Source organism: Hippopotamus amphibius, chromosome 2, assembly GCF_030028045.1.
Source record: "Hippopotamus amphibius kiboko isolate mHipAmp2 chromosome 2, mHipAmp2.hap2, whole genome shotgun sequence".
Classification (NCBI taxonomy): domain Eukaryota; kingdom Metazoa; phylum Chordata; class Mammalia; order Artiodactyla; family Hippopotamidae; genus Hippopotamus; species Hippopotamus amphibius.
This window is the reverse complement of record NC_080187.1, coordinates 35610381-35676118: the sequence shown is the minus strand read 5'-3', so window position 1 is coordinate 35676118 and position 65738 is coordinate 35610381. Positions and strand designations below refer to the sequence as shown.

At 44.6% G+C, this 65738-nt stretch overlaps 1 protein-coding gene across 1 annotated transcript; it reads left to right on the top strand.

Moving 5' to 3' along the window:
* Window positions 1–10514: 10514 nt before the first annotated feature.
* Window positions 10515–65536, top strand: LOC130844310 (stimulated by retinoic acid gene 6 protein-like). The gene is given in 19 exon segments (XM_057720617.1): window positions 10515–10555; window positions 11004–11144; window positions 30665–30740; window positions 33069–33169; window positions 35657–35787; window positions 39215–39335; window positions 40911–40956; window positions 43093–43221; window positions 46515–46585; window positions 47966–48077; window positions 50451–50604; window positions 56356–56431; window positions 59605–59686; window positions 59982–60030; window positions 60482–60599; window positions 61663–61779; window positions 63011–63174; window positions 63898–64044; window positions 64978–65536. Coding segments are annotated over 19 exon segments (2025 nt in total). The 3' UTR covers window positions 65127–65536.
* Window positions 65537–65738: the final 202 nt, after the last annotated feature.

Here is a 65738-nt window from a genome sequence, read left to right as displayed (position 1 = left end):
GGCAGGCATTCCCCACCCTCCAGGAGCTCCATGTGCAGCGGAAGAGGAGAGGGGCTTATGTGAGCAGAGGGCCCAGCATCCACAGGCCATACCCTTGAATCTCAAGCATAACAGGCCAGGCATAGAAGGTCCCCACCCAGATTATGGGAATATGAAATCCCTGTCTCCAGGCCTCCACCGGGCTATTCCAAAGTAGAAGGAGAGGTGGGTTTCCAGAGGGAAGCCCGTGAATGAAGGGTGGGAGTTTTAGGGGCACAGATTTCAATCCAATACTGTGTAAGAGGGAACACAGCAAGATGTAGAGCTCTGCAAAGATGCGGCATCGATGCTGGGCAGCCCAAGTAAAATGATAGAGGGCTTTGCCCCCCTGCCGGAAACAGAGAAAACAGCTGTGAGCAGCCACTGGGGAGCATTTTCCAGTGTGGAGCTGTGATCCTTGAGGGGGGTTGCACACAATGTGAGTTCCGCATCTACCCAGGCCTTCTTTCAGGAAAGGTTTTCCAGGCCACAGTACCGGGAGGTGAAGCCCAAGCAGATGGTAGAAGGTCTCCTGGACAGAAGAGGCAGAGATCAGAGTTCAGGGCTCAGGCAGCTGGGTTTTAAGGGGAGGCAGCCACAAAAGAGGGAGGGACCACAGAGAGGGAACCCTGGAAGTCACTGCAGAAATTCCCTTTCAACCTTTGGCTGTTCCTGAACCACACAAGTGCAGGGTGAGACCCGAGGCCCCGCAGAGAGCAGCTGCTGGGGGGCTGCGGGCTGGGTGGAGATGCTGGGGCTTACTCAGGCCCATCCAGAATGGAGTACCCCTGCCCACCAGGACCCCTTCCCCAAGCTCAGTGACACTAGGCAAGCAGCTACCCGCTGCAGAGGTGTGAGATTCAGCTCCAAGGGCTCCTCCTATATGCTACTAAGTTTAAATAATTCCAGCCTTTCCCTTTGTTGTTGTTGTTGTTGTTTAATGTTTATTTATTTGGCTGCTCTGGGTCTCAGTTGCGGCATGCAGTTTCTCAGCTGTGGCATGCAGGATCTATTTCCCTGACCAGAGACTGAACCGGGCCCTCTGCATTGGGAGCGCAGAGTCTTAGCCACTGGACCACCAGGGAAGCCCCTCCCTTTGTTTTTCTAGTCCTCATAGTGGTAGCTGCTTCCTGCAGTTGCTACATCCAAATGACCTAGTTAACGATTCTTTATGTTAAATTCCTTTTTTCCACCTGATTAGATCCTAAGTGGGGTGGTCTCAAGAAACAACCCTCAAAGATGGGTCACAATCAGAGGAACCAGAGAGCTTAACTAGAAATAAGCACCAATAATAATATAAATTATTTACTAAAATAGTAAAATTTATTTTTTATAGCTGCAGGGTCAATATTACTGAAAATGATATAAAATTTAATTGTGTAGATTGTGTAATTACAATGTAAGTCCAATTTATAGCCTTGCGAATCTCTTGTGTGAAAGTTAGGCCATTGATAAGGAAGGAGTGGGAACCTGGATTTTGATTGATTAGCCTGAATTATAGCTTGGCATAATCATTTCTGGTAACTAAATCATAAAGTTCTATCAGGGCACCCATGTCAGTGGTACTATGCTGGTCAAAATTTGAGACTTCAAAATAAAAAATTTGTCATATTTGTGCCTCTGAAAAAAAAGAGAGAGAGTTAGAATGGGGATGTCTGGTGGGCTCAGATGAAGCTGAAAGTCTGGAGCCTTCAAGTTATTCTGAGCCTCCCCTGCCAGTGGGAGAAGCTTGCCAGTTGTGTGTGGGAACGCTCACTTCCCTTGCTTAAGGACCCAGTGTTAAGGTCACCCAGGGCAGTTGCCTTGCAAGGGATACCTTTTCTCCTCAAGACCTAACCCAGCCCCCTCTTGTGGCCACTAGACCTCACAACTGGCATCAGAGCTCCACATGCTCAAGCAGGGCAAGCACAAAGTGCCATCTGGGAAGATACAGCTTCTACACTGAAAGGATGGCAAAATTTTGCTAAATTACACTGCGGCATCCTGGGGAGTATGTGCAGGAATGGATTCTAAGGGTGTTAGAGCAAGAAGGACAGTTGAATACATCCAATAACAGTTGAATTTATTGATACAGGTGCCTTGCCTGAGATTATGGGCTGAAAGTGTTGGTTGTACAGCTGGTTATGACTACAGTTTACGTAGCTGCTTGGGTGAAACTGAGACTCACTGATGAGCATCTTGCTTAGTGTTATAAAGGAAGGAATCAAAAGGCTATGGGAGGTGTAGGAAGAGATTTATTGTTGACAACCTTCACACCCATCCACCCTCCCGCTACATGCTGCAAGGGGGCCCAGAGGGCTTTCCTTTCCCTACAACTCTGGGGAATTCATTAGTGGCAGGAACAATAGTATCCTTGAAAAACCCTGCGGTGGCTCTCCTCTGTCGGTCACATATGAGGATGGGAGATGCCACCATTGAGACGGGCTCCTTGAATCCATTGGGGATGATGGGATCCCAGAAGAACAGAGGTCAAGTGCAGAGACGTTGCAGGGTGCAGGTACCATAATGGGCAAAAGGATGAAGTGGACATCACAGTGTTTGACCTACAGGGATTGGCCTTGGCTAGTTGTCACAGTGTCCCTAGGAGTGAAATAGATGGGCCTCCTACTAAAAGGTTACTTGCTCTATTACAGTAGGAAAAACTCTTGGTCTCATGTCCAGAAACCAATTTGAATCATCATAGAAGAAAGCCATGGTCTCTTATCCAGGTTCAGACTTCATCTGGACACGGAGCCCCTTGTTGGAAGAGGAGGTCACACCCCCTTGAAGGACTCTATAGAAATTCTAGAAATCTTCCTCTAAGCCCCCTCCTGAGGGACCTGTGATCTTGTACTAGAGTGGTCCACTGCAACCCACAGTCAAAGTGGGGCCTTACAGCAGTCAGGGCCCGCGTTCCAATCACAGTGAACCTGCCTGTGGTTACTTCTCCAGGTCCTGAATCGACTAGACACACTTGGCAACTGGCAGGATCCCAGCATCGGTTCTGTGACACATGGAGTAAGGTCTGTTGTTAGAGGCAGGAAGCCCCTGGAACTTTCCTTTTCTGCCAGGAGAGTAAAACAGCTGCCGCCAGTTTCCTTATAATTGAAAGAGGAGTCACCTTGCCAAAGGGAGCATTCATTCTTAGAAGGCAGCACCGCCTAGTATCACGTGAGGAAAGCGTTGCCCTCTTTTAACAAACCTTTGGCCCTGCTCCTTTCAAAGTAATAATGTGCCTTTATTGTGCTAAGGAGCATTGGGTCCCTTCCCAAACCAGGATCAACAGAAAAATAAGCTTTTTTTCTTATTCTCAGGTGACTGCCCTGTTGAGGAGGGGGAGGTTCTCCATTCATCTTGCTACAGCACATCCCTAATTCATACATTCCTCGCTTCATTCTTCATTCCGCAAGCTTTTGGGGGCCTACCCATGCTGCCAGGTCTGTGCAGGGCACAGAGGGGGCAGGGATAGAAGAGCGGACCAGGCTCTTGAAGAAGGCAGGGCAGATGGGAAGCAATTTCAGTGCAAAAAACGCACCTACAGAAAAGTGCTCAGGGAAAAGAGAGTCAAGGAGATTTTCTGGAAAAGGTACTTCCTCAACTGGGTCTTTTTTTAATGTTAATATTTAATATTAATTATATTAATAATATCTTATGGAAAAATCCAAACAAATTTTTTGGGCAACCCAATACAATTTTTAAAGGTTACATTCCATTTATAATTATCACAAAATGTTGGGCGTATTCCCTGTGCTGTACAATATACTCTTGCAGCTTATTTTATACCCAGTAGTTTATGCCTCTTACTCCCCCCACCTCTCTGTGTCGTCCCTGCTCCCTTCCCTCTCCCCACTGGTGACCACTAGTTTGTTCTCTACGTCTGCATGTCTGCCTCTTTTTATAGTCACTAGTTTGTTGTATTTTTCAGAGTCTATGTAAGTGATATCATACAGTATTTGTCTTTCTCTGCCTGGCTTATTTCACTTAGCATAATGGTCTCCAAGTCCATCCATGTTGCTGCAAATGGCAAGATTTCATTCTTTTTTTTATGGCTGAGTAGTATTCCATTGTATGTATGTATATACCACATCTTCTTTATCCATTCATCTGTTGATGGGCACTTAGGTTGCTTCCATATCTTGGCAATTGTAAATAATGCTGCTATGAACATTGGAGTGCATGTATCTTTTTGAATTAGTGTTTTTGTTTTTTTCAGATATATACCCAGGATTGAATTGCTGGGTTATATGGTAATTCTATTTTTAGTTTTTTGAGAAAACTCCATAATGTTTTCCAAAGTGACTGCACCAATTTACATTCCAACTGACAGTATATGAGGGTTCCCTTTTCTCCACATACTTCCAACAGTCAGCTGGGTCTTGAAGAGCCAGTAGGTACTGCCTGGAAGGATAGCAGAGAGAGGGCACAGTGTGTCCAAAGGCATGAAGACCAGAGAGAACAAGGCATAGTCAGCAGCAAGGAGAGAGCTTGGGGGATGGGGGTGGGGGTGCAGAGGCACAAGGGGCCAGAGAGGGCAGTGAGGGCCAGATCAACAGCCGTGCCCAGCCAGTTGAGATGCTTGGAAGCATGGCATATCCAGGCTTGGCCCCTGTAGCTCAGGCATGCATTGTTGCCTAAGACTGACACTTTAAAGGTGGAGGGGAGAGGGACAGCACATACCCATCGAGGAGGCAGAGGATGAGTCTTTTAGGAGAGTCCTTCCTAGTTCTCTGTTCTTCCCTTCAGCATCTTTTCCCAGGGCTTCCACCAAAATCCAGGGTTTGTATAGTAGCCAGCTGTGCAGACTGCCACCTTGTGGACAATACAGGGATTACAGATCTAGAGATGACTACCTCATTAATTAGTTCAATATACTGTAGTATTTCCTAATAATTTTTTAAATTAATTAATTAATTTTATTTACTAGCTGCATTGGGTCTTCGTTGCTGCACATGGGCTCTCTCTAGTAGCTGCGAGCGGGGGCTACTCTTCATTGTGGTGTGCAGGCTCCTCATTGTAGTGGCTTCTCTTGTTGTGGAGCACAGGCCCTAGGCGCATGGGCTTCAATAGTTGCGGCACGTGGGTTCAATAGTTGTGGCTCACGGGCTCTAGAGCACAGGCTCAATAGTTGTGGCACATGGGCTTAATTGCTCCATGACATGTGGAATCTTCCCAGGGCAGGGCTTGAACCCGTGTCCCCTGCATTGGCAGGTAGATTCTTTACCACTGCGCCACCTAGGAAGTCCTCCTAATAATTTAAATGAGCCAAAGTGCTGGGATAAGATGCCCTCGGTTTTAGGGGAGGACAAAAATGCATACAGATGATCACCAAATGCTCAGATGTGTGTCTACCTGAAGCAGTGGGGTTGGTAAGAATATCAGGGAAGGCTTCGCAGAGGTGACATCTGAGCTGGGTCAGGTAGGAAGCAGGGTGTTTAGAGATCGCCTCTGACATCCTCATTTTACAGAGGGGGTGACTGCAGCTCAGGGTAGGAAGGGACTTTCTCAAAGTCACAGAGCGCTTCAGGTGGGTGTCCCAGGCCAGGGCCCCCTTTCCTGTGCATGGTTGGCCTCCAGTTGAAATGGGTCCCCATCTTGGTGCCGGAAATGGCCTTTGCAGGATCTCATCTGCTGCTCTTCTCTGTCCCTGGGCAGCCCCATCCCAACTGTTTGTCCAGTTTGCCTCCTGCTGCAGTAATCGCTTCCTTCTGTCTCTGCATTCCGCCTATGTAAATTGCAAAGCACTAAAACCCTCCCCAGGGAGGACACTGTACCTAACGCAGGATCTTGGCTGACCTGGGAAGAGGGCACAAGGTATGACTCTAGGGCATCTACCCTCAGGGACTACCATATTTCTCAGCACACAGGTACTTTGTAAATTTTGTGACCTGAATGAATGGGTGAGGGTGGGGAGGGGAGGTGGGTGGCACCTGAGAGGTCAGTCAGATGTCTTGTGGACGTCTCCAGAGCTGAGTCTAGCTTGGGAAGATAAATTGGGGTCAGGTCACAAAGGTCACCGAATATTCATCCAGCAAAGGAGTTAGTCTTTCTTCTAGCAGCAGGGGGAGCCAGGCCTGTTTGTGACAGAGAAGGGACAGGATCGGAACATAGGATAGTTTCATTCTTTCTCAGAGCGAGAAATATTGTCGCTAGTCAGGGGGCATACCCATCGATGTTACTTAAGGAAGAAATTGCACTAGGTCTTTCAGATATCTTGGTTGTTTGTTTCTAAATTAAATAATTAAGCCATGTGTCTTTAGGATAAATAGAGGATGTCATGTGATAAGCTGCCAACGCTCGGGAAACAAGCATGGCCTTTGTGAGGCACTGCTGATTTTCCTTCTGTCATGTCTCCAGAACGCTGGACCCTGACAAACACAGGGCTCAAGCAGAGTAAGGCTTCCTAATCTGGGTTCTCGTGTAGTCAGTCATCTCTTTCCTCACGTTCTGCCAACAGCAGCACAAACGTGGTTCCTGGAAAGAGGTCTTTAGTGGAGTGCTTAAGGCTCTGTTCTATTAAATGTTTTTATCAATAACCTGGATGAACTCAGCGAAAGTGTTCAAATGCCCCAACGCTTCAAAAAGGAATTAGTGTACCTTGGATAGAAGAAGCAATGTTCGAAAAGGCTCGCAGAGGTTAGAATGGCAGAGAGAAATCGTGTTGAAATGTCCTACAGATACACGTCAAGTTCTCCATTTAGATTTGACACTAAAATGAGAAAGCATGAGAGGGGGAAAGTGAAATGTATTATACAAGGTTGCCTCCAGGTTCAAAGGGGCCAAGTCTGGAGCATGGTAGCCACTTAGAAATGGTTCCTTATTGCTGTGACTGAGATTGCGCTGAACGTAAGCCTTGTAGAACAAGAGTCTTAGCTTTCCTCCCACTTTAGCGTGGCTGCCTTCCTAACTCCCCTGGACAGTCAGTGGCAATTCAATAGTGACTCTTTCTTAATGGTGTGAAGAGAGGAATTGTAGGATTGTGAGGGAGACCACCAGGAGAATCCAAGAATTTAAAATATCCATTTGAAGCCTGGGCAGTGGAGCCAGGAAGCACCTGGCAGATGGACACAAGAGACAGCATCTCCCTGTGCCTGAAGGAGAAGAGCTTTGCAATGCTTTTCTCTGAATGATGTGGCATGGATGTACGGAGGACTGCTTCTCCTGGGAAGGAGAGGGCCTGGTTTCAGAGAAACACATAGTGTTTCTTTGTTTGCAAGTGTCCAGTAAGAGAGTTATGTTGCACTCATCCTCATATTTCCCTGTCTTTTTCATTTTTCTTTCATCATTTTCAACTTTGAAAACAAGCATCTGTGGGATCTGCCTTGTCTCCCAGACGTCATGTTGAATCAGGCAGAGTCATGGCTTCCAAGCCACTGTGATCTAATAGGGGAAATGGGACTTGGGATGTGACCATGTGCTCCATCCACATTGCAGTCGGCACTTGGCAGAGAGCAGGTGACCTCTAATCGCTCGTGTTCATTGAGGGCCTTCTGTGTGTCAGACGCCCTCCCAAGCATTTTATGTTAGCTCAGTTCAACCTTGTCTGTCATGAAGTAGGTGTAGCTTGTCTCAGAGAAAACTGAGGATCAGAGGGGTTAACAAACATATTGTGGCCAAAATTACAGAGTCCACACTCTGAACCACTGCCCCAGGCTGCTTCTCCACAAATATGTGCTAAATGGACAAGTAAAGAGGGCCAAAATATGTGCCATAAAAGAGATTTAGGCCAAGCCAAGAGAAATGAGTGCACCACGGTGATCAGGATATTATGCCAGGTGTTACACTTGCGGTAGGACTTAGTGAACAAAAACTATGGTGAGAAGCAGAGGTGGGAGGTGCCATTCTAGGCAGGAGTAAAGGGATCCAGGTGGGCGAACACAGATGGCCTGAATTGGAGGTCATGGTGCCCGTTCACTGCCTCCAGGACCCCCTCCCGCTCCATGAGAACTGATTAGCCCAGGGGTATCATGGACTGAATTGTGTCCCCTGCCCCAACCTCCAGTACTTTAGAATGTGACTTTATGGGGAGATGGGGCCTTTAAGAGGTAATTAAGTTACAACAAGGCCATTAGGGGGGCCTGATGCAATCTGACTGGTGTCCTTATAAGAAGAGATTATGACATAAAGATGCTAGGGTGCAGGTGCGTAGAGGAAAGGCCACAAAGTCCAGACCTTGATCTTGGACTTCCAGCCTCTGGAACTGTGAGAAAACAAAGTTCTGGTTTAAGCCACTCAGTATATGGTATCTTGTTTTGGGGGCCCTAGCAAACTGATACAAGATGTGTAGGAGTGAGCCAAAGACAGGAAGGTGTAGACTGGCTGTGACCACCTGGAAAAAAAGGTGAACTAGGGCACATCTTTTCTCTTAGCAGTTAGAACTGGGGAACCCTGGGAAGGAGCCAGTGGACTTTGGGGGTAGATGTAGGATATCATGAACTAAAGTCAGGATTGTAGTGAGTTAAAGCCCCAAGAGAGCAGAAAACCTAAGGAAGCAAAGGGGCTGAGCCAGAGAGAGGAAAGATTGAAGAAAAAGGTGAAAAAGGAGAGAGACAAGGGAAAGACCCCTTGGCCACAGAGGGGAGGAACCTTTCCCAAGAGCGGCTTCAGTCTCCAGTGTCTTCCCTGGCTGGGCCCCCGCCCTTGCAGGGGAGTAATTGGAAACCCCTTTAACTCAAGGCAACTTGAGTGGATCTCTGTTCCTTGCTCCCTAAGGGACCAGAGTAACATGAAAGGCCATGTTTAGGGATGAATAGCAACTTTGAAAAAATAAGATGGAAACCAGTAGAGATGAGGCTGGAAAAGAGGGTTGAAGCAACTTCCTGGAGGGTTTGGAAAACCAGGGTTGGGACTGCAGACCGTGGAGGATGTTTGGCAAGGCTGAGCTGTGCTTTAGGGAGACACTTCTCTGCACTGGGCGTGGAAACTGGAGGCTGCAGGGCTGATAGAGAGCTCTTTTTATGGTCCAGGCAGGAGGTGGTGAAGGCTGCAACTGGGATAGTAGCAGTGTGAATGGAAAGGAAGTTATATGGATTAGGATAAGGACTGGCTACTGTAACTCCAAAGCATATAATGGCTCTAACATGATAGACATTTATTCTTTATTTGTGTAAACTCTCAAATGGCTAATCCTGGTCTCCTCAACTGTTGAGGAGTGTTTAGGGACCCAGGCTCTTTCCATGTTGTGGCTCCACCATTCTGAACACCAACTCCAGGCTGGCAGAAGGGAAAAAAGGAGTGAGTCCTCTGACACAACGGTGAAGGGATGGATAAGAGCCACCAGGAGGCAGAATGAATGAGGTGAGAAAAGAGGAGGAGCCACAGACAACTCGCGGGTGATGAGAGTGTGAGGGTGCGGTTAACTGGCCTGGGAGCTGATGGATGCAGTGAGTTAACAGACAATGACACCTGGGGTCTAGTTCCCATTTGGCTCTAGATGATCATTTGGGAACAGGGTGGCCATTTAGAATCCATGCGCCATTCTGGTAACTGGGAAATCTTAACACACTTCTCAGCAGCAAGAATCATGCACTGCCCTGATCAGGACTTGACCATTCCTTAGCCTCCTGCATCTCTCTGAGTGTTATTTGGTTCTCGGTCCCACTGACAAGTGCTCAGCTTTTGTTCTTTATCTCAAAATCAGACTCTTGAAAGAGATGACCCTCTGGGCAGAGTCTCCATCACAGTTGATAGATTGATGTGGTTTATGACTGGCTGCTCTTGGGTCAGGCACTCAGCCTGGGGCCAATGAGCAGTGCTCGGGGGCACAAAATCCCATGGCATCAGCATGGATGCTCACGCCCTTGGCATAGTTCTGTGGGCATGACAGGCTTTCTGAGGCTTGGCCAGTCCTGTTAGTGTGCTTCCCTTCCTTAAGCCTCTTTCTTCCTATCCTTAAAATCAAGAGCTTAGACCATATGATGCGTACGCGTCCTCCACATTCTGTGCTATGTTAGCTAGGGCAACATTAGCTGCTGTAACAAATAAGCTGGCACTTTCCTGGCTTATTACAATAGATCTTTATTGCTTGCTCACGGACAGTTGGTGTGGAGGACAGCTTCCTCTACGTGGTGATTCAGGGACCTAGGCTCCTTCCATCCCATTCCTTTATGGCAGTGGCCCCCAACCTTTTTGGCACCAGGGACTGGTTTAGTGGAAGACAATTTTCCCACGGACCGTTAGGGGGTGGGGGTTGGTTTCGTGATGATTCAAGCGCATTACATTTATTGTGCACTTGAGTCCAATTATCATTACATCCACTCCTCCTCAGACCATCAGGCATTAGATCCTGGGGGTTGGGGACCCCGGCTTTAGGGCCTTTGAGTCCTAAACCAACAGGAGGGGAAGGAGAAGGTAGAAAAAACACACTTGCTTCTTAACTGTCTTAGCTCAGAAGTAACACACATCACTTCTGCTCATATTCCATTGATAGTCTTGGTCCCATGTTTGTTCCTAGACTCCCAGGTGGGCTGGTGGGTGTGCCCCCTGGCTGGACAGGTCCTTGCCAGCAACAGCTTCACTTTATGGCAGGGGAGCGGGAATTCCTGGTGGACAGCGAGACCTGGTTCCACCACATGGATGGGGTTCAGTTTTCAACTTGTCTCCAGCCCCTTCTCCCGGCAAATGGCCTTGTTTCCAAGGAGAATACTGAAGCTAGTGGTCCCAGTTTCCTAGTTTATTGCCTTGAGGCAGAGTCCTACTTTATTGCCTATAATCATTCTTACAGCTAGCTGAAGAGGCCTCAACTGCTGGGCAAAGCTCCAGGAGCTCAAGGAGCCAGTGCCCACAGCCAGTGGGTGCTAAAAGAGACAGCAAGAGTCTTGGAGAGAGAAAATAGGCGGGCAGTTCCTGCTTTTGCGTGAGAAAGCATGGGAAGGGCAGAAGAGCAGAAGAATAGCCAGTAGTGTTCCCAAACAAGGAAGGAGTCCACCCACTTGCTGTCGTTTCTCTGGTAAATATTTGACTGGATGTTTGCCTTTTCACTGAGGTTTTTTTTTTTGGATTCTATGAAGGGAACTGGGCAAAACATCAGAATATCAGAAGCAGCCATCACCAAGAGGACAGAGGAGTGCAGAGAACAATCCAGAGAAGCAGATTGCTCACTAGAGCTGCAGGCAGTGCTTTTCTACCGAGATGCTTTCGCCAAATGCAAGGTGAGTTATTAGAAGAAGGCTTAAGACAAGTCATGCTGGACAACTGCATGTTCCTGACAACTTTCTTCTTTTTTTAATTGAAGTATCGTTGATGTATAATATTAGTTACAGGTGTACAATGATTCACAATTTTTAGGTGAATACCCTCCAAATCCATCCATGTTGCTGCAACTGGTAAAATTTCATTCTTTTTATGGCTGAGTAGTATTCCATTGTCTATATGTACCACATCTTCTGTATCCATTCATCTGTTGATGGATACTTAGGTTGCTTCCATATCTTGGCTATTGTGAATAGTGCTGCTATGAACTTTGGGGTGCATGTATCTTTTCAAATTAGTATTTTTGTTATTTTCTGATATATACCTAGGAGGGGAATTGCAGGGTCATACGGTAGTTCTATTTTTAGTTTTTTATGAAACCTGGCAACTGTCTTCTTTGCTATGGTGATTCACAGAACTGGGAGGAGGGCATGGTTTTTAGCTAATCTGTAGGCAGCTGGCACAGAGGAAGGAACCATGGATAGGTTCCTGGGCCAGTGAATCAGTTCCTGCTCGTCTTCAGTTTGGAGCCACAGAGTGCAGTGGGAAGAGCCCAGATACGGTGTTAGAGGACCTGTCTTGAGTCCTGGCTCTATAGTGTCTAACAAATCTTAAAGCCTCATTTCCCTCATCTATTAATCAGGTGTAATAACCCCTGTCCTACCTAACCCACAGCTTTGTGAAGATCATATGAGAAAAGAATGTGAAAGTACTTTGAGAGCTGTAAAGTCCCATCTAGATGTCAGGAATTAAGCATTCTCACTCAAACATATAAACTTAAACACATCATCTTAAATGATCCCAGAACTAAAAAGGCTGCTCAAAAATAAAACAAAAATTAGAACCATTGCTTTCTGGTGTCATACTGTTCTCCGTTTAGATTGTTAAGGGATGTTATTGTGGGGAAGGAAAAATAATTTTCCCTCTACCCTTCTAGGTTCTTGACTGAGACACCCCCATAATAAAAAGATTAACAGGAGAAAACCAAACAGAAGTTTAATAACATGTATATCTCTGTATACATGGGAAATACTCAGGAAAACAGAGTAACTACCCCAAGTGACTGAAGCTGTCACCCTAAATTACCATCTTCAGCTAAAGACAAAAGATGATGTTGGGGGTGATGTTATAGGAGGGTATCAGGAAAAGCACAGTAAACAAGCGTAAGGTTGTTATGTAGATTTAAATGATTGTTTTCTACATTGATAAAGAGTTTCTAGAGATAAGGTCATCTTACCTTGTCTACCTTATCTATCATTCCTGGTGCAGTGAGGAAGACACACGTACAAATAGAGATTTCCCGTATACATGTAAATGTCTCGTACAAAAGCTCCATTTTCAGAGCTTCCCCTGTGTCTGCAGTTTCTTAAAAATAACCATCTTAAAATAATCCTTATGCCAAAGTGGCATATCTTGGGGTGATAAATTCTGCCCCCCTTCATCCCGCCTTTGAAACTCCAAACAAGTTTCACAGTCCAGAAGCTGAGTTGACAAATTGCTCCATATCTCATTGAACCTGTCTCAGTATTGACAATAGGTCAGTTCAGTTAAACAGTTGTGTCTCATTTCAGGAGGTGGTCCTGCAGGTGGGCTCCCAGAGTTAGGCCTGGATGGTGCAAGCGGTCAGGTATTTAATAAGAGGCATTTCTATGGAAACAGAAGAAAACCAAAGCTTAATGGTTGGAGAAGATTCTAAACTATTTACTGAGCCCAGGAGGCAGCCAGTCATGAAGATTTCTGTATGTTAGGGCTGAAACATCTTTTGCAGTTTGAATGTCTCTGATGATGTCATTAGGTGTTCAGTTATACTTTCTGAGTGGCCCACAAAGCAACGGGCAGAAATGATGTCTAAACATGAGCTGGTATGGTGATTTCTCTGAAGTTTATATTGAGCCATTCACATTCAGTTTAGAGGGTTTCAGGGAAAAGGACAGCTTTTGTTTTCAGTGATTCCAAGTCAAAAGGGTGGGAGAAAATTGGAAACATTAGTTTGGAGATTTGTAGCCAGATATTTGAGGAAACTAGAATTCAGGATCCAGTCCAGTTTACAGGTAGAAAACAAAACCTCAAAGACAATTAACAGAACTAGACTCTGTATCTACAAGTGTGTATTATAGTTTCTACTGAAACATAATTTTTCTAAAATCACCCTTATTTCTATCAAAGATAGCCAAATGAAGACTAATTTGTTCACACAATGTCTAATTTCAATAAACTTGACCCAATTATTTGCATAAGTGTGACAAGAATAGCAATTGACTATACAGGCTCTTTTAAATCTTTGCTGGCTTTTCATAAGGAATTTCAGACTGAACTATTAAAAGCATCTTGAGGCCAGGAAGCGAAGTCAAAGACTTTCCATCAGACTTTGCCTATAATGCTTATAGATTTGGGTTAATTCCTCTTTTCTTGAGGTCCCCCAAGTATCTGGTACCTGCCAGGAAGTGACTTTCCTTACTCACCTGGTAAGACTGTCAGGAACCCTGAAAGCAAGGTACCAGGCTGTTTTTCCAAGGGGCTTTATTGATTCTATAAAGTCAACCTTAATTACTTAAAGCTGTCTTATCTGATTCTATGAATTTTCTCAAATCTGACATTCCAACCAAAGCTTTGATAATATAACCAATGTTTCCAATTGTGTGCTGTGACAAGAACAGATTCTAATTAACTTATGCAAATAAATATTTTGTTGTAAAGAACATTTACTAACCTTCCAAGTTCTGGAGGGATCAGGTAGAGAGAAAGTAATTGTTTCATCCTTATTCACAAAGGTACACTTTATCAAATTGCACTAAGTCATAGGTAGCTTAAGAGAAAAAGTTTCCTTAACATTAAAGAAAGAAATCGGGAAAAACAAAACATTAGAGAACCAACCATGTTTCAGACAAAAAGTTATACAAATTATAATCATCCTCATCAGTTCATTCAGTCTGTTATTAATTCTTGTTCTGCTTGAATCCAGTTTTTTCATCAGTTCTGGAGATTCTTACTCAATTCAGTTTTATGATTTTAACATTGTCAGAAATCTGTGCTTGCCAGAGGTCTTTCCCTGAATCTCCTTGAAGTTGAAGCACACTTGCACATACTTCTGCAAAAGCATCAGAGTAAAACAGTAACTTCTGTAAATGACAAAGACTGAAAAATGGCCATGGTTAAAGATTTGATTAGAGTTCATTACAATGTGATTGACAAAGAAATTTGGTTATCTCTGTAACAGATAATATTTTAAGATTATAACTAAAATTATGACTGATTAACATTATACCAGACATATCAGAATTTTAGGAATTTCATACAATTTCTGGAATACTTATATACCTATATAAATACTACATAAAGAAGGTTTAGTGTTACTTCTTAGACAATGCTTCCCGTGTAATTTAACACATCAATAAGCCTCTATCTCTCTGTTTTTAAGGAGAAAAATTCTTTTGAGATGTTCCAGGGGCTCTCTGGAAAATCCCAAAGTTACTTCCATGTCGAAAAACTTTAGTTAGAGTTTGATTTGTGGAAGTTTGCCAAGAATATCAAAAAGTTTGGACACAACTAAATAAGAATCACGTTATGAAACAATACATAGTTATCTATTTAACCAAAATGACAATAAAAGATTTTAAAGGCAAATAGAGATGGTTACATAGTTGTGAGCAAAACTTAGCTCTTTTAATATTGAAATGATTCAGTTCTCTTAAATAAAGACCTTATTAAGACAACATGAAGCACAGGAAATTGTTTTGATAAAACACAGAAGCTTTGCTTTCTAGACAGAATACTTAAGAGGTAAAGAAAAACCTTTCACAACTTCTTATCAGGAGAAGATCAATAGTCCAATAAAACTTTGTCCTTTTAACAGATGAAAGAAAATTAAGTCCCAGTTTTACGTAAGTGCACTTCTGATATTAAGGCTTATTTTGAAAACACTTATAATAACAATTCAATTTTAGCCAGCTTGGTTACACAATGTAAAATTCTCTTTTTCTCCCTCTTCAACTTTCTATATACATTTAGTTTGTCCTTTTTTTTCCACCTTCCCATTCTGAAACAACCAGCTTTACTTTAGGATAAAATCACTTTCATGTCCTTCAGCAGAAATGCATCTCCATACATCATATCTTTTCTTAGGCAAAATTCATCTTACTTTCCTTGCATACAGAGTTGTTTCCCTTATTATTTCTAGTAGTTTTAATTACATATATTAATTAGAATTCTTAACACTTAGCAACCTTAACTTCTAGTGAAAACTAAGAAGTAAGCAGTTGTGAACTGTTACACCAGAATTCTGTAGACTGGCAGATTTATGAATACATTTCATAATTTTGAAGCATACACTTTTTCCTAGTACAGTCTTTCAATGTGGCACAAAATAACTTTACTAATAAACCCAAATATTTTTAGTTTCTCTGTAATAAGATAAGAATCAGTAAACCCTATGTTCAGTAATTAATGTTTCACTGTTTCGTCTTATTTGGAAATGATCTAAGTATTCCATTATTTAACTTAGCTTAGCAAAAACTAAGATTTCAAGTTACCAGAAAGATTTTGGCAGCTATTTTTAGTTGGAATACCATGCACATATTTATTGCTGGAAAGTTCACCTAAAAACTCTTGTCCCACTTACATCGATCTAAATCACTTCCTCCCAACAATTATGTTTAGACTATTCACAAAAACCTAAATGAGACATTAGACAAAGTCAGCCATCATCCCAAGCTATTTTCCTTGGTGACAAATTTTGCATCAGAGATAATATGTTATCTGTATATTTATGAGAGTTTTAGAATACCCAGTCCTTACAAATACTTGTCCTTCAACCCAAATAAATAGAGCTCTTTTACACATTAATTTCAGCAGTACCACCCAGAGGTAGAGAAATATCACATGTGTACAACATGCATGTATAAACATACATAAACATACAGACAGATGCAAACAGAGACCTTATAGCTATTGTTTTAAAATTTTAGCCATGAGTCACATACAGTAATACAAAACTCACTAGCTTATAAAAGAACAGTTGGATTCAAACTGTTTTGGGAGTTCTCACCTGCTCAAGTGGCTAAAGCTTTTTACTAATAGTTGTGGGAGGACATTTAAGATTTTTCATTAGTCCAGTTTCCAAATAGTTCTTTTTTTTTCTGCTTCTGATGAGAAACTTCTCCCAAAAGTTTGCTTTTCAAAGAATGCTTCTTAGGTCCCAGAGAAAATGGAGGTAGAAAATCTGCATCACAAAGGCACAGAGAAAGTACTCAAGTTTTCTCCAAGGAGTTTTGGGGTATATTTGCCTATTATCAGAGGTCTAGAGTAATTACTATTTAAAATTGTCCTTTTTCTTAAGCACAGTACAGCTCTGTTTCTGGCATCCCAGTATCTAGAAGCATTTTGAGATGAAGAGGGGAGATTTGGGGATTGATAAGGCTAGGTGGACTTTGGGTTGCTTCTAGAGATGCATTTCTGGTTTTGTAGAGATTTGCAAGACAAAGACAATTGTTTTCAATTTCAAAGTTGGGTTGTAACCTGAATATCAAGAGACTGACCCAGCTGTCCAACTAAACTTGCTGTTTTATGTAAGGGTGATTTCCTACTAAGATGAAGATCAAAAGAGTTCTACATTCAAGAGCTTCAGTGTTTAATAGACTTAAAAAGTCTATCTAAGGTGTTTTAAACAAAGGCCTTATTTCTAAGTGCGCGTTCAGCCTTGGGCCAGTTCACCTTAGCGGGGAAGCCTAAGGGCCTGGGACAAATTCTGGCTGTCTGATTCCTCTGTGAGGTGGCGGGTGGCCCCGTCTGGCTTGTGTGATAACTACATTTATAATCACGGGTGGGAAGAATATCCCTTAGCAGGCAATCCAGGTTTCTGTGAGTGGGGCTGTGAATGGTCTTCCCAAGCCCTCTGTAAGTTTGATAGGATCTTCTGAAAGCAGAGGTAAGAGGGCTTTGTAATTGAGAAGATCTGTATTTACTTCATCTCTCTGAAACCTTTATCCTTGAAGTTGGAATAACAGTCCATGCCGCATAGGTTGTGAAAACATTGAGATAATAATTGTAAAGACCATACATAGGCCAATGTCCAGCATGTGATAAACCTTCAATGAACGATAGCTATTATTATTGTTATTTTATGAAGTGGAAAGAAATGAAAGTGAATGTTGCTTTATTGGACAGTTAAGAATGGTAGGGAGCAGAAAAATGAGCTTTTGTCTTCTTCAGTCACCAGTTTTTTGCATGGTAACTCTGTCTGACCGTGTCAGACGTGTGAAAACACTCCCATACACTCCCTCTGAAAGGAGGCTACCTCCCAGGTGCAGACTATTCTGCTCTGTGCAGTAAGCTCAAAACTGAGTGGGTGAGGTCAAGGCAAAGGAAAATAAACAGAGATCTGGTCACACAGAGGAGGAAACAGGCAGGCACTGGGAGAAGATGGAATAAAGACAGGCCAGACACAGAAGGTCAATCAGTATCTCATCTTGGGCTTCCCTGGTGGCGCAGTGGTTAAGAATCCGCCTGCCAGTGCAGGGGACACGGGTTCGAGCCCTGGTTTAGGGAAGATCCCACATGCCGCAGAGTAACTAAGCCCGTGCACCACAACTACTGAGCCTGTGCTCTAGAGCCCATGAGCCACAACTACTGAGCCCATGTGCCACAACTACTAAAGCCCGCACGCCTAGAGCCCATACTCTGCAACAAGAGAAGCCACCACAATGAGAGGCCCATGCAGCGCAACAAAGAGTAGGCCCGCCTCACCGCAACTAGAGAAAGCCTGTGTGCAGCAACAAAGACCCAACACAGCCAATAAATAAATAAATAAGTAAATAAATATATTTTTTAAAAAAATCTCATCTTAAAATGAGCACCTGTGGGGACTTCCCTGGCAGTCCAGTGGTTACAGTGACTAAGACTCCGCCCTTCCAATGCAAGGGGTGCGGATTGGATCCCTGGTCGGGGAACTAAGATCCCACATGCCAAACAGTGCCAAAAAAAAAGAAAAAAGAAAATTAGCATCTGTGTTTGAATCCCACTGTGGACAAGTGACAGGCTCCCTCTGACCTGCGCTTTCTGAGGATCCATTGAGACCCTGGGGATGAGAGTGCTTTATAAACTGTAGAGCACTGTTATTTCCTGCAGTGCCCTGCTCAGAACAGGGGAAGATCTCCCAGCCCCTCTGCCCTGGGGGAGAGCTCTGTTCCCAACTTGACTGAACTGATTCTGTCTCTCTGAGTCAGTTAAGCAGCGGGTGGTGGAGCCAGGCACCCAGCCAGGGTGTCCTGCTCCTTGGTACTGTGGCTCCTATGTCTCTCCATGATGCCAGTCCCCTGCCTCCCCTGCCCAGGAGGGGCCCCCGGGTCTGCTGGGGGCCAGGCTGCTGCTTGGAATCCTCCCACCTCGTGGAATAGCATCTGTGGGAGGCCGTCGTAGGGAAGGTGGAAGCAGGCCTGAGGACCAGCAAGCATGGTGCTTCTCAGTTAACCAAGCACCATTCATACACATTTTCTAATGATCTAGGGAAGTAGATCACACCCATTCTACAGATGAAGCAATCAAGGCTTCAGGAGGAGAAATGATTCACCCCAGGTTGTAAGGTCTCTGACTCCAAATCCTAGGCTTCTCCTCTGGGCAGCTCTGAGGACCTACGAGGGCATGAAAACCCACCTATACATGCTGTCTGATGGAGGTTACTAACCAGAGCTGAGAATTCCTACCTGTAAAGTGAGGTCCAAATGGATGGGAGTAGTCAGGGCAAAGGAGATGAAAACAGATGTGGACACACAGAGAAGACAGAGGCCCTGGGGGAAAAAATGCAATCAAAACAGGATGTCAATGTGTCTTTCACTGTAGAACTTCCCCTGATTTTCAGAGAGTCACTGAAAGTGACAGGGACAAACCAATAGGCAATAAGAGAGAGAAGCACAGAAAGACATATGGAACCTTCTGGGAAGGCTGTCAGAGGGAAGCCTGAGGGGGATGGAGGAGCTGGGAAGAAAACAGAAGGGACTGTCAGCAATGTGGCAGCCTACATGGGTTCTGTGATAGTCGTGGACTTCATTTTATTTTAAAAACTTAAACTTTTTATTAATGATGTGTACATATTTATACAAGAGAAGAGCGAATAGTATAAAGAACCCCCTATTCCCATGACCCAGCTCCAACAGTGGTCAACACATGGCCAGTCTCCTGGACGCCCCCACCCACCTCCCCTCCTCAGACAGCCTGCCATTTCATCATGGATTTCATCTTGAGAGGGAGTTTGCTTTCCCCCACAGCATTCTTAAAGCCATGCATGCACCAATGACCTGCACACACATCCGCTCTCAAATCTTCACAAGTCCCTGCGATTCTCACGTCTTTGTGCCGAGAGAACTCACATTGTCCTAGCCGTGGGAACAGAAAATTTCACTGAAGAGTCGTGGAAGGTGACAGCTGGAAATTACATACATGGTCATCCGCATTGCCAGGGTTCAAGTCCTGGCTCCATCACTCACTGGCTGGGTGAGCTTGGACGAGTTTCCTCATCTTCTGTTGCCTCAGTTTTCTCATCTGTGAAATGGGGTGATGATAGTACCTCTCAGAGGCCTGTTGTGAAGCTGAAATTAGTTAATAAAAGCATAACCCTTAAGGTATAGCTTGGTGCACAGTGGGCTCTTGAGAGACGTTAACTTTCTATCTATCCATTTAGGAAACATTAGTGGGCACCTGCTGTTGCCACATGTTGGGCCAGAAGCTGTGCACATGAGAAGAATGAGGACGGTCCCTGCCCCCAAGGAGCTCCCCATCCAGTGGGGGACACAGATGCATGAAAAGACTTTTCCACACAGTGGGCTGGCTGCTGCGACTGTGGGCTGAGTCCCAAGCAGTCCAACCTTCTCAATTCACAAGTGACCAAACTGAGACCACGGGCCCCCCTGAGCTAAAGGAGCCACGCACTTAGCAGTAGAACCGAGTGGCCTCAAAGTGGTTTTTCCTGGCCAGGCATCTTTACGTGAGAGCCCCAGAGGAGGCCGGTGGCTCTGGAGGACAGCAGGGCCATTCTGGGCAAGAGTGCTGTGCTCGCAACCCTTCCCCCCCCCGCCACCCGCGGCATGGAGCAGGACACTGGTCACAGTGCTCTGGCTATTGGTTAACCAGGTGAAGGACTTCAGTCCACTGTGTGGGCAGGGGCCCAGGGCGGGGGAGTCCCAGACACCCCCTCACCTAGCAGGAGGCCAGGAATGCCAGGCCAGCTGCTCGTGACGTGCACTGGATTGAGGCTGGGGAGGTGCTCAGTCTGGAGAGGGCCGTCCCAGAGGCTCTGGGGACAGAGGAGCAGATGGGGTCTGGCACGTGAGGAGGTAGAAACAGCCAGTGAGAGTCCCCTTCCAGCTCAACAAAGGAAAATCCTTTTCTTTGGTCCAAAAGCAGGGAATGGATGGGGAAGGTCCATACTGCCTAAGCACCAAGGTGGGCGCTGGACTCTTACTGTGTCTAACCCTCGCGGCAGCCTGCAAGGGAGTATTAGATCCGTTTTCAGGATGAGACGAGTAAGGCCCAGAGAGGGGCAAGGCCGCTCACGGGCACACAGCTGATGGTGGGTGGCGTGGGGCTCACTCCCCGGTCCAGCGCTTTTCCCTCTGGGCCCCCCGACTCGGTGAGGTGGAAGGGGCGTCCCTGGAGGGAGAGGATTCCCACCACTGGAAGTGCCCAGATGAGGCTTTGTGGCCGCCCGTGTGTGGGGGACTGGGGGAGGGTCCTGGGGGCATTCACACCACCCATGGCCTTGGGTCCCAGAGCCTTTGAGTGACCAGGTGGGGAGTCTGTGAGTCCGTGGCCAGGGGTGGACCGGCGTGTCTCACATCACAGATGGGGACAGGGTGCAGCTCAGCTGTGTGCTCGCCCAGCACGCAGAGTACACAGTTGTCTCCCTCTCTCCCTCCCACGTCCTCCCCTTCCTTCTCCCCTTTTCACTCATTCATTCAGCACTTACTTGGATTTGTTATGCGTCTGGTCCCGAGTCAGAAACTGGGGGTGGGGTTGGGTGGGGGATGGTGGGAGTTCAAAATTGAATGAAGCACATTTCTTGCTTTTGAAAAGCCCAGTCTAAAAGTGAGAGACTAGGCATGAAAAATGCACCTGTAGCAAGAAGCAGACGGAATGTGCGCCAGAAGGCACCGCAGGCTCCGTCTGGGGGAGGGCGGAGGGGCCTTTCCAGGCGACTCTGGCATCAGGGGGTGAGCAAAGAGGCGAGTGCAGCCGCTCCAGAAAGGCGGTAGGGCCTGAGCTAACGGTTCCAAATGGCCTCACCTGCTGTCTCTCCATCAGAGCAAGGCCTCGTGTTTGGGGAAAGCTGCAGTGCAAAGACCAATACTTGCTGAAGGTGTCAGGAGTCAGAGGCCTTCAGGGGTGCACAGCCCCTACCCTAGCAGTCAACTCATAGGCAAGTCTTTTTTTTTCCAAACAGCTGGTTGATACCCATTAGTGGGTTGTAAAATTAGTTTTGTGTTTATGACCAGCATTTTACAAAATGGGATGGAAAGAACAAAATGAATAGAGTTGAATCGAATTAAAGGTACCAGAGACCATATTAAGGGTATTGTTTTATGAAAACTTGTTTTGCGAACACATATATCTGAACTAGGTTATGGCTATAATGTGTATTTGACTTGTAGTCAAAAAACATAAAAACACTGATCTGGTCCAACCCCCTCATACTGCAGAGCTTTGGGAGAAGAGCATAGGGCGAGGCACTGGCCCCCTCCTGTATTCTCTCTACTAAACTTGTCTTTCCCCTAACGCATAGTTTATATTGACGTAGGTCTCCAAACTTAGCCATCCTCATTCCTGACCACGCCCAGAGCCAGGGTCTCATCTGCCCAGTGCTGTGCCAGGAAATGTGTAGTAACTGGCTCCCTGAAAAAACTATGCATATATGTACATAAGTTTAATATAAATTGTACTGATAGAATAGATTATCACACACAATTTACAAACAATAAAATATACATTGATCTTTCCTGCCGATTGCACAGAGCCAAGTAAACCTCACAGAACGCTTTCATTGATTTTTCCCAAACTCTTGTGTCTGTAGCCAACCTGCCGTTGACCCGTGAGCATATTTTTGACATGAATGTTGGTTGATATTTTTATTGACATTAATGAGTAAGACAAACATTAAACAGTGGAGACAAGGTGTAAGTCAGAACTTCACTCATTTGTCAATTGCTGGAAACTACTTTTTGGATAAATGGGATAAGAGTTTTAAATTCTAGAAGAATATTTCCTTTTTTTTTTTTTTTTTTTTGCTATTCACGATGTAATGGCTACAAACATAACATGTGTTTAAATTTAATCTACCTTCTTAACATTTTCTTTGTTACTTTCTAGACAGTCTGCAGAACAGTAAACCAAAGCCTGGTTTGTAGTGCTCTCTCATTTCCCTGGTGTAAGTACTCCCAGCATGGCTGATTTCAAGCTAAGGACGCGACATGGAGGTGTGAAGAGAGGCACGGTAGTAGCACAAACCATAACACAGAGTTTTCATTGTTCAGATATAACAGATGTAAATAACCTCTAGAGAATAAATCATAGCAAAAGGTAGCAAAGTAATTAGGAAGTGATGGGTTCTGAGGCTTTACTACCTTTCTTTTTAATAACTTATTTAATTATACATTTGTATAATTTAATTTTTACCAATGGTGATGTTTAACAACTGGCTTGCAAAATTCCTGATAATGTGACAGTCCCAAGCGGGCCAAGTCAGCCTGAGCACACTGTTACATCCACCTCCAGCTCAAAGGCAGGGCCGCGGGGAAGCTGTGTGTTAGAGGATTGAGAGGATTCACAAAGACAGGGCGGGGCTGGCCCAGGATCAGACACCCCAGCGCACAGGCTGCTGCACTGCTGGAGGCAACCCATGGATGGGCACGCGTGCGTGCGTGCACGTACACACTCACGCCACACACACCCCCTCCTCCTTCCCAACCCTTCTCTGCACTCAGCAGTGAGAACCAGATCAGTGTCCTGCTTACTGAGCCCCTTGAGCTGGACCTGAAGTAGGCCTGGGCTTCGTCATGTTTTCTGCTTACTGGCCCTCTCTGGGCCTCGACTTCCTGAGGGAAGTTCCCATGGAATTTAACAGACGTGCCCTGATCCTGTCTGTGCCAGGCGCTGGGCTGGACTTGGGATCAGAGATGAGTCAGCCACAGCCCAGAAGGTCAGCAAACCCTAGGAGCTCCAAGGAGCCACGTGAGCCAGCAGTGGGGGCTGGGAGGATGGTGACATGCAGGGGACCTTGCCTCCTAGCCTCACCACCTCTTGGGCACGTTAGGAAACCTTTTCTGGCTTCAGTTCCTCATTTTGAAAAGGAGGTAATACAGTCTACTTCACAAGATTCTTCTAAAGATTAAATAAGATAGTGTAAAATAGCAGGATTCCTAGGACATAGTGACACACAATAAAGTCACATCAATCAATAAAAGCTATCATTGGGACTTCCCTGGTGGTCCGGTTGTTAAGACTCCATGCTTCCAATGTAGGAGGCTCAGGTTCGATCCTTGGTCAGGGAACTAAGATCCCACGTGCTGCGCAGTGCAGCCAAAAAATGTTTTTAAAAAAAGCTATTATCAGCCAAAGCAATCTTGAGAAGGAAAAATGGAGTTGGTGGAATCAGGCTTCCTGACTTCAAACTATACTACAAGGCCATAGTGATCAAGACAGTATGGTACTGGCACAAAAATAGAAAGGAAGATCAATGGAATAGAATAGAGAACTCAGAAGTAAGCCCAAACACATATGGGCACCTTATCTTTGACAAAGGAGGCACGAATATACAATGGAAAAAAGACAGCCTCTTCAATAAGTGGTGCTGGGAAAATTGGACAGCTACATGTAAAAGAATGAAATTAGAACACTTCCTAACACCATACACAAAAATAAACTCCAAATGGATTAAAGACCTACATGTAAGGCCAAACACTATAAAACTCCTAGAGGAAAACATAGGCAGAACACTCTTTGACATCCATCAAAGCAAGATCCTTTTTGACCCACCTCCTAGAATCATGGAAATAAAATCAAGAATAAACAAATGGGACCTCATGAAACTTAAAAGCTTTTGCACAGCAAAAGAAACCATAAACAAGACTAAAAGGCAACCCTCAGAATGGGAAAAAATAATTGCCTATGAAACAACGGACAAAGGATTAACCTCCAAAATATACAAGCAGCTCATGAAGCTTAATACCAAAAAAGCAAATAACCCAATCCACAAATGGGCAGAAGACCTAAGTAGACATTTCTTCAAAGAAGACATACAGATGGCTAACAAACACATGAAAAGATGCTCAACATCACTAATCATCAGAGAAACGCAAGTCAAAGCCACAATGAGGTATCACCTCACACCAATCAGAATGGCCATCATCACAAAGTCTGGAAACCACAAATGTTGGAGAGGGTGTGGAGAAAAGGGAACTCTCCTGCACTGTTGGTGGGACTGTAAGTTGGTCCAGCCACTATGGAAAACAATTTGGAGGTTCCTTAAAAAACTACAAATAGAACTACCATATGATCCAGTAATCCCACTCCTGGGCATATACCCAAAGAAAACCATAATCCCAAAAGAAACTTGTACCATCATGTTTATTGCAGCACTATTTACAATAGCCAGGACATGGAAGCAACCTAAATGCCCATCAACAAATGAATGGATACAGAAGATGTGGCATATATATACAATGGAATATTACTCAGCTATAAAAAGGGATGAGATGGAGCTATATGTCATGAGGTGGATAGAACTACAATCTGTCATACACAGTGAAGTAAGTCAGAAAGAGAAGGACAAATATTGTATGCTAACTCACATATACGGAATCTAAAAATGGTACTGATGAACTCAGTGACAAGAACAAGGATGCAGATACAGAGAATGGACTGGAGAACTCGAGGTATGGGAGGGGGCGGGGGGTGAAGGGGAAACTGAGACGAAGCGAGAGAGTAGCACAGACACATATATACTACCAACTGTAAAATAGTCAGTGGGAAGTTGATGTATAACAAAGGGAGTCCAACTCGAGGATGGAAGATGCCTTAGAGGACTGGGGCGGGGAGGGTGGGGGGGACTCGAGGTGGGGGAGTCAAGGAAGGGAGGGAATACGGGGATGTGTGTATAAAAACAGATGATTGAACTTGGTGTACCCCCGCCCCCCAAAAAAAGCTATTATGATATGTTTAATTTATGACTATAGAGTGGTAATGTTAGGACCAAAGGAAGCAGGATTGTGGGAACACAGAGACACCCCACCAACCCCAGCAGGCAGGCAGTGTGGGGGTGTTAGAGAAAGGAGTTGGAAATGCAGATGACTCTTGCTCTAGAGGCATCAGCTGTGTGTTATTGCTTGTTTCATCCTCATAGCTTTTATTTTTAATATTTATTTATTTATTTGTTCATTTATTTATTGACTGTGTTGGGTCTTTGTTGCTGTGTGCAGGCTTTCTCTAGTTGCGGTGAGTGGGGGCTACTCTTCGTTGTAGTGCATGGGCTTCTCTTGCTGTGGAGCACGGGCTCTAGGGGTGCAGGCTTCAGTAGTTGTGGCACATGGGCTCAATAGTTGTGGCTCGCAGGCTCTAGAGCACAGGCTCAGTAGCTATGGCACATGGGCTTAGTTGCTCCGCGGCATGTGGGATCTTCCCAGACCAGGGATCAAACCCGTGTCCCCTGCATTGGCAGGCGGATTCCTGACCACTGCACCACCCGGGAAGTCCCTCCTCATAGCTTTTTATTTTCAATATTTTTTAAATAATGAAAGATTTGTAATTTATACCCTATCATAGAACAAATCTTTATTTTTTTCATTTTATGCGGATTCCTGGGCAACTTCCCTTCAGAAAGGTGTTTTATTGCTTTGGCATAAAATCCAGTCTTTTCCCTGATTATAAAAGCAACCCATTCATTCATTCATTCAATATGTGTTTATTGCTCTCTGCTTTGTGTCAAGCACTGTTCTAAGGAGCTCTCAAGCAATACATCTGTGTATTACCCTTGCAAAATTCAAGAAAATCATTTAAAAAAAGTAGAACAAACGCGAATCTTACTACTCAGAGATGACCACTCTTCACAACTTGGGATCATATTGTCTTATAATTTTTTTTCCACTTAACAGTGTATCATAAACACAGTTCCAAGCTATCATCAGGGGAAATCGGACTGTCTGCATTCGGGGGTGCTGTTTTGCTGCTGCCCTGTAAAAGCTGTTCACCCCTCAATAGATCTGCCCTTCCAGCCCTGGACACGCTAGGAAGCAGCATTAGTCTCAGAGACCAAGAAGAGGGTCTCAGTGGCCTTCTAACTTGGGTGGACTCCAGTGCCTGCTTCACCTGCTCACGGCTGGAGTGGAAGCATAGCTATGGACCCCTGGTTTAGAGAGCTACACTCTCCGCTCTCCCTGAGCGCACCTGTTTCTAGCTGCTGCCAGCCTATCTCTCAGCTCCGCCCTCCACGCAAAAGACAGGCCCAGCAGTGAATCTGTGCAGGCAGACTCACCCTGGCGAAAGAGTTCTGTGGGTCTGTATATCCTGACATGAGAAACCGCCTTTCTATATGAAATGAATTCCCTTTCCCTTATTGATTAAATGAAGAAATCAAGTTTTGGTCTGATCCCACTTTTGCTTGAAACTACAGGTATAAACACACATAATTATGGAAGGAGAAGGGGCTTTTAGTTACTACTTTATACATTTGTAAATATTTTGAATGTTTTACAAGGAACATATATTACATTTAAAATGTTATACACACGTATGAAGGAGGGAGGAACAGTGAGAATCTTAGCATTCTAGTACCTGTCTTCAGGCACCTCTCTGATTATTTCATTAGTGTATTTTTTAGAAGTAGAATTCCTAGAAATGGAGTTGCCGTATTTAAAGGTTCTTGGTATATACTGCAAAGTGAATCCTCAGAATGTTTACACCTCCTTATATTTCTGATTACCAGTAAATGAATACCAACTTGTCTTAACTTTCAGTAATGCTGGGTAGTGTTGTTAATAATTCCCACTTTGGTAGGTAAGACAGCATTTCATCTTAATTTCTCCTTTTATTACTAGTTGAAATTTTAGGAATTTATTGAATATTTGTATTTCTTATTTGTTGGTGGCTTACTATTCTTTGGACAGTTTTGTTCTCGTGGTGTTTTCATTGTAATCTTTATTTCATTATTTTCTCTTTCATTTTTTTCTCTCCCTGTAGTTTGCTGGAGTGATTGAATTTTCATTCCTTCATATACACTTTTTAATACATTGATTTACTTTCTATTTATATCCTTCTGGTCGCTAACTGTGGATTTTTAACATACTTAGACTTATATTTTACTTATAAAGCCCAGAAAGAAAAAATAGGTTTCTACGTCATCCTTCTGAACGTGCCAAGAACTTGGTCGTCATTTCACTTCCCTTGGTATCCACACCTGTTCCTACCCACCTCTCCTCCTTCCCACCTCTCCTCCTTCCCACCTCTCCTCCTTCCCACCTCTCCTCCTTCCCACCTCTCCTCCTTCCCACCTCTCCTCCTTCCCGTGTGGGCTATCATCTGGTGTCTCAACTCCAAATGGGCATTTCAAACATTTCAAACATTTCATTTCACAATAATTACTTATCTAGATATTTAGCAATATGTCTTCTTAATTTCTCTGTTTGTTACTACTTTTAAATTCTTCCCCTTCCTCCTAGATTTATTTTTCTTCTTACTTGAGAATTTCCTCCAGTATTTCTTTCAGATCAGGTCTTTTTGAGTCTTTGTGTTTCTGAAGTCCTGTGCTCAGGAGTAATGGGAAGTTTTTGCTAATTTCTTTGCTTTCTGTGGCTTTTTGCACCCTTCTGCTTCCTCCTAGGTTCATCTTCTTGTGGAGAATTTCCTTTACTCCTTATCTCAGAGAGGTTCTGTATTAACTTTGTTTCCTTAGGAGTAAACTCCTCTATCTGTTGAATTTTTGGCTCTCTTTTGTGGTGTAATCTTTCCTCATGTTCGATGGTTCTGGGTTGAGTGCTTGTCTTTGTGATGCAGGTTCCACTGGGATATTTGTTTGGGGATGGGTGGCAGCTGCTGCCACAGCTAATACTAAGGCGTGCTTTCAGTGCAGTGGGATGGAGGTGGGGTGTCCTGCTAGATGGGGTACCTCAGCAGCTGACCTACATCTGAAAAGCACCTGGACCTTCCAAGGTGCCACCTATGATCTGGGGCACTGCCTTTCTCTCTGTGACCCATGTATACTACTCCCAGAGTGGTCAACCCTGTTGCCCTTGCTGGTCAGCAGGGTGGGAGGACTCTTGGGTCTCTGTGAGACCCCAACTCATCATTCTGTGGTCTGTCGGCAGCCCCCGCCTGCATCCGCCTCTTGCATAGGAGTGTAGAGCACTTCTTCTGTGGTCATAGTCGGTAGCCACGCTGTCTGATGCTTCTTCTCTTTGATCAGCAAAAAAGAGAAAGTCCTAACTGCTCTCCATCATTCAGCGTCTTCTAGTAGTTTCTGTGTCCCTGATAGATTCCTTTCTTGTTTTCAAATATGGCTCGCTTCCTTCCTTCCTTCCCTCCTTCCTTCCTTCCTTCCTTCCTTCCTTCCTTCCTTCCTTCCTTCCTTCCTTCCTTCCTTCCTTCCTTCCTTCCTTTCTTTCTTTCTTTCTTTCTTTCTTTCTTTCTTTCTTTCTTTCTTTCTTTCTTTCTTTCTTTCTTTCTTTCTTTCTTGCTGCATTGGGTCTTCATTGCTGTGCGCAGACTTTCTCTAGTTGTGGCAAGCGGGGGCTACACTTCATTGCAGTGCGTGGACTTCTCAGTGTGGTGGCTTCTCTTGTTGCGGAGCATGGGATCTAGGCACGTGGGCTTCGGTAGTTGCCGCACGTGAGCTCAGTAGTTGTGGCTCACGGGCTCTGGAGCCCAGGCTCAGTAGCTGTGGCTCACAGGCTTAGTTGCTCCGCGGCATGTGGGATCTTCCCGGACCAGGGATGGAACCCATGTCCCCTGCACTGGCAGGTAGATTCTTAACCACTGTGCCACCAGGGAAGTCCCAGTTTTTTTTTCTTTCTTTAAAAAAAAATCTTTTCTGTTATTTTGAAGGGTTTTATAGGACAAGGAGACTGATGTATGTGCTCAATTTACCTTCCTAAAAACAGAATTCTAACTTTTATAGTTCTACCACATTCCTGACAGCATGAATCACCCCCATCTCCCCCCACCACTTCTAGGATGTCTCGTTCCTATGTTTAGACATCACCATGGAGTACTAGAGTTTAAAAAGTTTTCGAGGGAGTATGCTCATGGATTCCCAGAGGAGTGCTCTTCCCTGAGACTTCGAGGGAAAAGTGGGAGATGGCCGGGAAGGAAGCCCGGGGGATGACTAGATGGATGCTGCTGGAGTGGGGCCCAGAGTGAGCAAGGATCTGGAGGGTGAGCGCGTGCTGAGGTGGTGCAGTGCAAGTCAGAGCAGAGAGAGCAAAGTGTGACGGGAGCCCAGAAAGGAGCAGGTCCCTCTCAAAGAGAGGCCAGGAAACTGCTGTCATGTGTTCCAGACATGAGACCCCAGCAGCCCCTTCCTGCAGTCTGTGAGGTCTGGAGAGGACAGAGTCCACAGACTGTCGTCCAGGTGACCGCTGTCCTGCCCCAGTAGCCCAGCAGTGAATCAGGGTGAGCAGATGCTTCTTGACCTCTGGTTACGAAAAACCATGTCCAAAGGCTGGTTTCCTGTGAAGTCAGTGAAGCTTAAGTCTCAGGGCCCCTCACTTGCACAGGACCCTACCAAGGCTCTGGGAGGGTGGGAGGTAACTTGGTTAAGTGTTTACATGGTGATATGTTTTCCTTAAAATATGAAAAGATAAGATATTTTTGTAGTTTTATTTGAAAAGGACATCCAAATAATGTAAGCTTTGGGCTCCAAGGAACCTGAATCTGTCCTTGACTATGTCATCAAGAAACGGACGGGCTTCCTAGGTGGCGCAGTGGTTGAGAATCCGCCTGCCAATGCAGAGGACACGGGTTCGATCCCTGCTCCAGGAAGATCCCACATGCCACGGAGCAACTAAGCCCGTGTGCCAAAAAAAAAAAAAAAAAAAAAAAAAAAAAAAAAAAAAATTAAAAAAAAGGGCTTCCTAGGTGGCGCAGTGGTTAAGAATCCGCCTGACAATGCAGAGGTCACGGGTTCGATCCCAGCTCCAGGAAGATCCCACATGCCGCGGAGCAACTAAGCCCGTGTGCCAAAAAAAAAAAAAAAAAAAAGGAGTTAGATCCAGTTAGTAGGGCAGTTGTATAGATAATTAAGCTGGAGAAAGAGATATGAAAGAAGACTAATCCACTTAGGGAAGACACATCACAGGTGAGTGGCACTGACGCAGAAACTCATGTTAAAAAAGGTCAGATGATCTCAGTGGGCTCCAAGCCAAATCCCTGACAGTGATGCTCAAGGCTGAAGGGTCAATGACCACAGCAGTGACTGATGACGTGAATGTGTGTTGTGGTTGTTTTTCAGGATCAGGCAGCTAAATGGCACTTGCGCCACCTCAGTGAACATGGAGCTCTTCCTCCATTACTCCCTCATCCCATCGGTAAGTGAAGGCAGGGGAGGGCAGAGGAGGGAAGAGAAGGGGAGCTGGGCTGCTTCCATACACAGGCTCCCAGAGGGATCTGAATAGGTTGGCTGAGACTTGCTCTCTTACATTATGCACTAAAAACACAGGCAGAAGGCTTTGAAGGTCCCAAGAGTCAGGGACACTGACTTTTAGGGGAGTCAGAAAAGGCTTTTCTGAGGAAGCAGTGCTGGAGCTGAGGTCTGTTGGAAGATGTAATGAAGAACACTTCAGGCAGAGGGGAGAGCATGTGCAAGGGCTTTTGGGGGGTAGGGAGCATGGAGAGTGTGAGGAGCTGAGAAGGCTGGCGTGGCTGGAGTGGGGGATTGAGGTGAAGGTGTCTGGGGAGGTGGGCGGGGCCAGGTCCTGCATGAGGGAGTTTTGTCTTTGTTCTAAATACAATGGGAAGTAATTGGAGTGTTTCCGGTGCAAGGATGGTAGGATCAGATTTATGTGTTGAAATGATCACTCTGGTTGCAAGTGGGGATCAGGTTGCAGGCAGGTAAGAAAGGAGGCAGGAAGACCAGTTGGGAGGTGGTGGCAAGGGTCCAGGTCCTAGATGATGGCAGTCATCTCCATGCATTTGGGGCGTAAAATCAGCAGGACCTGGTAACAGGTTGGATAGAGAGGTGAGGGAGAGGGAGAGGTTGAGGATGACTCTTGGGTTTCTAACTTGCACAGCTGGAAAGATGGTGGTATCTGCCATTCACTTGTTAAGGAAAATTAGAGGAGATCCAAGTTTGGTGTGGATGAAGGGACAGGGCAGGGAAGAAAATCAGGAGTTCCATTTAAGACATACTGAATTTGAGAAGCATTCAACACATCAAAAAGAAATGCCAACTGGGACTTACCTGGTGGCACAATGGTTAAGAATCTGCCTGCCAGTGCAGGGGACATGGGTTCAGTCCCTGGTCTGGGAATATCCCACATGCCTGGGAGCAACTAAGCCCGTGCACCACAACTACTGAGCCCATGTGCCACAACTACTGAAGCCTATGTGCCTAGAGCCCTTCTCTGCAACAGCAGAGGCCACCTGAGAAGTCAGCACACCACAACGAGAGTAACCCTTGCTCGCCGCAACTAGAGAAAGCCCGTGCTCAGCAACAAAGACCCACAGCAATGAAGACCCAATGCAGTCAAAAAATAATAAATAAATAAATAAATAAATAAATAAAAAGAAATGCCAACTATGTAGTTGAACATATTTTTTGGACCAAGGCTGGCCTGAAGATTCAAGTTTGTTAGCCTTCTCTGTATTTGGTGGCTGTTGAAAACGTGCACATGGATGTGATCCCTGAGGAAGAGAAGAACAAGGAGTAAGAGGAGTGATCCTTGGACTGAACCATGAGGAGCTCCGCATCTACTGGCTGGGTAAGGAATGATCCAGCAAAGGAGACTGGGAAGTACTGGAAGAAAACCAGAAAAGCGTGGCTCATAGAAGCATAGGGAAGAGGGGGCTTCCCTGGTGGCACAGTGGTTAAGAATCTGCCTGCCAATGCAGGGGACAGGGGTTTGAGCTCTGGTCCAGGAAGATCTCACATGCCACAGAGCAACAAAGCCCATGTGCCACAACTACTGAGCCTGTGCTCTAGAGCCGGCGAGCCACAACTATTGAGCCCTTGAGCCACCACTACTGAAGCCCACGTGCCTAGAGCCTGTGCTCCACAACAAGAGAAACCACTGCAATGAGAAGCCAGCGCACTGCAACGGAAGAGTAGCCCCCACTCACGGCAACTAGAGAAAGCCCGTGCGTGGCAGTGAAGACCCAACGCAGCCAATAAATAAATAAATTTATGAAGAAAAAGAAGAAGCATAGGGAAGAGAGTATTTCTAAGAGGAGGAAGAGGTCAACACTGAATGCTGCTGAGAGGTCAAGAAGATTTGGGCTTAATGTTTACATTTGAATTGAGCGACAAGGTGGTAATTAATGCCTTTGTCTTCCATGTCATAGGAGAATATGACTGCATCTACAGGAATAAAAAGCAAAGAAGGATTTGCAACCTGAAAAGTTATTACCTGTTTTTTAAAGATGAGGACACTGAGGTTCAGAAAGTTTAAGTCTCCCTCCCAGCCAGTATGTGGGGGAGACTAGATTTGAACCCATGTCTGTTTCAGGGCAACACAAAGGAAAGCTCAGTACAAAACATTCTGGAAGCTCGAGGGTGCATGCAGCCAGCTCCCCAAGTCTGGAGTTTGAGTCCTAGACATTCTGAGTGCTCTGCTCACCCACACATTCTCCTTCAGCGAGGGCACCGAGGGGCTGAGGATGAATGTTCCCTCTGACAAACTCATCTTCTCTTCCTGTAGCTTTTCATCATTTTGGTCTTGTCCTTTCTCCAAAGACGAGAGCACCATAGACAGAGAGATGACGCTTCTTACCTCCTGGGGAACCGCTTCAGAATGATCATGTGAGTTGAGCCAAGGTCCATCACTACAGCTTGGGGTACTCTGTGTTTGGGGCCAACACGTTTGTAAGTCCAGGTTAATTCCCAGTTACCTCCCCACCCACCTCTACTCCACCATGGACAGCCCTGCCCCTCCCTACCCCAGCCCACCCAAGGCCCAGAGACTTCAGAACTGGCTTCCAAGACATTGCGTGCTCAGCACCCAGGGCTGCCCAGACATGCTTAAAACATCTCAAGGAGGCTCAGCTTGCTAGGGGAAAGGCCTTCCCACACTCAGCACCATGGATACCCCAGGAAGAAGAGGGGAGAGGGTTCCCTGTCACTGGCCCCAGCAAGCCTCCTTGTTGGGATGGAGGCATAAGTCATGCCCCAGGAGAGCTCGCTGGACCAGGGAGCTTTCAGGCCCTTTCTGGCTCTGCCATTCTGAATCTCTGCGCCCTTATCACATTTTTCCTTGAGTTCTAGTTGTTATATTTCTGCTTCATCATCCTCTAATGAATAATAATAATGATGATAGGTCAGCACACTGACTGTGGCCCAGGCACTGAACCATCTGCTTTGCCTGTACTACTAGGATGAACTCAGCATGGTGGAGGTTGTTTTCCTCGTGTAATGGGTGAGCAAACTCAGGCTCAGAGAAGTTGAGTCACTTGCCCAAGGCCACAGAGCTACCAAGTGACAAGCGCTTTAACCCAGGTCTGGTTGCTATTGGCTCTGATTCTCCCAGTGTCATACACTAAGCAGACTCAAGGGTGTGAACACACTGAGATCTCAGCCTTGGGCTCTGGAGAAGGAAGAGGAAGCCAGGACGTCAGGATGGAGGCTAGGAGTGACCTGGGCTTCGGGGTAAGAGAAATCCAACCACATTGTCCGTATACCATATACCAGCCTAGAGTAGCAGACATTCTGGATAGCAGCATTTAGAGCAGTTAGCCCCTCCAAAACTGCTAGGTCTAAGCCGCATTGGCTGAGGCACAGAGAGAGGCTGAGGCTGGTGGACAAAGAACTTCAGACTCTGCCCTGGGGTCGGCATGCAGGGCCTGGTGCAGGACGTTTAAAGTAAGATCTCTATTTGGATCATGTTAAACTGCTCTGCATTAAGTTGATAATGGCACACTTTGCTTGCTCTCTGGCCACTTTCTTATCAAAAGCCCTGCTTTCCTGAGTGGTTTTATCTCATCTTCTTCACCCATTAATAACCCTTCGCATGTGCCTGACACTCTACAGTTTATAAAGCAGTTCTTCATTTGCTGTCCACAGTGTCTCTGTGATGTGAGCAGAGCAGGGGTGTCATCTCATTTTAAAGATGGGGAGGCTGAGTCCCACATAGCGCTTAAGTACTACAGGTGAATTGATTAGAATTCAAATCAGTTCAACAAAACGCGTGTCCCCAAACGTGCAGTGAGCAGCTACTCTTTTCAATGTCCTGTGCTACGTTTCCACCTCAGAGAGGTTAATAGTTCACTACCACTTCTACATCAAAGACAGCAATTGCATTTGGGAAAAAGAGAAAGGCTTTCCTTAACAGAGTGCTGTTTGAAGTGGGCTTGATGAAAACTCAGGGTGGCAGGGAGGCCAGGGCACTGCAGGCGGTGACTTGGGAGTCAGGTTCTAACCAGTGATTAGAAGAAAGATATCCACTCAAGCTTGTTTACATAAAAGGAAAAGAAAGGATTTTGTTTTATAAAGTTACAGAGATCTCACAGAAACTGGCAAGGTTGGCCTCATGGGAACTGAAGCTCTTGAGATGGGTGTCTCCGGGAGACGGATTCTTTCTATTTTTGGCTCTTTGTGTTGCTGGGGTCCCTTCAGCACCATTTTACCATTTTCCTCTCTGCCATCTGACTTTATCATCTGACTTATGATCTCTGCTTCCCCCAAACTTCAGCAAGACTCAACTTGGCATGACTTTCCAGAACAGAATTTTAATAGCTAACTGGCTCCGGTCCTCAGAATCACAAATCCAAAATACAAGGCCAGGCATCTGATTGGTGCATCCAAAGTCAGGTGGTCACCCGTAGTCCAATCAGCTGTGGCCAGGAGGTGTGATCACATGCAACCAGCACAGCCAGTGATCCCAAACCTTCCCAGGGAGCTTGGAAAGGGGAACTCTCATAGACTATGGCGGGTGCAGGGCAGCTTCCCCCAACCTGTCTGGCACATACTCTTTGTCTTGGTGTCTCTAGTCCTACCGCTTGTGTCTCCTGTAGGTAAAACTCATCCCAGTTTGCTTGTTGTCATGACTGCGGGTGTCCTTGCTTATGTTCCCCAGACTTGGAGCTTCCCCAGGGCAAGGATTTTGTCTTCCTCACGTTGGTACCCTGAATCCATGCCTAGCCCCCAGAATGGCACAGAGGACCTCAAGATATGTCAGTTGAAATGAACAGTTTACTACTCAATAATCCCTCCCCAGAGTGGGATTGATACTTTGGAGATGAACTGTGAGAATGAGCTGCTTCTGGCCTCACGAGCTGTTTCTCTTATTCACAGACCTCTGGACTTCGTGGGCACTTTTAGTAACCGATGGTCCTATGGAGTCGCCTTTGGGGCCACAGCCAATAAGGTCATGTTCTTGTTCTCAGAAGGCTACCAGCCTCTGCAAGTCCCACAGTGGGCCCAAGGTACGTGAGCTGCCTCACACCTGCTGGGAATTTCGCCATGAAAATTCTTGCTCTTGGAGACTGCATCTCTGGGATCAGGGGATAAACTTTGTTGAACTGTCAATGTTCTTCTCAACTTGTTACTTGCCCAAGGTCAATGCCGAGCCCCCAAAAGTCTAAAGCTTGTTTGTGGGGATTTTCTCTCAGTTAGATTCAGAGGTTTTTTAGACAGAGTAGAACAAAGGCTCAGAAAATAGGTTCCCTGTCACCAACCCTAAAAACCTCTCCTGAGCCATAGCCATGACTGCCTTCTTGATATCAGTAAGCCCTCGGGTACTTCCTCAGAGAACAGTGTTTACTTCTCTGGCCATTGATCTGAGGCCTCTCTCTTCCCCGTGCCCTGTGCTCCCCCTACAGGTTCAACCATTCCTAATCCAGTGACCCCCCCAAACCTCTCCTGTCCAGCTCGGTGCTCTCTCCTGGGTTCCAAGCCAGTTTTTAGTGCAAATGAAAGCCAAAATTATACACCTCTTAGAAATGTACAAGTTACATTTTGGCAGGTGTTTACATCTATGAAATCGTCACCACAGTCATGATAATGAACCCCAGAAGTTAACTTTTTCCCCTTTGTGCTCTCTCCTTTCCACCCCATCCAGTCACCAGCTCCATCCCCAGGCAGTAATATAAATGGAATCGTACAGAATGCTCTAGGGCTTTTTTTGGGGGGGGGGAGTCTGTTTTCTCTCGCACAGCATAGTTATTTTGAGATTCATACATGTTTAATGTGTATCAGAAACCATTCCTTTTTCATTTCTGAGTCTACCGTATGGAGAGACCACAGTTTGTTTATCCATTCACCTGTTGATAGACATTTGATTTATTTTCAGTTTTTGGCTGTTACAAATAAAGCTGCTGTAAGCATTATACCTCTTTGTATGTTTCCGTTTTTCTTGGGTAAACACCTATGAGTGGAATGTCTGGATTATTAAGGTCATGTAGTAGATTATACTTTTAAAGAAACTGTCAGACTGTTTTCCAAAATGATGGTTCCATTTTATTATAGATCACCACACTCAGTGTGTGAGAGTTCAAGTTCCTCTGTGTCTGTGACAACACATAGTCAGTCTCTTTAATTTTAGCCATTCTAAGAGGCGTGTAGTGGTATCTCACTGTGGTTTCCGTGTGCAGTTTTGTAATGACGGATGATGTGGAGCATGTTTTCATGTGCTTATTTGCTATGCCTGTACCTTCTTTGGTAAAGCATTTGTTCAAATTATTTGCCTATTTTAAAATATTGGGGATTTTTTGTTTTCTTCTTATTGAGTTTTGAGAGTTCTTCATACACTCTGTATACAAGTCCTTTATGAGATGTATAAATTGCAAATACTTTCCCTGTCTGTGGCTTGTAGTTTCTTTTGAAACACTGATGTTTTAAATTTTGACGAAATCTAATTTTTTCATATTTTCTTTTATGGATCATGTGTGTGATATATAAGAAATCTTTGCCTAAGCTAAGGTGACTTAGATTTTCTTCTTCTTTTTTTTTTTTAAGTTTTATAGTCTCACAGTGTTTCGCATTTAGGTCTATGGTACATTTTGAGTTGAATATAGTGTGAGGTATGGATTGAATTCCTTTTTTTTTTTTTTTTTTTTTTTGCCTTTGGCTATCCATTTCTTCCAGCACTACTGTTGTTACAAAAACCCATCCTTTGCCCACTAAATTGCCTTTGCACCTCTGTTGAAAATCAGTTGGCCCATGTGTGTGGGTCTACTTCTGGTCTGTCCATTGTGTTCCATTGACCTGTAATGTGTGAAGGTTCCAATTTCTCCACATCCTGGCCAACACTTGTTATTTTCATTTTTTTTTAAATTATAGCCATCTTAGTGGGGGTGAAGTAGTATCTGATTGTTGTCTTGATTTGTGTTTCCTTGGAGACTAATGATGTTGAGCACCTGGCTGGGCCAGAACGTCCTTTCTTGCTTCGTGGTTCAAGGGTTCCTCTTCTGTTTTTACAGAGTGATTATATATATGCACCCTCATCACAACCTCATATTTCCTTCCACTTTTGTCTGGACCCCCTATTTCCCAGCTTCTAATGTTCTTATCCTTCTCATTTTGGATTCTCACTGCCAGTAGTTTCTCCTTCACGTGGGGCTTGTCCTGGGATGGGACCTGGATATTTAGCATAGTGAGTTCATGGGCCCCAACAGCTCCAGCATCTTCAGACCTACTAACACCTTACTAAGGTCTGCTGATTCTCACCTATGAATCGAGGCCTTCAGCACCGTGCCTATTTTCAGCTGTCATTTCAGCTTTAATTTCCTGTGAATATCTGTCAGCAATTTTGGATTCTTCTGTTCTCGGGTTTCCAAAGATCCTATTGTCTGCTTCCTCTTAATCAGATGTTGATATCAAATGGGTCCTGTGACTTAGATTTGTTGTAGATATTTGTGAGTTTTTGGTTTTGCTATCTTAGTTGCTCTGTCTGCTTTCATGGTGGGGGAATTTGGATAAAGTAAAAAATTATGCTGTTGCAGCTTCTAACCTCACAGCAATTATTCCTTTTATATTGTCCTTACCGGCCAGTCCTCCACTATTCCCATTTACACCAATACTGACCACCCCCACCAACCATCTCCTATCCTTTGAGTGAGGAATGTCCTTCCTTCCCTCCTTCTCTCCATCCTACAAACTCCTGCTTATATTTCATGGCCTTGCTAAATGTCACCACCTCCAGGACGCCTTCCCTGATACCTAGAGCCCAGGTGAGGTCCATAGCTTCCTCTTCTTGTCCTCACAGCAGGTTGAATATGCCTTTGTTACTATACATATCACATCATTTAGTTTCCTCCCTGTCTTCCCTATTGGACTGTAAGTTTCTGAAAGCAAGAACTTTGTGCCTTCCTCCTGTGTCATTGGTGTCTGGACCATGACCCAGGTCACAGCAGACACTTAGGAAAGGTCACCTTGCCCGATTACATTTTGTTGGATCCTTTATAGACCATCTCAGAGCTAATCAGTGGCAGCATTAATATTATCATTGCCTTATGGATGAAGTGCACAATAGTTTACAAGAGGTTTTAGAACACAGTACATCACTGCTGTCTGTGTTGCTATGGTACCCTTTATGGTGCTTTACTCTCAGTGAATTTTGTTTGTTCATTTATGTGGTCTGTTTCTGCCCATCATACTGTGAGCTAATCAAGGGCAGGGACCAAGTCTTCTTCATCTCAATAGCTAGCCCAGTGCCTGGCGTGGAAGAGGTACCAGGAAGGGCCTGTTGCGTGAAGGCATGAGAGACATCCCTGCATTCCTCCTTGTGCTAATCTGGGGCTTGTCCACCCGTCTCCTTGAGTCCTGAGTCATACAAAACCCCATAGCTGCCCTGGGTCTCCCCTGAGCCTGTGAGAAGACAACTCACATTGTCTCTGGCCCTGTCTCTCCCAGCCTTTGTGCTCCTGATCGGAGGCATTGAAGTCGGCCTGTCCCACTTCCCCTTCTTTGCCTGCCTCTCGTCGGAGTTCCGGCTGGTCAGCTCCGTCCTGGGCTTCAGCTACTCTCTGATCTGGTAAGATGGACTCTGCCTGCCTGGCCTCCTCCAGTTCCTTTGGCCATGGCTGGACTCTGGGCAAGGGCTGGAGGTGGCCTGAGAGTTCTCTCCTTGGAGGGTACCTTGCCCAGAACTGAGGCCCAGGGCGGGTGGATGGAGTGACTGGTCCAAGGCCCACTGCAGCCCCTCCTTGGGACTGCACTTGGTGCCTCAGAAGTTCAGGCCTGCATTCAGTCTGCTTCACAGGAGGCTGCTTATGATTACAATGTTCCCAGAGGTCAGGGCTGTAGAAAAATTCATTTCCATCAACTGCCCTCAGTCCCATGGGTAGAAGCAGGAGTCCCATTTGGATGCTGCTTCTCCTTGCCGTCACCACTTCCCTAGGAGCCCAGGAGGAAGTGCAGGTGCCTCAGCTGGGCCTTCAGGGCTGTCACGGTCTGGCCTCTCCCCATCTCTCCGTGCCTGACGGTCTCCAGCACACACCTCCAGTCATGCAAGTCTCCAGTATTCCTTCATCCGTCCACTTATTCATTCAGCAAACATGCCGCTGTGAGCCAGGGAATACACTGGAAGACAAGACAGACCCCGTGGATCATGCGTTCTGGCCTCCTCGTCTGCATATGGCTGTTCCCTGTGTGGATCGTCTTCCCCCACATGGCCCCGTGATAGATGCATGCTGATCCTTCATGGGTCATCACCCTCAGAGGTGGGACCTTCTGACCCTCCTCTTGAGCTCTGTGCCCTCGTTGCTGACACTGAAGCAGCACAGAGCTGGTCCTGGGGAGTATTTTCTGGCTGAATAATCCCATGAATACTTCTGCTGTCCAGTCCTGAAGCTCATTTCATTGCCTGCATCCCCCTTACTGGGCTGGCTTCCCCTCTAAAACATTTTCTGTAGGGCAGGGGTCCCCGGCCCCGTGTGTGAACCAGTGCAGGGGGCTCGCAAGAAAATGATACCCCAATGGCTACAATTCCAGCTTTTGTAAGTGGCTGCTTTTTAAAAATTAGAAGAGGCGATATTCAGGGTTAGATGTGGAATAATATCATCTTAACAGCCTCTGCCAGACTTTCTGAGCAGGAGACGAAAGGGTGGCCGGAACCACTTAGCAGCTTGGGCACCTTGGGAGTGTGACCAGGAACGTGTGCCCAGCAGGGGGAAAAGCTTGAGGCTTATTCCTCAGGGCAGTGTTTACAGACATGGACACGTCCAAGCAGGAAGAGCCTCAGCCCCAGAGGCAGGAGACCTGGGTCTTGGTCCTGGCTCTGGATGTGACTCTGGAGAAATCCCTTCCCTTCTCTGGGCTTCAGTCTCCCCACCTGAGTGATGAGGGAAGAGAGGAGGAGACCTCTCAGAGTCTTCCTGCTCTGCAGTGGTGGCTTCCAGGATTGTGTCCTCCCTGAGGACGTGTTAAATGAATTCAGTGTGCACGTACCTAGACATGAGCTGGGTGCCTGATCTGGGTGGGATGTACCTGGAGGCCTGGGAACCAGCCCTCCCAAGAAGGACGGGGAGGGGAGGTAACTCCAGATGGGTGGGATCTGAGCTGCGCTGGGAAGGAACCCCGGGACTTCAACCCTGTTTCTGTCCTGCAGGTTTGCTGTCACCATCGTTCACATCACACAGTGTCCCCATGGGCAGGTAAGTCCCCACTGAGCTGTGTTTAGGATATTCAGTCCTATCGCCATGGCCAGCTCGCTGAGTGACCTGGGACAAGCCCTTGCCACTCTGGGCCTCAGCTTCCTTGTGTGGACATAAGGAGAGTTGGAGCCATTCATGATGCTTCCATTTGTAGAGCAACTTGTGTTTATCAGGTGTCATTCATGGGAGATGTTCTCTCAGTTGATGCCCACAGCGGCCCCTCAAGGGAGGGAAGCTCTCACCAAGCCTGTTTTACAGGTGGGGAAACTGAGACACAAGTATATTATGTAACTCTTGAGAAGCAGCAGATTTTGGAGTTGAGACCAGGTCTGGCTGACTCTAAAGCTCATTTCTTTCCGTTCCTTTGTGTAGCCTCATTCTCTCTGTCTATAAAATGGCCTAGATGAATCCCTTATCGCTTTGCCATGCATCATCTTTCTCAGAACGAGATGAAACTGGTTCATCTGTTTAGCCTTGTACCCCAGGAAAAGGAGCAAAATGAAAGAGGGATGTCACACTGCACCTAGAAGGGTTACCAGGTGGGTGAGGGGAGTACAAAGAGGCCACCTGGGCCAGGAACCCACAGGAGCCTTGCCAAAGCTTTTCCTGGGCTTCAGTAGCTATAGAGCATTAAAGGGTGTGATAACGAGAGTCTGCGGGCAGTTAGACTAGAAAACGAGGCTTGTAGTCTGGGCCTTCCCTCTGCATCTCTGCACTGGGGTTGAGGGCATTCTGGCAAATCTCTGCCCCCAAAGAAGCCCTCTTTCCCAATGTTCACAGTGCCCGAGGTTCCAGATCACAGGCATTTTCTTTGGAGTCCTGGAGGGCTTTCAGTCTTCCAGAGGGTCTTTTGAAATTTGAAATATTCATGGTTAATTGGGGGAGCCGGCAGGGTCTTACTTCTATGCTCAGGATCACTAACATCAAGAATTGCTACGTGCCAGGTGTTGTTCTAGGCTTGGTCCCAGTCACTAACCGGAGAATCCTCAAGACACTTTGCAGACAGTGTGTTAGTGCCATTCCCAGTTCACTGGTAGGAAAGCAAGGTTCAGGGGATAACGTGACTTACTAATTACAAATCATGGGACTGAAATCCAGACTAAGGAAATAGTGAAGATTTGTTCTCATGTTTTCAAATGTATTCATAAAAACATTATTTATAAAAATGAGACATTGGAAAGGGCCTGAAATGCCAAATGTTAGGAGGAAGTTTAGATAAAGTTTGGTTCATCTAAATAATATACTATTATGCAGCATTAAAAATAATGTTTGCAAATAATTTGTAACCATGTGGAGAAGCGATTATGCTATATAGAGACCTCTATGTTTGGTACTATCTCAACTTATAATAGATATAGCTATATGGGTATAGATAAAGATGAAATACACTGAGATACTGACAGTGGTTATGCCTCAGATATAGGCATACACCGGAGAGGAGCGTGAAGACACGAGCCCCCACGTCTCAGAATGTGTCCACCCCTCACCCTAACGTCCCTGCCTCAAAACTCTGATTTCCCCTTGGGAGGAAATGGTGAAATTGTAAATTGTGAAAGTAACTTGTGAAAGATAAGTAACACTATTATTTGTCTTAAAAGAGTGAAAAAAAATTTTTTTTTATCAAAATGAAGCTAAACATAGAAAAACTGTGAGCACCATCTTAAGAGAGGTGCTACTCTTGGGAGCTTGTGTTGCTGCCAACATGATGACATTTATGGGCTCTCCCTCCCTCCCTCCTTTCTTCCTTCCTTCCTTCTTTCCTTTTCTCCTCCTTCTCCCTCTCTATCTCCCCCACCCCCTCCCCTTCCTCTTCTCTCTTTCTCACCCTCCCTCCCTCGTGTGTATTTTCCAAAAGGAACATTTACTATCTAATCAGAAAAAAGCCATGAAAACCTTTTGTATACAATTAAATGGGGGTGCTAAGGCTCAAGTCCAGGGCTGCTGGACGCCAAGGCCGCTGCTTATTCTGATGATGTGGGGCTGGGGGAGCAGGGATTGGCCGCTGACCCCCAAGCTCTGAGAGAGTGGGCCCTGGTGGGAGCAGGCTGGGGCGGGCAGTTTCCTGTACACAGCCTCACCCGTGGCCTAGCCTGACCCCGCCGAGAGCCCACACGCCGTGGTCTGCTTCTGTTGCAGTTTGTGGGGAGGTATGAGACCATCGTGTTCTACTGGCCCTCACTGCTCTGCCTGGCCTTCCTGCTGGGCCGCTTCCTGCACATGTTTGTCACGTCTCTGAGGGTCCACCTGGGCTGGGAGCTCCAAACAGTGAGTACTACGTAAAAACACGTTGCGTGTTCTGACAGGTTAACTTTTCACAACAGCCCTGTTTGGTGGGTACTATTATTACTTCTCCCATTCTGTATTAGGAAATTGGACCCAGGGACATCAGTTGCATTGCCCAAGGTCACATAGCTAGTCTATAGCAGAGCCAGAACTGGAACCCAGAGAGTTTGGTTGTTGAGGCTCTCTCTTACCCATTGTGCTTCTTTTTCTAGTTCCTTAAGGTAAAAAGTTATGTTGTTTGTATAAGATCTTTCTTTTCTTCTTTATAGGCATTTACTGCTATACACTGCCCTCTTAGAACTGCTTTTGCTGCATCCTATAAGTTTTTGTGTGTTGTATCTCTATTTTCATTCGCTTCAAGATACTTTTGACTTCCCTTTTGATTTTTTCTTTGACCCATTGGTTGTTCAGGAGTGTACTGTTTGTAGATTTTCCAGTTTTCCTCCTGTTATCAACATCTAGCTTTTTGTGGTCAGAAATTATACCTGATATGATTTCGGTCTTCTTAAGTTTAAGACTTGTTTTGTGGTCAAACATATGCTCTCTCCTGGAAAATGTTCTTGAGAAGAATATGTATTCTGCTGCTGTTATATGGAATGTTCTATAAATATTGGGTTCATTTGGTCTATAGCATTGTTCTAGTCAGCTGTTTCCTTATTGATTTCCTGACTGGATTATCTGTCCATTGTTGAAAGTGTGGTGTTGAAGTCCCCTACTATTATCAGGTTGCTGTTTATTTCTTCCTTCAGTTCTGTTAATATTTACTTTATATATTTAGGTGCTCTGACACTAGGTATATATATGTATACAATTTTTATACACTTTTGATGAACTGACCTCTTTATCATTATATAATGACCTTCTTTGTCTCTTGTGATAGTTTTTGACTTAAAGTCTACTTTGTCTCATTAGTGTCACCCCCCCACCCCTGCTCTATTTTGGTTATCATTTTTATGAAATGTCTTTTTCCATCCTTTTGCTTTCAACCTATGTGTGTCCTTAAGGCTGAAGTGAGTCTCTTGCAAATAATCTATACATGGAATTTTTTTTTTTTAAATTCACTTAGCTGCTCTGTGTCTTTTGATTGGAGAATTTAATCCATTTACATTTAAAGTGATCATTGATAGGTAAGGACTTAAAATTGCCATTTTGTTAATTGCTTTCTGACTGTTTCATAATTCCTTCTTCCTTTCTTCCTTTGTAATGTGATTTTTTTGTAGAGGTATGCTTTGAGTCCTTTATCTTTTGTGTGTAGAATACAGGTGCTTTTCTTTGTGATTACCATGAAGCTTAAATAAAATATTTTATAGTTATAATAGTCTATTTTAAGTTGATAACAAACTTCAATTGCACAGAAAAACTTCATACTTTTATTTCTTCTCCCCAACATTTTATGTGATTTGTGTCACAGTTTACATCTTCTTATATTATTCAACCATTAACAAATTATTGTAGCTATAGTTATTTTTAATACTTTTGTCTCTTAACTTTTATACTAGAGTTAAAAGTGATTTACGCATCACCATTACAGTATTAGAGTATTCTGAATTTGAATGGTATTTACCATTACCAGTGATTTTTATACTTCCATATGTTTTCATGTTGCTAATTAGCATTCTTTTATTTCAACTTGAAGAACTCACTTTAACATTTTTTATAGTCAGATCTAGTGGTAATAAATTCCCTCAGTTTTTGTTTGCCTGAAAAAGGACAGTTTTGACAAGTGTAGTATTCTTGATTGGCAGGTTTTTTCTTTCTGCATTTTGAATATATTATCCCACTTTCTCCTGGACTGCAAGGTCTCTGCCGAGAAATCCCCTGATATCTTTAAAGGGGTTCCCTCGTGTGTGTACTTTCAAAATTCTCTCTTTGTCATTGACTTTTGAAATTTTGATTATAATGTGTCTTGGGGAAGACCCCTATATATTCTATTTACTTGGGGTTCTTGGGGCTTTGTGGATGTGAATGTTCATTTTCCTCCCCAGATTAGGGAAGCTTTCTGCCATTATTTCTTTATATAGCTGTCTGCCCCTTTCTCTTTCTCTGTTCCTTCTGAGACTCTAGAAGGACTCCCCCACCCCATTGACCCCCTGCCCCATTTCTCTGCTCTTAGCTTTACTCAGACTCTTCCACCATGCTAATCCCCTCAGTGTTCTGGGTGGTGTGAGACAGGAATGGATCTGTTGGCAGTGTCCCCCAAAGCTGGGGAAGCTGGGCTCTCACTTCGCTTTCATTTTCCCTCATGGGAGAAATTATAATCTAAGAGGGTCTTCTCTATGCCCTGAGCTATGCTACTTTGGAGGAGGAGTGATGTTGGTAAAGTGAAACTGTTCTTCTTGTTCTCTTTAATGCATCTATTCCTGGAGTTTTTGCTCGATTAGAGTGCTATAACCTCCCAGGTGGATAATTGGGCCCCCACAAAGATACTCTCACCTGTGGGTGGCTGTCAAATTTGGTGTATCTGAGGGGATATGGGGTTAGAACCTCCTGTTCCTCCAGCTTGCTGATGTCACTTACCAGTCAGAATTATAACCAGGTCTTTTGTACACTACCCAACATCTGCAATATATAAGACTTCATCTCATAGTGTGTAAAATTTACATATTCAATATATTGGTAAAATAAATGACTATTGTGGAAAGCTCATTACACTTGGAGAAAACATTTCAAAACATGCTATTAAAGTTTTAACAGATGTAGAGAGCAAACATATAGATACCAAGTGGGGAAAGTGGGGGGCATTGGGGTGGGATGAATTGGGAAATTGGGATTGCCGTATATACATTACTAATAAGAAAAAAAGTCAAATTGTACACTTTAAATATATGCAGTTTATTGTATGGCAATTGTATCCCAATAAAAGTTCTTAAAGAGTTATCAGGAAAAAAAATAAAATTCATTTCAAAATAAGAAAGAGAAATTCCTATTCATAAAAAATAAAAACACCAGGATTTTGGGTGTTTCATTCCCGAAACAATGTTTTGAACTGTGATGAGAAATCACCAAATCTCAAAGGGAAAATCGACTTCACAAAACAAAGACTGGTCTAAGCAGTAAGCAGAAGAGTCAAGAAAGGTCAGGCCTCTGGCATTTCCTGAAAGCAAGTGCTTGGTAAACAGGAGAGGGACCCTACCACCTCTTCAATAAATGACAGGTGTCTGGGAATGGAAAGTTTTACCCCAAATTCTGGCCTCTATGGAGATAGCCCCTCAAAGAGATCGAAATCCGAACAAGACTTTGTGAGCCAAAACATCAACCTCTCTCTTTTCTCACAGGAAGAGAAGCCTTTCCTGGAAGTTCACCAGGCAGAGCACGTCAAACAGCTCCTGAGGAAGTGCCCCCTGCTGTAAGCACCGTTAGATTGGTTCGCCCCTCAGTGTCTGCATCAATATTGACGAACCCTGACAGTGCCAAGAGACCTGCAGATGACTGGAAGGGCACTGTTTTAGGCCGCTTGTTTGCCAATAACAGAAACTCAACTCAAACGGAATTAAAGAGAAAAAAGGAAAGTTATTGCCTTACGTAATTAAAAAGTCTAGAGTTCGTCCGTTTCAGACACAGTTGGATCCAGGGGCTTGATTGATATTATCAGAACTAGGTCTCTTTCCCTCATCTCTCAGCTCTGCTTTTATCTGTTAAACTCATAGTTAGGTAGGCTTCCTCCCCATGGTGGGCCCCAGAATCTCTAAGCTTATACCCTCCTGGCTTAAGCTCACAGAAAAAAGAATGTTTTCTTTCAAATAATTCAAACAAAATCCCCATGAATGTGTTCCATTGGATCAAGTTGGACCACGCGGCTTCCCAGAGCCAATTACTATGAGTAGGTAATTGGAGTAAACTGATGGTTAAATCAGGGTCACCACTGGAACTGGGAGGTGGTTCAGCCTCCCTTAACCACCAGGACTGATGATGGGGAAGAGTAGATTCCCCGAGGAAAACTGAGGTGCTCCTGCCAATAAAAGAGGATATAGCTCTTGGCCTGGTCTTCAGGGATCGTTCAGGTCACCCTGCCCCTGACACTGCCACTACGTACAAGGGGATATTCCCCAGAGAAGGGACACGTCTAATCCAAGGGCACACAGTGGCAACACTAATTCTTTGGTTAGAGCTACATTTGGCTACATATAGCAGAAAATGCAAAATAATTATGGCACAAATAAGAGAGAGATTTATTTCTTTCTCATGTGAAAGAATTCTGGAGGCAGGCCATCCATACTAACTCTGGACTGCCCACCATGGCAGCTTACCCACCATCTGTCTTTCTGCTCCACTAACTTAGTGGTTTCCATGATGAAGGCTGTCCATGGTCCGAGATAGTTGCCGGGGGCTCCGGCCTGGACCAGCCACCATGTCTGTCCTTCAGATGGCAGGCAGGAGAAAAAAATGAAGGCAAAGGGGATCCTCCTGGCTGTGTCAGTTCCATCTGACCAGCCTCCCCAAAGTCCCACACCATACCTCTGGTCACATTTAATTGGTCTGTTAGTCTTGGTCACTCTTAGCTGTAAGAGAGGTCAGGAACTATAACCTTTTATTTGGTAAATTGTTGTACTGAATAAAACTGTCTCTGTTCTTAAGAAGAAGGGGAGAATGAAAACTGTGGTATTTACCAGTGATCTTTGTGTTCACTAAACTCTGAGATGAAGAGGAGATGATATTATTTTCAGAAGAATCAGGCATTTGTTTACCAGCCACAACCTGTCTTCTCTTGATGTTTATTCATTCGCAGAGAGAGAAGGAAGTCTTGGTTCCAAACCAAGATATATGAGTGGGACCCCTACTTTCAGTTCCCAAGCAGGATGATTGGAACCACTGTGTTGGCTTTCATCTGCCTGTACCTTGTAAGTAGATCTAAGCAAATCCTTTTTTATTTTATAAATGGGGTGGGGCTAGGATGGGGGTCAAAATTGAGTATCTGTAAATCAAAGAAGTACAATTCTTTGACCCCACCTTTTAGACTCTAAGTACACTTTTAGTCACTTGGTGAATATTGCTACTAAACATAATCAAATAACTTATGGAGACTTCCAGTTGCCAATTCCACATGTAAAGAGCTTGCAAGATGCCACTCCATCTTAACAGCAAGTAAAAATCTGAACAAATTGAAGAATCAACAACTCTCAGATCCCTAAGAGCAGTGAGGTCATGGAGTAAACCTTTGCCCCTAAAATCGAAGAAACAGACAAGATCATGACAGAATGGAGCAGAAACCCCATGGCAACCAGTGCCAAGGTGGGAAAATCTGAACTGTAGTTGATGCCATCAGTCAATTGGATATTTTGGAAATCCAAGGACTACTTCATCAACAACAGTAGAACACATATTCTTCTCAAGAGTAAATGGAAAATTCAGCAAAATAGACTATACTGTGGACCATGAAACACACCTTAATATATTTAAAAGAATAGAAATCACATGTCTTCTCTCAGATCAAAGGGGAATTAAATGAAAAATCAATAACAGAAAGATAACTGGAAAATCCCCAAGTAGTAGATATTAAAACAACACACTTCTAAGTAACATAGGAACCAAAGAAAAAATTCAAGGGAAATTAGAAATATTTTGAACAAATAAAAATGAAAACACAACTTATTGAAATTTGTGGGAGGCAGCAAAAACAGTGCTTAGAGGGAAATTTATAGCATGAATGTATGTATTAGAAATGAAGAAAGATCTTAAATCAGTCATCTAAGCTTTCACTTTAGGAAACGAACAAACAAAAAAGAGCAAATTAAAATGCAAAGTAAGCAGAAGAATGGATGCAATAAAAATTAGAGCCGAAACCTATGAAATTGAAAACAAAGTAGCCAATAAAGTACAGAATCAAAGCATTTCATATGTTCAGCATTATCTGAGGTAAAATGTCTGAGTCAAAAACAGGGTCTAAATGGAGAGATAAAAATGGCCAAATTGTCTTCTGTTCATTTTAAATGTACTACATAGGATGATATCTATATAAACTATATAGGATGATACCTATATAAACTAATTCTGTGATTAAGTTTTAAGTGAATGTATTAGGTTATGATGAAGTGCCACATAAACCCACACATTTCAGTGACAACACTGTATATATTTTTGCCCACTTAACGATGTTGAGTGGGTATTCAGGTTTGGGAGGCAGCAGTCTTCCAGGTGTTGTTCCGTAGCTAGTTTCTCCATTGTGTGCCTTCATCATCCCTGAGAACCCTCACCACCTGCATCCAGTCAGCAGAAGGAGAAAGTATGTGGAGAAGTGCATGCGGGAGGTTTTCAAAGGCAGTGTGGACCCAGCACACATTCCTCCCCTTCTTTTTTCATTGGCAAGAACCTTGTCATGTGGCCACATCTAACTCAAGGGAGGCTGGGAAATGCAGTCCAGCCTGTGCCCAAAGAAGGGGAGAGTGGATTTTAATGAACAGCTAGCTAGAGTTCTCTGCAGCAGTGAGTACATCACTTGGTGTTATTGTGTTTATTAAATCATTATTGGTTGTCTACTCTGTGCCAAGCACTATGCTAAGACCTGGGAGAGAGAAGGGAGCTGATTCAGCAGAGTCTTGGCCTGGGAATAGACCATGGTCTAAGAGAAGAAGATGAGATATGGTATGAAGTACTGCCGCCTAAATAGAGAAAAAGGAAAGGTAAAAGTGCTTTGGAAATTTAGTGAATTACTCTGGATTGAGAACCTGCCTGAAAATAGTAGCATTGGAGCTCCACATTCAGAAATAAATGAGATTTGGTTGTTGAAGTAAAATGGTGTCAGGGACTCTAGCAGCAATCACATGATATTAGGGGACAGGATGGCAAGATGACAGGCTGATAGAAGGGGAGCAAGCAAGAGGTGCACACAGGAGACAGTACCTTCTCTAATTTGGTCATTGCCAAGATGCAAGAAGGGGAAGAGTGAGATGTGTCTGGAATTGTCTCCAAGGTCACCCTTCAGTCAAAGTTAGGCATTCATTTCACTCTGATTTAATTAATGTTTGAAGAGTTCTTTGAGCCCTTGTGGGGCCTACTCTTGTATGCTGCTGTGTGAAGAACAAAGTTTGGGGTGACTCCTGTCTCCATAGAAGTCACAGTTCCATTCATGTCAGTATAGCAAGTGTCCAGAGTCTATTTCAGATGAGTTTTGAGCTTCAAAGAGTTTTGACCTCAAAACCAAAGCGAGATCCATGTTATTCATATACTGAGCTGGACTCAGGTGAGACCCTGAAATATTTGTTCTGTGTCCCCAGTTCATTGTCATTGAGTTCTGCATGTTCGTGTATGTGAGAGATGAGCTGGACGTGTTTGAAGGCGAACTGGAGAGCTACATCGCCTCCATGAACCAGACAGGGACCCTGACCCCAGTCCTCCTGCAGATGAAAGAGCTGATTAACGTCACCAAAGGTAAAACACCATCTTCTACCTTTGTTCCTGCCGCCTGTATAGGAAACAGAGAGGGACTTGTGACTGGTGGCAGGTGCACACCTATAGTAATTATTGCTGCTAGTCTTGATATCATCTGTGTTACAGTTTCTCTATGCCTCCCTGGGTTGACTTGAAAGGAAAGGGGTCAGGATACAGACCATTTGGTTAGAACCTTTTTGGGGCTGAATTGAACATGCCCTGAGAATTTTCTTATCTTAAATAGCCTATTTTATTCAATACCAGTGGAAACAACTAAAATCATCATATTTTTTCACTTTGGAAAACATAAAACAGTAGGTCTTGACTATATTATTATATGAAAAATTTATTTATATTATTCAAATTTAATTTATGTTTAGTTCAGGTTGCTATAACAAATTATCATAGACCGTTTGGTATAAACAACAAACATTTATTTCTCATAATTCTGGAGACTGGGAAGCTGAAGGTGCCAACAGACCTGTGTCTGGGGAGGGCCAGGTTCCTAACTTGCAAATGGCCACCCTCTCTTTGTGTCCTTACAAACTGGATGGAGAACAGGGAGAGGAAGCAAACTCTCTCATGCATCTTCTTATAAGGGCACTAATTCCGTCATGAGGGCTCCACCCTCAAGATCTAATCACCTCCCAAAGGCTCCATCTCCAAATACCATCACATTGGGGATTAGGGTTTCAACACATGAATTTTGTGGGCAGGGGGGTGGGGGACATATACGTTCTGTCCATAGCAGTCACTTTACCTTAAAACAGCTTTCTTTGAAAATGACATATTCTAATTGTATGTCCATTGCCCATGGAGAGAGAAGAGTTCTTCATTATTCCCTGCTGAGAAAGGACCTGGACAAGATGTCAAGATAAACTCTGTCATGGGACAAGTCAGGTCCCTTCTCTTGGCCTCAGTTTCCTCATCTTCAAAGTGGGACTGGGATGAGGGTACCAAATGGTTTCCAAAAGCTTTTGTAGCTCTGACTTTTGGTGGCTGTAAATTACCATATGTTCTTTAAGCCATGAAACAGGTGATGCAAATAATATTTTAACTTAAGACACGCAAAGTAGTAGAATATCAAAACCAGAGGGGAAAAGATCTACTATGAATTACTTGAGGAAAATTCTCTTACACATACATGACATGAAAGGTTACACTAAGGCAGGTACTGCATCTTCCGTATTACCATACTTTTTTTGTTGCCCTTGCACATTTTTATTCATCTTTAATGTTCTGCCTGTTGAGTCCCTTTCTATAACACTCAGCGAGCATATTCTAATGTTTGATTTAATAATACTTAAGTTGTACTTTTGAAAATTCACATTTCTACCCTTGTTCTGGGCAAGATTTTAATGCCAACCCCAGTGACTTGGTCTGGGTGAATTGTAGTGAGTATATCACCATATTTACTCATGTTTTATCTCCTCTTTGATGTATTTCTCACGTGTTTAGACACTTTAATGATAAAAATATAACATTTTCACTCTGTCTTAATCTCTTCCAGCTTTAAACAGCTACCCTCTTTCCAAGACAGACTCTTAGGCTGAACATGCTTTACCTTTAGGATGATAAAGGCACTAAATTAAAGGTGTGCAGTCATGTTCTTGCTTCTGGCTGGAGCAAGTCTGCACTCACTCTTCTTGTGGCTAGACTCCTTCCATCCTCTCCTTCCAAGGATGTCTCCCTTGTATCCGCAGGGGTGAGATTTATGGTGACTTACCACATCCTTTGTATTGGTGGAGGTTTGGGATGTAGCAATTGCCTGGTTCTGGTGATGCTGGGATAAAGACACATTTGAAACTTGAAAGGAACGGAATTCAGCTTTATTTTTCCTTCTTTTTAAAATACCTTTATGAAGATAATAACTCACGTACCATACAATTCACTCATTTAAAATGTACAATTCAATGATTTTTAGTATTTTTTCGAGATATATGCAACCATCACCAAAATAAAATTTAGAACGTTTTCATCACCCTAAAAGCAATCATGACCATTTTCAATCACTCTCCATTTCTCAACTCTCCCAGCCCACTATTTTCTGGCTCTATAGATTTGCCTATTCTGGACATCTTATATAAATGAATCATACAATATGTGGTCTTTTTTGATTGGCTTCTTTCACATAGCAAGACATTTATGTCATAGCATGTGTCTCAACTTCATCTATATCATAGCGTGTGTCTCAACTTCATTCTTTTTTTATTGCTGAATTTTATTCTGTTGTGTGACTATACAATATTGTATTTATACATTCATCTGTTGATACAAATTTGGGTTGTTTCAACTTTTGGTTATTATGAATAATACTGCTGTGAATAATCATCTACAATTTTTTCATATATTTTTATATATCTTCGGTACATACTTAGGAGTAGAATTCTGGATCATGTGGTAATTATATTTAAGCTTTTGGGGGAATTGCCAGACTGTTTTCAAAAGCAGCTTCATCACTACATATTCCCATCACCAATGTATGAGGGGTCCAGTTTCTCTATATCTTTATCAACATTTGTTAATATCTGTAATTTTTATTATAGCCATCTAGTAAGTGTAAAGTGGTAGCACATTTTTTTAAATTGAATTATAGTTGATTTATAATTTTCAGGTATACAGCAAAGTGATTCAGTTTTTCAGTTCTCTCTCTCTCTCTCTCTCTCTCTCTCTATATATATATATATATATATATATATATATATTCTTTTTCAGATTCTTTTCCATTATAGGTTATTACAAAATATTGACTATAGTTCCTGTACTATACTGTAGGCCTTGTTGTTTATTTTATATATAGTAGTGTGTATCTATTAATCCCAAATTCCTAATTTATCCTTCTTCCCACCTCTCCCCTTTGGTAACCATAAGTTTGTTTTCTTTCTTTTTTTTAAAAATAAATTTATTTATTTATTTATTGGCTGCGTTGGGTCTTCATTTGCTGCTTGCGGGCTTTCTCTAGTTGCTGCGCGTGGGGGCTACTCTTGGTTGTGGTGCTCAGGGTGCGTGGGCTTCTTATTGTGGTGGCTTCTCTTGCTGCAGAGCACGGGCTCTAGGGTCATGGGCTTTAGTAGTTGTGGAGTGTGGGCTCAACAGTTGCAGCTTGCGGACTCTAGAGCACAGGCTTAGTAGTTGTGGCACACGGGCTTAGTTGCTCCACAGCATGTGGATCTTCCCAGCTGAGGAATCGAACCCGTATCCCCTGCATTGGCAAGCAGATTCTTAACTACTTTGCCACCAGGGAAGCCCCATAAGTTTGTTTTCTATGTCTATGATTCTGTTTCTGTTTTGTAAATAAGTTCATTTGTATCATTTTTATAAATTCCACACATAAGTGATATCATATATTTGTTTTTCTCTGACTGCATTTAGTATGATAATCTCTAGGTCCATCATGTTGCTGCAAATGGCATTATTTCATTATTTTTTATGGCTGAGTACTATTCCATTGTATGTATATACCACATCTTCTTTACCATTCATCTGTTGATGGACGCTTAGGTTGCTTCCATGTCTTGGCTATTGTAAATAGTGCTGCTGTGAACATTGGGGGTGCATTGTGGTTTTGATTTTCATTTCCCTGATGGCTAATGATGTTGAGCATCTTTTCATGTACTTATTGACCACTTGTACATCTTCTTTGAGTAATGTTTATTGAGATTCTTTGCCCCTTTTAAAATTGGGTTATTTGTCTATTTATTATTGAGCTGTAAGAGTTCTTCATATATTCTATATATACATCCCTTACAAGAGATATAATTTACAAATATTTTCTTCCATTCTGTGGGTTGATTTTCACTTTTTTGATGATGCCCTTTGGAACACAAATGTTTTTAATTCTAATGTGGTCTAATATATCTTTTTTTCTTTAATCACTTGTGCATATCTAAGAAACCATTGTCTAACCCAATGTCACAAAGATTTACTCCCATAGTTTCTTCTGAGAATTTTGTCATTTTAGCTATTACATTGAGTGTGTGATCCATTTTGATTTAATTTTTGTGTATGGTGTAAGATAAGGGTCTAACTTCACTGTTTTGCATGTAATATCAGTTTTCCCAGCACTATTTGTTAATAGGCATATTCCTTCCCATTGAATTGTCTTGTCATCCTTGTTGAAAGTACTTTGACAGTGGAGGTTTACTTCTGGATTCTCAATTTATTCCATTGGTCTATCTGTCTATCTTAATGGCAATACCATGCTGTCTTATTACTGTAGCTTTATAGTAAGATTGAAGTCAAGAAACGTGAGTCCTGCGATTTGGTTCTTCTTTTTCAAGGTTGTATAGCCTCTTCTGGGTTGCTTCATTTTTATATGAATTTTAGGATTAGCTTACCAATTTATACAAAAATGTTATTGGAATTTTAACAGGGATTGGTTTGACTCTGTAGATCAATTTAGGGAGTATTGCCATATTCACAAAGAACATCCAATAAAAGTGATATATTTTTCCATTAATTTAGGTTTTCTTTAATTTCTTTCAACAATCTTTTGTAGTTTTCAGTGTACAGGTTGTATACGTCTTTTACTAAATTCTTAAGTATTTTATTCTTTGTGATACTAATGCAAATGCAGTTGTTTCTTATTTCATTTTCATATTATTCATTGCTAGTGTAGAGAAATACAGTTGATTTTTATATATTGATCTTGTGTCTTACAACCTTGCTGAACTCATTTATTAATTCATTTTACGTTTGTTTGTTTATTTATTGGGTAGAATTTTCTATATATAGGAACATGTCGTTGGTGAATAGAGAGAGTTTCATTTCTTCCTTTGCAGTCTGGATGTAATTTCTTGCCTCATTGCCCTGGCTAGACCCTCCAGTACAATGTTGGATAGAATTGGCAAGAGCAGACATTGATTTTCTTATTCTTGAACTTAACAGGGAAAGCAGTCAGTTTTTCACCAATTAAATATGATGTCAGCTGTGGGGTTTTTGCAGATGCTTTTTATCCAATTGAGGAAATTCCCTTCTATTTCTAGTTTATGGAGTGATTTTAATTATAAAGAGGTGTTGGATTCTTTCAAATGCTTTTTCTGCACCTATCGAGAGTCAGCTTGTATAGAAGCTTTTACGTCCTTCCCTCTGTCTCCAGCTCTCTCTCACAAGCGCACAGAATCATTCTGAAAGCAAATTAGATACGGAATATTGAAAACATACTGAAAATGGATGAATAGTCAAAACCCTGATTCCAGTTACCATTGCACATGGTCACTGTTTATTAGGGGTGGATAACCACCCCCTCAAAAAGTGGTGATTGTAAGTTCGAGGATTAATGATGTTTTCCAAGGCTGGGGGCTGCCTACAGTGTGTACACTCCATAATTTTCTTTTTCTGTTACTCACTGTAGATTGAAAATATTAATACCAAAGGAAGAGATCTTACATATACAGGAAATAAAGGATATTGAGGGTGTATGGCTAAAATGAAACAGAAAATAAACAAAACTTTATTTGTAGAAGAGGTGTGGTAGAGGAAGTACAATGTATTTTGCCCAAACCTTTCTGTTGTGCGCTTCTGCATTTTTTTATTTATTTATTTATTTATTTATATTTTTATTTTTGTTTTGTTTTGGCTATGCTGTGCAGTTTGCAGGATCTCAGTTCCCCGACTAGGGATTGAACCTGGGCCCTCGTCAGTGAAAGTGTGGAGTCCTAACCACTGGCCCGCCAGGGAATTCCCTCTGCATTTTAAAAATAGTTTCTGCTTCATCTTTTGAGGCCTCTTGTAACACCTTTTCTGTTTCAGGAGTCTGGGTGGTGACCATTTTGCCTTCCTCCCTCACATGTGTGAGCTACCTGTTCCACATCTTGGCTTGTTACAGGTAAGAGGATTCTGAGAGTCATTTGTGGGGCTTCAGCTGGGAAAGTGGCTGACAGACTTTTCTCAGAATTCCCAGGCAGTTCCAGGAGTGCCCAGATTGGGAACAGCCGTATATATAGGGTCCAGGGACAACCACACCTATTGGTAGTAAAAGACAAAAACAAACAAACAAAAACTATTGATTTGAACTTCTACTATAAGCGTGACATCATGATTAGAATCTTCTTTTGGTTTTCAGCAATATCCTAAGCTGTATTTTCATCTCCACGTTCACTGCTGAGCAGGCAAGACTCAACAAAATAACTTCAGCCAGGCTATTAGCAGCTGATCATGTCTTCTGGCCCCTTCTGCCTTTGTCATTTCTCGTACACGTCAACGTCGCTACAGGGTGTCAGACCCACCCTGCTCTCTAGGACTGATCGCACTGGGCTCCTAGCAGGTGAATCTGGCTCAAGGGGACCTCACAGGGAGGCTGGGACAAGGGGACCAGGTGCATCAATCTCAAGAACAGTGTCAGGAGAAAGGGATGGCCTTCAGTGTGTAACTGGAATTTGCGTGCAGACAGAAGTTGAATTTAAGTATCAATTGCTCCCTTTTCTCTCCATTTCTCTGCCTTTGTCGCTTCCTCTCTCTGTCTCTCTGTCTCTGTCTCTCTCTCTCTCTCTCCCTCCCTCTGTCTATCTCAGTCTCTAATTCACAGTCCCCCACTCACAGGAAGCCTAGGGCCAATTCCTGCCCCTCCAGAGCATCCTGCCTTTACATCCTCCCTACCTGGCTGCCCAAAGGGTTGGTCTCTTGCACCTGGCACCTCAGTGAAGACTCTCTTGGCACAAAGAGGCCCCAGCTCTCCATCCCAGCCCTGCCTTGCTTTCTTCACCCCGGACTCTGTGGGTGGACTGCATGCTGCTACTTCCCCCTTCCCTGCCTGATGTTTGGGCCTTCCTTCATTAGCCTACAAGTGGCTGGGAGATTTTCAGTGAGGCATTTGACCACAGCCAGGAGCAACCATGATGTAGAGCTGACTGCATGGATGTGGGTGGAGGGCCGCTGAGGGCGCAGGGACAAGAAGGTATCTGTGGTGGGGAGGCCTCACTCCTGTCCGGGATGGCCCTTCCCGCCCACACCTGTCCCCCAGGAGTGATGATTCCTGCCCCGCCTCCTTTACAGGACCATGAGGCAGAGGAAATAATGGGCAAGCGAGCACCCTTTGAACAGCACTTGCACTGTGCAAGCATTGTTATTTTTCTTAGAATTATGCCAACCTACCTACATGCTTGTCTTTTTTTAAAAAAAGTTACAAAAATATTTCGTGTAAAGTAAGTCTTCCTCCCATCAGACCCCAATTTGTTTCCCAAGAGCTAAGCACTGTTATTCATTTTCTGTGCATCCTTCTGGAAATTTTCTCTGCAGATATATCTGTGCATGTTTGTATTCTTGGTCGCACACCTTACTCTGGTGCTGCCAAACCGAAATGCAATGAAAGCCACAGATACAATTTTGTATTTTCTAATAGACACTATTAAAGGAGAGGTGAAAATAATTTAATAGTACATTTTATTTAACCCAACATAACCCAAATATCATCATTTCCTCATGCAATAAATATGCACACTATTAATGAGATACTTACATTCTTTATTTCATACTAAGTCGTCCCAAGTCAGTGGAGATGAAATTGCAAAATAACCTGGAAATTGCTAGAGATGGGATGTTAAGAAAAAAGCAGGATACAGATGTGAATGTGGATTGTGAACAAAACTATGCCAACCTCGTCTTTAGTCAAGGGGCCAGGTTGAGACAGGCAAATGGGAAAAGCAGGCAGTGATTTCTTGGGGTGCTGGGATTGTGAGGGGTTGTGGCTCCTTTTTCATTTCCTTTTATGTTGTTTTAAGTGGGGGGGCTATAGTTACATTTTTAACCTATTTTGAAATAATATTATATAAGTAATGTATATTCATTGTAGAGAAAATAAGGAAATAGAGCAAACTAAAGAAAAGAAAAGCCACATACACGGTCTCAACTATCACATTCAGTCACCATTGAGATTAGGTAGCGATATGCTATTTTTACAAAATGTATTAAGTTTAAGATTTTTAAATCATCAGGGAAATGCAAATCAAAACCACAATGAGATGTCACCTCACATCTGTCATAATGGCTGTTACCAAAAAGACAAGAAATAAGTGTTGACAAGGATGTGGAGAAAAGGGAACCCTCCTACACTGCTGGTGGGAAGGTAAATTGGTGCAGCCACTATGGAAAGTAGTATGGAGGCTCCTCAAAAAATTAAAAATAGAGCTTCCATATGATCCAGCAATCCCACTCCTGGGCATATATTCAAAGAAACTGGAAACACTAATTTGAAAAGATACATGTACCCCAATGTTATTTGCAGCATTATTTGTAATAGCCAAGATATAGAAGCAACCTAAGTGTCCACGGAAGGGTGAATGGGTAAAAAAGATGTGGAATATATATATATATATATAGAGAGAGAGAGAGAGAGAGAGAGACCTCATTTTACATATATATATATATATACATGTATATGTATCGAATGGGTAAAAAAGTGTGGAATATATATGTGTGTGTGTGTGTAGTCCTCATTTTACATTTCAGCCATAAAGAAGAATGAAAACTTGTCATTTGTGGCCGTGTGGGTGACCTTGAGGGCATTATGCTAAGTGAAATAAGTCAGATGGAGAAAGACAACTACTACATGATTTCACTCATATGTGGACTCTAAACAAAACACAACTAAAACTAAACTCGTGGATACAGAGAACAGATTGGTGGTTACCAGAGGTGGGGTGGGGTATGAGATGGGTGAATGGCCTCAGAAGGCACAAACTTTCAGTTATAACATAAATAAGTCATGGGGATGTAATGTACAGCATGGCGACTATAGTTAAAAAATAGTGAACATTTGAAAGTTGCTGAGAGAGTAGATTAAAAGTTCTCATCACAAGAAAAATATTTTTGGTAACTGTGTGCAGTGACAGATATTAATAAGACTTACTGTGATCATTTCACCATGTATACAAATATTGAATTATTATATTGTACACCTGAAATAATGTTATATGTCAATTATATCTCAATTTTCAAAAAAGTATTAAAAGAAGATTTTTAAGCCCTGATCATGAGCGTCACTAACTCCCACTTTTTCTCTAGGAAGCATATGAAGAGGTTGTGGGCAGGAGATAAACACTTTCTCCCTCTGAAGTTCCATAAGCCTTCCTCATCAGAGAGTGTGGTACGTCTACAGAGGCCTCTCTCTGCTCCGAGGCCCAAACCTGCTCTCCTGCACCTCGGACAGGGCTGAGGGTCCAGAGTCCTCAATTCTAGTATGTTCTGCCACTGGGTGACTCAGGACAGACGCTGTCTCCATCTGGCCCTCAGTCTCCTCATCTGTAAAATGGGGACAATCATGACACCTGCCTTGGTGGGTTGGTGGGTGACCCTCAAATGAGACAGGGATGCTGGACACGTGTATTAGAGGTAATCAAGGTGTCTCCCCTCTCAGACCCTTTTTTCTTTCTAAATCTCAGGTGGCCATTGCACGGTACTCTGGCTGGCAGATAGCCTATATTCTGTGGGGTAAGTGCCCTCACGTAACCCATTCAATTCAAAACACGTTCCCTGGGAAACTGCAGAGTCCCAGCTGTGGGTAGGGAGGAGAGACGTGGGGCAGAAGCAACCCGAGCTGTTTCTTGAAGGCCTTTCAGGAAGGAGTGCGTGCTCGTGGAAGCCATTGTTATCACCTGTCCTATGTCCGCGGGGCGTATATGCTAAGGGCGGTGGTGACCCAGGGGAGGAGGTGACTGGCCACACCCAGAGCAGGACGAAAAGCCTTTCTAGTGGAGTTGATGTTTGAACTGCACCTGGCAGTGTGAGCAGAAGGTCGGTGGTCACGCCAGGCAGAAGAAACAGCATAAGCAAGAGTGCCAGGACCTTCGGTGGGAGGAGGCTGGAGGGGGGACTGCACGGAGGGACATGTGTGACTGGATCCTGAAGGGCCTTGGGTGACACCGGCTCCCTTGGCCCACAGGCTACCTCATCATCCACGTGATGCAGAGCCTGTGTGGCCTGGTGATCATGTACAGCCTGGTGCTGCCTGTCATCCACAATCAGGCCCTGGAGATGCTCCGAGGACTGGGCATCGGGATGTAAGTGCTGGGTGGGCTTCCTGTCATTGCCCAGGGCCTGGGAGCTGGTGGGCCCTCGCAGCTGCTGTTTGAAATGCCCCTTCCCTCCTGGGTTCTCACCATCCCCTGGACCCATCTTCTCAGCTCTGACCCAAGGATGGGCTAAAGTAGCAACTCATTGTGATGGAAACCTCGCAGACTCACACTGTTCAATAGGGTCCTCAGAATTACATCTGTGTGTCCATTTTCTAGCTGGGAAGACTGAGGTTCAGGGAGGTGAAGTGAGAGAAAGGAAAGTATAGTGGAAGGAGAGAGGGAATCTGGGCTTAGGTTTTAGATCAGCTGTGTGGCTTGGAAGTTGCCTCTCCGAGCCTCAGTTTACCCATATGGAAAGTAAAAGGGAATGCTGACATTACTGAGAATTCACTATGCATCTTTTCTCTTAAGAACCCTTTGAGGTTGCGACTTATATTAGCTCCCTTTTTTTGGATGAGGAGACAGAGGCACAGAGAGGCTGAGCAATTTGTCCAAGGGGAGGAGGCAGGACTGGGAGCGGGGCAATCGGAAACCGGAGCCTGGTTGAACCAGCACCCCACGCCGCCACTCAGAGAATGCAAACACAGGGTGTGGTGCTCTCCCGGGACCTCCCTGCTCGAGCGCCTTGGTTCCAAACTCACCTAGAACCTCCTGTGAGTCTGGGGCAGAGCCTGCCCTGTCCACTCTCCCGTGGCCTTCCTGAGATCTTCTAAAAACCCCATCCCTTTCTTTGATTCCTATGCTGTTAAACCCGTCAGCCCAGCTGCCATCCCTCAACAAAAGGACATAATTAAGTCCTGGAGTTCTGGTCTGGAGCCAGGAGACCTGATGATGCAGCTTTGAGAAAGTCATCTCCCCTTTCTGAGCCTCAATCTTCTCATCCGCACAGTGGGCAGGAGAATGCTCTATGGGCGTAAAGGGCAGAGCTCAAGCTACTGTTGGTCTGGCGGGCGGTTAGCATCTGTCTCCTCTCCAGCACTGGGCATTCAAGAAGGGTTTGGGAAGAGTGGACAAGGCCACCTCAGGTTGGACTCGCCCTGTGTTTCAGCCTCACCATATCCATCGTCCTGGGTCTCATGGTCCTGCAGGTGTGGATTGCCGCCAGCTTCTTCCTACAACCAAAGATGGGAACAGACAAGCAGAAGCCCTTGGCTCTCAACAACAGGTGAGGGCAGAGAGGGGGTGGGGCATTGTAGGGCTTCGGCCTCAGCAGTCTCATTCCTTCCTCTTCACCCTTGGCAGGTTCCTGTGTGGACTCTACACCCTCTGAGAGGGTGAGGGGCAGGGGTTCAGAACTGGGACCACTCCCGGGCACCAACCAAACTGCCTAGGGCTGAATCTTGGCTCTGCCCCTTATGAGCTGTGTGACCTTGTGTGACTTTACTAAACATCTAGGAACCTCCACTTTCTCATTTTACAAATAACTGTGCATACCTCAGAGAAGGTTTCTGAGGATGAACTGTATTAAAATATGAACTTAGAACAATAGTGCCTGTCCCATGGTAATCCTTTCTAGTTCATTCATTCAAAGCTGTTCACTCATGAAGGAAACAGCACGGACACCGAGGATAGAGAGATACCCCACACCATCGGCCTGTGATCCGCTCATGGCCCACCGGAGCCAACAGACACAGACATATAAGGACAGTGGAGTCCAGAGGGCGTGAAAGCATTACAAGAAAAACATGAGTAACAAAGAAGAAGAGGCAGGGGTGTTCTTTCAGCCGCAGGTGGGACGTTAGAGCTGAGGTTGGTAGGGCGGTTGGATCCCTACAGGCAGATGAGCAGCCGGCGTGGCTGCAGCCCCCACTGCATGGATGCAGGCAGGAAGCCATGAAAGGGCAGGATGTGTTGGGAGGACAGTGAGAATCCAATATGGTGACCATGCAGTGGCCTTAGATGGTGAGGGACAGGCAGGTGGCATAAAGTGGAAATTCCTGAAAGGCCCCTCTCAGAGAGGACCCCAAAATTCACATGCAACGTTTGGGCTTCATCCCATAGGCAACAGGAGACCACATGATCAGGTGGTCATTTGAGAAAGTTCATCTGGAGGACTTGGAGCAGTTCTAGCTGGGGGCTGGTCACTGTTGTAACAGACAGTGGGAAAGCCACACCCTCTGCTATAACCACGAACCCAGCTGTAGCCACGTGAGGTTTGCAGTCCCCACTCACATCCAGCCTGCCCTGTGCTCAGCGGCCTCTACACTGTTTCTGAGCCAGTCCACACATCAGCTGTGAAGTGGGGACAGTCAGCTCCCGCTGACAGCACGAGGTCACACAGCTAGGAGATGGGAGAAATAGGATTTGACCACATGTCTGGGGGGTCCCTGAGCCCACCTGCCTAGCCACCTTCTCATACTGAAAGGTGCTGCCCCTCTGCCTGCTTCTGTTTGCAGGAGAGCGTTCCACAACTTCAACTACTTTCTGTTCTTCTACAACGTGCTGCTGGGCCTGGGCGCCTGCCTCTCCAGGCTTCTCATCAGCTGCATCCTGGGCACGTGGCTGATTGCCCGCATCGACAGGACCATCCTGCAGAGTGGCTATGAGCGAGCAGACATGGGTATGTGGCCACACATCTGGGGAGCGTTGGTCTGGCACCTTTGCAGAACCTACCTGGAAGTCGGGTATCAGAGGCCTGGAGTTCATACTCTTCACTTAGGCTTGGAGTTTATCTTCCCATGGAGGCCATAAGGCTGAATAGAAAAAAAACTATTCAACCCAATAGTCAGAAGGGAATTCAGGCTATTAAATAGTTGCATGTTTGAGAGACCTTTGAGGTATAATGAAGGGCAGTAAGAGGTAGGGGAATTCCATCTGAACAGTTAGAAGGTAATTTGTGAATGCGTGGCTCTGAAAACTTTGAGAAAACACATCTCAAAATGTGCTGGTGGTGGTGTTAGTTGCAAGGCTTACTTAGTTTAAAAAAATGTTCTGTTCAGTTTAAGTGCTCCAAAATCAAAGCTTTTTCTGTGCAGAAAAAGCAGTTTTTGTCCTGTTTCTGGCCTGTGTCCGTTCATTCATTCATTCATTAAATGGCTGCTGGCTTCTCTGTGTAAGCTGCAGAGGCTCCTAGATGCTGTGAGCTTCAAATTCCCATAAAATGAACAGATTAGGGTGTGATCTCTAAGACTCTTTCCAGCTCTTTATACATCATCTTCTAGATTCTCAGCAAAGACATAGGCACCATTTGGGAACAAAGTGACGCTGCAGTTATGTCATAAAAAGCACAGGCCAGGCCATCCCGGGACATACTGCATGGCCTGAATTGCCTTCTGGATTTCAGGGTTCAGTGCGTGGATTGGCATGCTCTATGTGGACCATTATCACACCAACCCCGTGCTCGTCAGCTTTTGTCACATCCTGATCACAGGCCACAGGGAGAGGAGGCTGCAGCAGACCATCAAATACTGGTGCCTAAGTCAGTCAGCAGGTAAGTCTCCTGTGTGAACCTACACTGGGGTTGGACACCAGGAAATAAGTACCTTGAGGCTTCCCTTGGAGCCCTGAGATGTCCCAGATTCCTCCTAACCAGCCCCCTTTTCTCTACACTCCCTGCCCTGGGAGCCCTTCTACCCAGGGGATCATGAGGCTTCACCCCTACCCCCGTCAACCTGGCTATGCGACCTTATGTCCTGAGGCCTTATGTCCTTGTCCTGCTAACTGGGCTTCTCCTTTGTTTCCAGAAACAAGCTCTAGTTCTGCTAGCTGAGTCCTTCCTGCAACTATTTGTTTGAGACTCCCCCATAGCCCAGGCTGCAAGCCAGATGCCCTCCAAGATGCTGTGCACTTTTGCCTAATTTGGCCACTGCTTACCCCAGGCTCTCCTGGCCACCAAATGCAGCACCTGTCCCCCTATTATTCTGCTCTATACTGTCTACTCCCACCCCTGCCACCCCTATTATTCTGCTCTGCCTTCCACTGGGAAGCCCTCCAGTTAGCCACTTGTGGACACTCAGCACCAATCTGGACTGTTTTCGTTGATGTTCCCAACATTACAGATACCCAGATCTGTGGGACAAACTCACATCCCTCCAGCCACCCACATGTCCCCAGCAGTACAGGTCCAGCTCCTTCTTCCACACCTCACACCTTCTGGGCAGCTTTCCCTACAGCCTCTGAGAAGAACAGAAACAAGCTGCCGCCTCCTCCCAGTCTACCAGCTCTGTTCTGTCCTAGGTCCCCACATCCAGCTCTGACTCTGTCCTAGGTCCCCGCATCCAGCTCTGACTCTGTCCTAGGTCCGCGCATCCAGCTCTGACTCTGTCCTAGGTCCCCACATCCAGCTCTGACTCTGTCCTAGGTCCCCACATCTCAGCTCTGACTCTGTCCTAGGTCCCCGCATCCAGCTCTGACTCTGTCCTAGGTCCCCGCATCTCAGCGAGGCCCAGGATAAGGTGGCTCCTGCTGCGGACCTTGATCAACAACCCCGGACTGGTCACACTCAGGAAATCAAGGCCAGGTCACGGCTCCCAGGACTTTACCCAGATTCCGTTGACGTGCTCGGAGAGCTGACACTGATCTCCCACATGGCGACAAGGCTATTCCAGGATGACTGCCCCTGAGAAGGCCCAGGCTACCCAGCAGCTGTCCTCTGCAGTGTGATGGGATGCGCAGCCACTATCCACGCAGATGGCACACAGACAGGCCATTCATGGGATGGCACTTGGGCTGAACAATGAAGTCTCAGGTCTAATCCATTCCCTTGGTAAAAAGATCAAGAACTAAAGAGAATTTCTTCTGAAAAAACTTTGCCCAGTAATGATTTCCGCTGTCCGTGGTTAGGAGGCAGCCTCGGGGAGCTCCGTGTTGAGACACACTTAATCTGACCACAAGGCAGAACTTTGTGTCAGTGGAAAAGTCAGGTAAAAATTTTTATATCAGGAGAGTTTAACTGTTTGACACAGGTTTTCTCTGGGAGAAAGTATGGCCTTAATCCAACAGGGTCCTCACTGTTTCCTCCCCTCCAGATCATATGGTGGTGGGAGAGGAGAAATCCACGATCCCAGCCTCCAGTCTGGCGGGTGAACAGGCAGGCAGTGGGCTCTCTCTCCCACAGCCACTGGGATGGGGAACAGATCAGAGCCGGCCTGGGCCTTGGTCACAGATAAGCTGTACAAATTCTCT